The sequence below is a fragment of the Salvelinus namaycush genome, chromosome 22 (assembly GCF_016432855.1).
Source record: "Salvelinus namaycush isolate Seneca chromosome 22, SaNama_1.0, whole genome shotgun sequence".
Classification (NCBI taxonomy): domain Eukaryota; kingdom Metazoa; phylum Chordata; class Actinopteri; order Salmoniformes; family Salmonidae; genus Salvelinus; species Salvelinus namaycush.
Window position 1 is genome coordinate 29,592,088 of NC_052328.1, and position 72,089 is coordinate 29,664,176.

Consider the following 72,089-nt stretch of genomic DNA (forward strand, 5'->3'; position numbering starts at 1 on the left):
GGTCTATCTATTCAGCACAAGATATCTTTTGAACTATGCCTACAACAGTTTAGTAACAATTTAGCAACGATTCATACTCACACTCAGTACTACTGATCAAAATTTGGTCGTACTAAAATATAATATGCAGATTTTGATTTAACAGGCTCTGCTCACCTTTTAGTTGAGCGCTCTGATCAGTTTCCTGAGGCAAGTCGAATGGTTGAAGATCTCCTGGACTGCAGGTCACTCTTCCGTCTGATTTGAACCGGGTGACTGGTCTCGCCTCTCACACCAACTTGTCATAGATCGAATTCAGATGTTGAAACCATCCTCTGCTACCAAGTTTTGTTGGTGTTTCATTTACTGGCGAGTGAGACCAAATCATGGACACTGGACAGAGTGGATCTCAGTTGTAGCAAAATGGCAGGTTTATTAAGTCAAAGATATTTTGTCCTGCAGTTTAGCGTGACACGGACCTAATCATATGGCTCTTAACCTTTCACGAACCTCAACCCCGTATCCGGGATCACCCCCCACCCCCCCCCCCCACACTGATTAGCATCGCTAGCATAGCGTCACAATTAAATAGTAGCATCTAAATATCATTAAATCACAAGTCCAAGACACCAAATGAAAGATACAGATCTTGTGAATAAAGCCACCATTTCAGATTTTTAAAATGTTTTACAGGGAAGACAAAATATGTAAATCTATTAGCTAACCACGTTAGCAAAAGACACCATTTTTCTTTGTCCACCATTTTTTCTCTCCACCAGTAGCTATCACCAATTCGGCCAAATAAAGATATTGATAGCCACTAACCAAGAAAAAACCTCATCAGATGACAGTCTGATAACATATTTATTGTATAGGATAGGTTTTGTTAGAAAAATGTGCATATTTCAGGTATAAATCCTAGTTTACAATTGCACCCACCATCACAACTCGACTAGAATAAATACACAGAGCAACGTGTATTACCTAATTACTAATCATAAAACATTTCTTAAAAATACACAACTCACAGCAATGGAAAGACACAGATCTTGTGAATTCAGACAATATTTCAGATGTTCTAAGTGTTTTACAGCGAAAACACAATAAATCGTTATATTAGCATACCACATGTGCAAACGTTACCAGAGCATTGATTCAAGCCAAAGAGAGCGATAACGTAATCATCGCCAAAATATATTAATTTTTTCACTAACCTTCTCAGAATTCTTCCGATGACACTCCTGTAACATCATATTACAACATACATATAGAGTTTGTTCGAAAATGTGCATATTTAGCCACAAAAAACCGTGGTTATACAATGACAATACTAGCAAAACTAGCCTGAAAATGTCGGCCACCATCTTTCACAGTGATCTTGTCTCATGGATAACTATTCATAAACTTGACTAAAAAAATATAAGTTGGACAGCTATCGAAAGACAAATTAGTTCTTAATGCAATCGCTGAATTACATTTCTAAAATTATCCTTACTGTGCAATACAGGGTTCGCCAAGCGAAGCTATACCAAACAAAATGGCGGAATATGCGTTTAAAATTTTTCGACAGAACAACGATTTATCATCTTAAATATTTCTTACTATGAGGTGATCTTCCATCAGAATCTTGGGCAATGTATCCTTTCTTGGGTCTAATCTTCTTTTGGTCGAAAGATGTCCTCTGTCCGTCGAAATGCCCACTAACGTTCGACCGGGACCCCGAAACGTGCCCGGCGCTTCAGAGAGCATCACATAGAAATGCCTCAAAATCGCACTAAACGGATATAAATTGCTATAAAACGGTTTAAATTAACTACCTTATGATGTTTTTAACACCTATAACGAGTAAAAACATGACCGGCGATATATTACTGGCTAAACAACAGCTTGGAAAGAGAGGAGGTCCAACGTCCTTCGTGCGTCAGGCGCAGGCAGCAAAAGAAAGCTACTTCCGGTATTTCGTGTTTTATACAGGCCCTGATTGCCCAATCGACTCCATTCAAAGCGTCACCACGTACTGACATCCAGAGGAAGACGTAGGCAGTGTCTGTTTCTCCATAGCATTTACAGGGACTTTACAACCGACCTGGGAACAGGGGCAAAGATTTCTGAAATCTCACTCCCTGTCATGAAAAGTGCTGTAGAAGGAGTTCTGTTTCACTCAGAGACAAAATTCCAACGGCTATAGAAACTAGAGAGTGTTTTCTATCCAATAATAATAATAATATGCATATTGTACGAGCAAGAATTGAGTAGGAAGCCGTTTAATCTGGAGCCCGATTTATGCTAAGTCGAAACAGCACCCCCTATATTCGCAAGAAGTTAAGGAGTCAGCTGAAAAGGATAACCTAAACAGAGATTACAGCAGATTTTATACATGGAACAATGTAGGTAGAATCTCTTCGTGTTGGTCTTCTGACTGGTCCTGAAGAGTTGGAGGCGGGTCTGCTCTGGCCATAGCAGTAGCCCCATTGGTGCACAGCAGAGTCCTCTGCTCTTGGCACCCGACCAGTAGAGATGGGAGTGAGGTGTGTGTGTTCGTGCGAGATGAAATGTTTGTGTGTGTCCAGGAGTCATGAGATAAGGGAAACTGTAACTGGCAGTTACTGTCTGGGGCTAGGGGGTTTCCTGATTAGAGGGATGTGAGCAATTACTTAAGTCAGGCGGTTTGGTTTTGGCGCTCTATAACGGTTTTGTGCGGTTAGCATCCTTGAGACACTGAAGAACCATTGTGTCAATGGGGAACCTTGTGTTGTGCAAGATCAGTCTTGTGCCTTGTCATGGGGTGTGTTGTGCAAGCTTTTAATCCTATGGTCACAAGCAGGCTCTAAAACCCTAAGGCCTCCTAATTAATGCTTAATATATGTGCTTGATATATGAGCTAGGTATATGAATATATGTATATATGACAAGAGTTTATTTCTTCATGGTTTCAGAATGTCCAGCTCTAGGGTTAGGGGTTTGGGTTAGGTTTAGGGTTAGGGGTTAATGTTAGGGTTAAGGTGTAACGGCTGTCATCCTCTTCTTCCTCTGAAGAGGTGTAGCAAGGATCGGACCAATACGCAGCGTGGTAGGTGTCCATGTTTTAATAGGGAAAACTGAACATGAACACAAATACAAAAACAATAAACGTGGACAAACCGAAACAGTCCCGTGTGGCACAAACACTGACACAGGAAACAATCACCCACAAAATACCCAAAGAACATGGCTGCCTAAATATGGTTCCCAATCAGAGACAACGATAAACACCTGCCTCTAATTGAGAACCAATCTAGGCAACCATAGACTTACCTAAACACCTAGAATGAACACAACCCCATAAATCTACAAAAAAAAACCTAGACAGTACAAACACACTAGACGAGACAAAAACACACAAACCACCCTCGTCACACCCTGACCTAACCAAAATAATAAAGAGAACAAAGATAACTAAGGCCAGGGCGTGACATAAGGTTAAGGTTATGGGGTTAGGGTTACGGGTTAGGGAAAATAGGATTTTAAATTGGAATCAACTGTTTGGTCCCCACAAGCATAAACGTCATGCTGGATTTGTACTGTTTAAAATATGTCATTTTAGGGCGTAGCCCCCCTCCAGACCAAACAGCTTGGGAAATTCCAGAACATGTCATGGCTTTAGAAGCTTCTGATAGGCTAATTGACATCATTTGAGTCAATTGGAGGTGTACCTGTGGATGTATTTCAAGGCCTACCTTCAAACTCAGTGCCTCTGCTTGAAATCATGGGAAAATCAAAAGAAATCAGCCAAGACCTCAGAAAAAAAAATTGCAGACCTCCACAAGTCTGGTTCATCCTTGGGAGCAATGTCCAAACGCCTGAAGGTACCACGTTCATCTGTACAAACAATAGTACGCAAGTATAAACACCATGGGACCAAGCAGCCGTCATACAGCTCAGGAAGGAGACGCGTTCTGTCTCCTAGAGATGAACGTACTTTGATGCGAAAAGTGCAAATCAATCCTAGAACAACAGCAAAGGACCTTGTGAAGATGCTGGAGGAAACAATTTACATGATTAACAGTGTTAAACACTGTTAAATAACACAAATATGGAAAACAATATTTTTTGTGAACAATATGCAGTAACAAGGTTGGTTGGCTATCTAGGTAGCTAGCTAGCAAACGTAGCTACATACAATAATAGAAGAGTCAATATCAGCATTTGAATTAACTACCTAGCTGTAAAATTGTCTAAACAAACTGCACTGTCAATTTATGAATCTATCTCACTGAGGTCAACTTGCAGTTTGCCTCTGCCCAGAGCGAATGCAGAGTACGTTGCTAAGGCAACAACGGCCCTTTCCCAAATATCCTACTGACACACAGGGTGCATTGCGAGATGGTACTTGAAGGAGAAACTGAGTTGAATAATTTGGTACACTGTTTAGATTAAGCACATCTAAGCGGGAATATATTCTTTGTCATGACTATATAAATGGATGGATCTTTTCTAGACAAGTATGCCCATACTATCTATTGGCTCATTTGGTGATCTGGAGTGCAGGTAATTGTTTTAAAAGCATTATGAAATGTGATAGTGTGTTATCCCCTATCTCCAGTGACGAGAACCATGTAGTTATGACAAGTTCCTACATGGGACCACTTAGAAGTTAAATCATGGGGAAATGTTTTATTTTACTCACGATAGAACACATGCTTTCACCAAATTGACAGGAGTTTCATTACTTTTATTTCTGGGGATGGATTATCCCTTTAAAAGGGGTTGTATTTACCCCAGCCTCATCCTTCAGTTGTATAACAAAACAAGTGGGCTGACATTTTGTTGTTTTTCAAATCCCAGATTGTAGCTTTGAGTCCTGCATCTCCTGCTGAGAGGAGTTAATAGTATCTGTATGAAGCCTCTACTTCAGCCAGACTCATTAGCAGCTTGGCTCCTGGATAAGAGTTGGAGAAGCATTTGGTTTTGGAATGGATAGAATGCAGACGGATAGGATATTTCCCCCGGTAACAATGCACTGTCTGTCGTAAGACACATTCTATCCCGCTTATTGTTTGCATGTAGCTGCAAGACAACCCGAGGCCCAAGTATAATTTCTCTTGATAGTTTTTTTCGCAGAGATACATATTGAGTTTTTTTGGTTTTGCTATGGCTCAGACACCAGGCTCACAATAAACACAAAAACAGTGTGACTAAACAACCCCAATAAAGGATGTAATTGTGCCGCCTCGTCCTCAAACTTTCACTTTGGGGGTGTATCTCTTGTTCTTAGTGATTAAGCTTAGCTTGGAGAGTCGCCACAAAAAGTTATGTTTTCTCTTTGTCTTATGCTTCTGGATGACGGACAATAGTGTTACACTGGCTGGTTTTAGCCTGAGGGCAATCCATTAACTTGAAACTGACAGTAACTTTGAGATGAACTTGATCTACAACCATCACACGTCTCTTCAGATCTGACTGACTTGTCTTGTGCTTGACCAGATCATTGAGTTCATCTGCCTGATTATAGATAGCCTAAAAGATCTAGCCATTAGATCCCTATGTATTTGTTATTATTCTTATGACAGGACGGTAGGAAGCAAGTAGGCTAGGGAGACAGAAAAGGAATGGCACAGATGACTGAGTCACATCTCGAAATCCTGTCGCCAAGATGGCATGTGTGGTCCGGAGTCGAGACTTATCGCTTGACCAGACTCCAACTTAGATAGCCTGCAGGCATTCTAATAACTCTGAAAATACTTTGAGATAAACTTTATACCAACTTCTAAAACACATCTACACAGTGGTTAACTTGGGATGAAAGAAGTGCAGGAGCTGTCCATGACTTCTCCATGACGTTGAACCAAATGTTCCTGACTATTATTATAGCCTACATGAAAAAGTAAGCATTATTGACACTGGAAGGCTGCTCTGTCTGATCCCATGCAGACCTACCATCTCCTGTTGTTGTGCCCTTGATCAAGGAACTTAACCCCCCAACAAAGTGGAACTGTATTGTTAGTCACATGTTGTCAACACGTGGTCAATCCTCCATCTGGAGAGCTCCTGGGTGTTCAGGCTTGGCTTTTGTTCCAGCCCTGAAACACCCAAGTCTGCTTATCAAGGTTCTGTTGAGCAGCTGATGTTTAGGCTACAATGTGGTTAGACCAGGGCTTGAACAAACGCCTACAAACCCAGTAGCTATCCTGGAGGATGGTTGCCACCCTTGATATCAAATATTGCAACATTACAACCAAATACTTTTATTCATAACACTATTCCCTCATTCAATGAATCAGGGATCAAATAGATAAGTAGGCTACTTCAAAGCAAGTTATCTAACTAGACATGCTTATATAGCCTACAGCATTAGGCTAAACTATTAATGTTTCAGGGGAGATCTATGGACAGCAAGTTATTTGTCAATTAAGATATTCTTATAATATTCTTTAGCGTTGTTGCAAAAGGGGAGGTTGCTTGCAAGTTTATGGTGTATTGCTATTTGAACTGTATTGATGTGGGGTGATACTATTAACATGTTGCCGGGAAGATTCATACCCTCTGCACTCTCCAGTGGGAGGTAATACAGATTATTGCAAATCCTCTAATGTTGATGACTGGGTTCTTTCTTGGAAATTGTTTCTATGAAGTTGCCGTTAAATTGCACTGCCATTTTTATTGTATCAGGTATTATTGGTTGGGTTACCCCTGTGCTGTGATGGGTGTTTTATATGGTGTGTCTTATCTTTTCTCTCTACTGGCTATCTGGCAAACAGGCTACACTCTAGGCAGTCTCTTCTGCTGATGTGTGTGGGTCTGGTAGTGGGTAGTGGTACTCTATCCTACTCTTTTCCTTTCGGCAGCAGTGTTGCCAAATGAGCGACTTTGTTGCTATATTTAGCGAGTTTTCAGACCCCTCTAGCGACACATTTTCAAAAAAGCGACTAGCGACAAATCTAGCGACTTTTTCTGGTGTTATTGGAGACTTTTGGAGACTCTGAAATCAAATCAAATCAACGTTTATTTGTCACGTGTGTCATGCCCTGACCTTAGAGATCCTTATTATTCTCTATGGTTGGTTAGGTCAGGGTGTGACTCGGGTGGGAAAATCTATGTTTTCTATTTCTTTGTGTTTTTGGCTCAGTATGGTTCCCAATCAGAGGCAGCTTTCTATCGTTGTCTCTGATTGGGGATCATATATAAGTTGTCATTTTCCTTTTGGGGGTTGTGGGATCTTGTTTTCTGTATAGTTTATTTGCCTTACAGAACTGTGCACTTTAGTTTTTGTCGTTGTTATTTTGCTTTTGGTGTCATCAATAAAAAGAACGATGTACGCCTACCACGCTGCACCTTGGTCCGGTCATTCCACAAACGAGAGCCGTAACAGAAGATCCCACCAAAAACAGACCAAGCAGCGTGCTCAGGATGAGTGGACATGGGAGGAGATCATGAATGGAGAAGGACCCTGGACGCGGGTAGGAGAGTATCGCCGTTCAAGGGAGCAGCTGGAGGCAGCGAAAGCAGAACGGTGACGATACGAGGAATTAGAGCAACGGAGCAAGCACGAGAGGCAGCTCCAAAAAATATTTGGGGGAGGCACACTGGGAGATTGGCGGAGTCAGGTTTTAGACCTGAGCCAACTCCCCGTGCTTACTGTGGGAGAGTGTGACTGGTCAGGCACCGTGTTATGCGGTGATGCGCACTGTGTCTCCAGTGCGCATTCACAGCCCGGTGTGCTCTGTGCCAGCTCCTCGCAGTTGCTGTGCTAGAGTGGGCATCCAGCCAGGACGGATTGTGCCGGCTCAGCGGTCCTGGTCTCCAGTGCGTCTCCTCGGTCCAGAATATCCTGTGACAGCTCTACGCACGGTATCCCCAGTTCGCCAGCACCACCCAGTGCGGCCTGTGCCAACTCCTCGCACTTTCCGTGCTACAGGGGGTATTCAGCCAGGACGCGTTGTGCCAGCTCTGCGCTCCAGACGTCCGGTGCGCCTCCACCGTCCAGTGTATCTTGCGCCGGAGCCGGAGCCGGAGCCCAGGCCGGAGCCTCCAGCGAAGATCGGTGGTTCGGTTCCTCCAGCAGTGTTCTACGGTCCGGAGTCCCTGACGACGATCTACGGTCCGGAGTCGGCGACAACGATCTAAATCTGCACCAGTGGAAAGCTGGGATTCCCCTCCATTAAACAGTAGCCATGTTGTAGCGGTATTATTAGAGAGGGGTAAAGATAAAGATTTTGTTCGTTTTTTTTATTTTTTATGTAAGCCAGGGCGGCATCAGCCAGCGGCGACTTCCCGAATGCCCGATTCATTTGCAGTCTGGACTCGGAGGGGAGAACATCTCCTGCTCTGACTACAGATGGGAGGGACTACTGCGCGAGGACTGGGCCGCCTGTGAGTGCTTTGGGACGGGGGCGGGGCCCATGGCAGCACCCGCTGCTCGTTGACAAGAGTAAGAACAATACGTGAAGAGGGCACGACAAAGCCTATTCCCACTCAGGAAACTAAAAGGATTTGGCATGGGTCCTGAGATCCTCAAAAGGTTCTACAGCTACAACATCAAGAGCATCCTGACTGGTTGCATCACCCAGGATCACCTGGGGGGGGGGGGGGGGGTCAGAACACAGACAGGTTTTATTCAGCATTAATAACATCCATAACAATAGGATCATCAGGAGAACTTCACCCCTATAGACAGACAAGAAGTCTCAGGGGAACTTCACCCCTATAGACAGACAAGAAGTCTCAGGGGAACTTCACCCCTATTGACAGACAAGAAGTCTCAGGGAAACTTCACCCCTATAGACAGACAAGAAGTTTCAGGGGAACTTCACCCCTATAGACAGACAAGAAGTCTCAGGGGAACTTCACCCCTATAGACAGACAAGAAGTCTCAGGGGAACTTCACCCCTATAGACAGACAAGAAGTCTCAGGGGAACTTCACCCCTATAGACAGACAAGAAGTTTCAGGGGAACTTCACCCCTATAGACAGACAAGAAGTCTCAGGGGAACTTCACCCCTATAGACAGACAAGAAGTTTCAGGGGAACTTCACCCCTATATACAGACAGGAAGTCTCTATGGTCCATGGGAAGTGGATGGAAACACGTCACAGGAGGCTGCTGATAATGGCCAGAATGGAGCAAATGGAATGGCATCAAATACCTGGAAACCATGTGTTTGATGTATTTGATACCATTCCACTGATTCCACTATAGTCATTACCACAAGCGTGTTCTCTCCAATTAAGAAGCCACGACCTCCTGTGAAACACGTTCAGGTATTATTCTCCATCCAAGGTCTGTTTATAAGGCCTATCTACAGAGCATTGTCATTCATCCACAGAAGGTAAACGTCAAGCAGGTAGTGGAGAATTAATTACAGTAAAACTACATTCAGGAGAAAAGGGGCTTTAATACAATTTGATCATTAAATGTCCATGACATTTACACAAAGTCTTTGACCGAGCCATGAACCTAATCCAGTGTAATAAGATTTTTTTTTATATACTTTGTTTTTATTGTAGGAACACAAAGAAAGTACAAATAAAGTAAAATAAAAGAACAAAAATGATCTGGCAGTTACAGTGCACTTCATACCTTCATCATCATATTAGTTACATTAGCATCTTTGAATTAGACCTTTTCCAAGTATGAAACCCATTTCTCCCAGTATTCCTGACCTCTCTCCTGTTGAGTTCTTAAAGCAAAGGTCATACGCTCCATGTGGTGTATTTCTTCTACAATGTCTATCCATTGTGTCACTGTGGGAGGGTCTTTTTGTAGCCATTTCCTAGTGATAGCCTTTTTACTGGCTGCCAGTAGGACCTTCAAGAGGTACTTTTCTCTATTGTGTAAGTTATCTGGTATTTCACCCAAGTACAAAGAAATGAATGTTTGTTCTATGTCAAATCCCATTATTTTTCCAATGTTAGATCTTATTTCTCCCTAGTAAGTTTCGATTGCGGGGCAGGACCAAAAGATATGAGAGTGGTCCGCCCTCAATAGACCACATTCTCTCCAACAAGGGTGTGGTGAGCCAGTCTGTTTTGATTTCAGTTTAGGTGTTATGAAGAAACGTATAACATTCTTCCAACAGAATTCTCTCCATGACCTTGAGTTGGTGGAGCTTTGTTGAGTCTCTAATATGTTCAACCATGTTTCATCAGTTATTTCAATGTTAAATTCCTCCTCCCATTTCTTTTTAATATAGTTTGTAGAATGTTTCTTTGAGGATTGAATACCCAAGTAGAGATTTGAAATCGTTTTTTTGTTACTCCCCAAGTTGTATGCGTTAGTGAATACTTGGATTAATTTTGGAGGTGCTCGAGGGTCAGTCACTTTTATCTCCCTTAAGAAATAGTGTCGGACTTGTAGGTATCTGTAAAAATCTTGTTTATCCAAGCCATGTTTTTTACTTAAGTCCTGGAAGTTATCTAGGTTCCCATTCCTTATAATTGTACTGAATGATGTGATGCCTTTCTGCGTCCATTGTTTAAATCTGCTGTCCTGAGTTGCAGGGATGAAGCTGGGGTCGTATGCGGGCCAACTCAGCAGTTTGATCTCTCTGTCTAAATTATTTTGCTTAACTACCCTAAACCATGTCTTCAGAGAGAAATTAATCCACTGATTTTGTCTATTGTATATTTCTTTTACCATGTCCTTATTTCCCAAAACTGACTGTATGGGTATCTCTGTCAAAGTAGTCTCGATGTCTTTCCATTTGGATTCGTATTCTGAATTGCACCAACAAACCAGGGGTCTCAATTGGGCTGACACATAATAATCTTTTAGGTTTGGTAAGGCCATACCCCCACAGTTTTTTGGTAATTGTAATGTTGTATATCTAGTTCTTGGTCTCTTACTGTTCCAGATAAACCTTGATATCCGTTTATCCCATTCCCTAAACTGTTTAGGTGGGATTTCTATGGGCAGTGATTGGAACAAATACAATAACCTCGGCAGGATGTTCATTTTGATTGTTTCAATTCTACTACTAAGATCTAAGGGAAGTGAGTTCCACCTGTCTAGGTCATCATATATTTTCTTGTTGATGTGATCGTAATTCATGCAATAAAGTTTGGGTGTATCTTTTGGTAGGTATACTCCAAGATATTTAATGGATGAAGAGGTCCAGGTGAAGTTATACCTATTCTTCAGCTCTTCCTGTGGGGTATAATTATATACTAGGGCTTGGGTCTTGTGTACGTTAAGCACATACCCTGAATATGTTCCAAATGTTTGTAGAACATCCATCAATCTAGGTATGCTTGAGCCTGGGTCTTTAAGGAATAACAGAACGTCATCCGCATACATGCTTATCTTATGTTCACTGTCTCTTATTGTTATTCCCTCTAAGGTTGGGTCCTGTCTTATTGCCTGTGCTAATGGTTCGAGGTACAAGGAGAAGAGCGTGGGTGAAAGATTACAGCCTTGTCTTGCCCCTCGCTCTAATTTTATCGTTCGTGTCAAATGTCCATTTATCTTTATTCTAGCGGTCGGACATGAATACAGTGTTTTGATGCACTGTATCACTTCTTTGTTGAAACCAAATCTTTCCATAACTTGGAATAGGTAATCCCATCCCACTGAATCAAATGCTTTTTCTGCATCTAGACTGATTAATATTGCACTTGTCTTATTCTGAGTAATGTGGTCCATGACATGTAGTGTTCTCCTTATATTGTCCTGTGTCTGCCTATTTTGTATGAAACCAGTTTGATCTCCGTCAATCAATTCTGGGATTATGTTCTCCATTCTTTTGGCTATTATTGATGCATATAGTTTATAATCTGTGTTAAGAATTGCGATAGGTCTATATGAACTGCATTCTTTCTTATCTTTACCCTCTTTTGGGATTACTGATATGATGGCCTCTCTCCATGACGGTGGGAGACCACCCTCCCTCAGAGTCCAGTTAAAACAGGCCTTAAGTAGAGGTGTTAGTTGTTCTCTGAAGGTCTTGAACCATTCTGAAGGGAAGCCATCAGTGCCTGGAGACTTGTTGACTTTTTGTTGAGATATTGCTTTATTAATTTCTTCGGTGGATATTTCTAAAGTTAGTCTATCATTTTGCTCTGTCCCAATTGAGGGGAGATCAAGTGAGTTCAAAAAGTGCTCTATTGTCTGTGCATCTGCCTTCTCTGGTTGCTTGTACAGATTTGTGTAATATGATTCAAATGCATTCTGTATTTCATCTAATTTGCATGTGATCTTTTTTGTTTTGGGGTCTTGTATTTTAAAAATGGTATTCTGTGCTTGTTGTTTCCTGAGTCTCCATGCTAGTAATTTGGTTGCCTTTGAGCCTGCTTCATAATATCGTTGTTTCAGGAACCTAAGCTTTTTCTCTACCTCTTCTCTATAAATCTGGTCAATTTCCTGTTTTACCTTTTGAATCTCTCGTAATATAAGAGGGTCTTTGTATTGACTATGAGATCGTTCTAAGTTTCTTAGGGTTTCCTGTAATTTCAGCAGTTTCTGTGCTTTAATCTTTTTCTTGAGAGACGATGTGGCTATGATTTTTCCTCTAATAACCGCCTTAGCTGCATCCCACAGTATAGCAGGAGATACTTCCCCATTATCATTATTCTCCAGATAGATGTTCAATTCTGTCTTTATTGATTCCTTGAATGCTGGATCATTCAGCATGCTTGTATTAAGTCTCCATGTAGTATTTCTTGGTTTGCTATCAAGGTGTAGAGTGAGGTAAACTCCATTATGATCTGATAAGTCGCTCTGCCCGATCCTACAATCCTTAAGCCTGTGTCTATCTGCACTGTACATAAAAAAGTAGTCTAACCTGGAGTATTCAGTGTGGCGGGCTGAGTAAAAAGTATATTCCTTATCGGTCTTGTGGGTGTCACGCCATACATCGAGCAGTCCTAGATCCTGCAGTATCCTATTGATCTTTTTGGCAACTAGGCTCATTTTCCTATTTTGATTTGTGCTGTCCAATTTTGAGTTTAGAATTGTGTTAAAATCCCCTCCACAGATAAGAGTGCCAGTGGTTTCTGTGGCAATTAAATCAAACACCTTCCTATAGAAGACCATGTCACTCCCTGGGGGTGCGTATTCATTAAATAATGTAACTTCCTTGTTATCCAGTTTACATTTAACAAGTATAAATCTACCCTCCTTGTCTTTTATTTCTGACATAAACTCAAAATTAACTGAATTTGGGATCAAGATTGCAACTCCCCTTCTACCCATTTTGTAAGAAGAAAAAAAAGTGTTCCTATATCCCATTTTCTTGAGTTTCTCGTGTTCAGGTGTGGATAAGTGAGTTTCCTGCCAGAATAGTATGTCAACTCTCTCCCGTTTCATCTTTGCTATTACCTTACTTCTCTTGATGGCACTCCCCAGTCCGTTTACATTGAGACTTATGACCTTAAATTCCCGATGATGCATCGATATAAATAAAAAAAAAACTGTGCACCATATCTGCCTGCTTATCATGAACCTAAAAATGAACGAAAATTCAAGAACGATAATAAAGTAAACCAAAGTGGGAAAGTACTTTGGTATTTGGACTCCCATGTCAGAGGACTGTCTCTTGCCTCTGGGGTTTGAGGGGATGAGCCTGTCCGCAGGATGGGCCCCTCGCTCAGATATGAAAATGCGTGACGTAGTCACAAACAAGACCTGGTGGAAGCGAAAATAATAAGGGCGCCTATTTCGTCGCTTATACACATCGGTTAATTACAAGTGAAAACTATATCGGTCATGCGTGCATATCATGAATCCTCCCCTTGATATGCCCTTCTGTCGCCCCGTTGTCAATGTGTCATTAATCCTTAGCTAATATATATGTTATTAACGTGACGCTACTTAATGTGTTCATAAAGGACACATGCTTTTGGGTACTCACCCTTGTTCAGCATTGGGGGAAAATAGGGGAGATATTTTATCTATTGCAATGTCAACCGTAACAACCCAAAGTCTTAACAGCTGCGGTAACTATTAATTCTGTTAAATCCGATTCAGTGTCTTTCATCTTCCCGTTGGAAATGCCTGAGTCTCTCTCGGATGTGAACGTCCTCTCGCCGAGATGGTTTCCCTCTTTCTCCATGACCTTGCTTGTTGACAACGATCCATGGGAGAGCCTGCTCGAGTCTTTCCGCTGGTGATGTCGCCTTTCTCCTGGCGGTATACTCCACTGGGAAGCCCCTTGACTTCAGGTCTTCAGCCGCCTCGTCTGCATGCTCGTATGTAACCGGGCCATTTTTCAGAAATACCCGCTTTTTTGCCGGGTATGGTGTTTGGAAGCGAATACCCTTCTCTTTAAGTGCTTTCTTAATGGGGGTGTATTCTTTCCTTCTTTTCAGTATCTCTCCCGCGTAATCATGATCAAAGAACACTCGTTGGCCTTGGAAGTTAACAGGTTTTTTCCAGGTAGCATGTAAAACTTTCTCTTTGACTGAGAATTTTAGGAACCGTACTACTATGGATCTTGGTGGGGCGCCGCTGGGGGGTTTTGAGGCCAGAGCTCGGTGTGCTCTCTCGATTCCCAGGTCAGTGTCGTCGTCAAGTATGTCCTTGAATAGACCCTCCACGAAGTTGGGCATAGAGTCTTTTTCTGCGCCCTCTACTACGTTATAAAGTCTAATGTTGTTTTGACGTGAGAAACCTTCGAGTTCTGTTACTTTTGCCTGTAGTGCATGTTGGCTTTTCAGTGACTGTTCAAGTATTTCCTTGACTGCGAAGTTCCATGTGTCCGTTTCCCCAATGCGCTGTTCTGCGTCCCCCATTCTTGTAGATATGCTGTGAAGTTCTAATTTGTTTTCTTCCAGTTTCTGGTTAATGTCCTTCTTGAACTCATTTAGTTCTTTTCTTACATCTTCTCGAAGTTCCTCTCGTAAGCCTGTGAGCGCCTCGCGCAATTCCTCCTTCATCACCTCACAAAATGAGGGTTCTTTTGCTGCTGCTATCTTATTTGCGCTAGCATTAGCCATTTCGGGTTCTTCGACGATTATATCTTCTGCTGTCTTGTTACGGGCTGTTGTTGTAGCTCCGCGACCTTTTCCTGTTTTCCCCTTTTCCATTTTGCGTAAGTTATTATAATGCTCAGAGTAAATACTTGAATTTGGGGGGGAAATTCCCAACCGATGTGCAGTACGAAAAACTAGGCAGCCATTTCCTAAGTTGCGTCACCGGAAGCCCAGTGTAATAAGATTTGAGTCAACGTTTACACACTTCCAGCCTTGACTGCTCAATGGGTCGGCTTTTCTTTCGTCTCAGCCAGAACATATGAAATCAATATTACACATTTAGTAACAGCAAGGTGCCGGCCTAATATGAATTTTGCAGATTAGTAGTATATAACTGCATTTTCTAATACATTCCTATCCAATGCATGAATCCTTTCTGAATAGGTTGAGAAGGTGGTACGACTGTAAGAGACTGTTTGGTGTGTTGGTTTGAAAGGTTGAGCCCTTGAGATAGATGAGGAAGTTCTAAAACATAAACACAGCTTACAGTACTGTATATTAGTCCCCTGAGGCTCCTATACATTACTTTCCAGGTAAAACGAATCAAAATATGACTGTTGTCCACCTCCCTGAGAGAGTAGGCAGTTCTAAACATAGGTCGGAATATTACACAGACAAGCAGATTGTTATTTTCTTCCTGATGAAACCTTGTTTATAACAGGCATAAACAGAGGAGTAAAGACAGCCCTGGCCCGAGACAATGCCTGAGAATAGTAGTGCATTGGCGCACACACACACACAAACACAAACACACACACACACACACACACACACACACACACACACACACACACACACACACACACACACACACACACACACACACACACACACACACACACACACACACACACACACACACAGTGTAGAGGATACGGTGTAGAGGATACAAAAAGTGTTATAAAGCCTCCCAGGCCACCAAACAACTCGTTAGAGGACTGTGTTGGGTAATTGGACATTCATTATGTTTTTGTTTTTTATTAAACTGTTTGCTAGCTTCAAATAATACCATTGTCTAACGTCAAACGGTGTTAACAAGGTTGTGAAGACAGTGGGCATTGTTGGCACAGCAACTGAATCTCTAAATGGCTGGGAATCTACCAACCTAGGAACAGACTGGGGACAAAATCGATGCAGTAAAATTGGGGTTAGCTGGGGTTTGTCCGCAAAACAAAACACAATCAGAATTCTATTTTGAAAACGTACTCTCTAATTGAGATAATAACTGTATTCTAAGAAGACAGAGAAAAAGCAATTAAATGATAGACGGTCCTATTAAATTAAAAGTTTATTCTAGACAAAAACAACTTTTGATTAAAACCCAAAACTTTCCATAATTTTCATATACACAAGGAGGGATATCACATCACATATTTTCAGATATGATTAGTCCAGGTGTGAAAGTAGTGCAGAACAATGTAAATTAGAGAAGCATTTCACTGTCATGAAGCAGACATCAAATTGACTTTGATGTCTGCTAATGATGAACTGCAGACACATCGTCTATCTATATTATTGTGTAGGTTAATTAAAACAGAAGGGATATATTAATGCTTCATTACGCTATTCATAGTGTTTGGGTCCACACTTATTGGACTAAATGAACAAAGGAGCTCTGAGGGACAGTTCATACACTGTAACTGCGTCCCAAATGGCACCCTATTTGCTATATTGCATTACTTATAGTGCACTAAAGTAGTGCAATATGTAGAGAATAGGTGGCCATTTGTGAGGAAACCTTTGAGTCAACTTTCATGGCTGCTTCTCGAGGCTAAGAGCCTCCAGAAAAGGCTCAACCCCCAGCATGTACAAAACCTGATTCAAAACCAGAACCTGTTTATGTCTGTGATTGCACACTACCATGATAGATTGATTGCATTTGAATAGCGCCACTCACTGATTCTCCAAACACTAACACCATATGTTGGAAACTCAAAACAATCACACAGCATATCATCTATTTGAACTTCACAATCCAATTGTTTAGTTTTTGTCCACCTTTTCAAAAACAAACACTTGCATTACTGCCGGTAAACAATTCAGTCTGCCTCCTGTGACTGTGAGGGTTATTGCCATGCAAAGGGATTTATTATACCACCGTAAAGGGGTGGGAATAGATCAATATAGTAACATGAATGTTGGTCAACTTTAATAGTATTTTATTTTCTGTATTGAAAAAAATATCTTCCTATATACAGTGGGGCAAAAAAGTATTTAGTCAGCACCAATTGTGCAAGTTCTCCCGCTTAAAAAGATGAGAGAGACCTGTAATTTTCATCATAGGTACACTTCAACTATGACAGACAAAATTAGAAAAAAAATCCAGAAAATCACATTGTAGGATTTTTAATGAATTTATTTGCAAATTATGGTGGAAAATAAGTATTTGGTCAATAACAAAAGTTTATCTCAATACTTTGTTATATACCCTTTGTTGGCAATGACAGAGGTCAAACGTTTTCTGTAAGTCTTCACAAGGTTTTCACACACTGTTGCTGGTATTTTGGCCCATTCCTCCATGCAGATCTCCTCTAGAGCAGTGATGTTTTGGGGCTGTTGCCAACCTTCTTTGACATGAGATCTACTTTGCCAGCCTGATGAGATCTACCAGTATCTAAATCTAAACCAATCAACAAAAGTATAAAACACAACAAACCACTGAGTATGGACCTGCCGTTATGATACCTATTTGATACCCAAATATAATGTGGACCAATAACATGTTTTCCACAAATAAATACAACTCATTTCACTTCCTACCTTAGTGTGACTTTTGGCATTGGGTGGAGGCAAGTAGCTTCTCATAGTCAGGGCTGTAAGCAGCTTGTTGCAAGTCTCATGCAGGCCACAAGGTGGTCATCAGTTATAGTAGATCTGTACTAGGACTTTATTATCTTCATGTGAGAAAATGCAGACTCACAGAGGTAGGCTGATCCACAAAGGGCTGATAAGTTGAGAGCACATCTTCTTATGTTGGGATACTTCTCCTCCAGCAGCAGCTCCCAGAACTCTTCCTTCATCTCAGTGGTTGCCCTGGATTTCAGCTGAATGTCATTTTGAAGGGTGAGAATTTCAGTTTCGGCTATAGTTGTGTCCAACTGAAAAAGTGATCCCATTTTGGAGGATTTTGACTTCCACATGTATGTCTCTGCCTAAAGGAAAGCACATATAAGTGGCAATAGGCTCCTGTGATGCAAAGTCAGTGAAACGACTGTCAAACTCAGATAAGATGCTCTGGACTTGCTCCACCTAACGTCCACTGTCAAGCTGTGCTGTATCCTTGCCCTGATGTTCAAGTTCTGAATGCATGTGTTGAAAGAAGTGCAGGTCCTCACGTTGCAGCTTTCTTGTGAGCAGTTGTCGTATGCATTTAAAAGTGTTCACAGAGCTGATCATGTCGATTACGTTTGCCTTTTCCTTGCAGCTCTGCATTCAGTTCATTAAGCATGTAAGTTAGGTCAGTGAGAAAATATAAATCCAGGAGCCACTGTGTGTCCTCTAGCTGTGCATATTCTGCATGTTTGGAGACCTTGAGAAACTCCTTGGTTTCAGGCAACAACTCACTGAATCTCCCTAAAAATGTACCTCGGCTCAGCCACCGCACATCCGTGTGCAGCAGCAGGTGTGTTGTGTGCACGCTTCAGTCTCTTTTAAGTGAGCGCGAAATAGCCTCCACTGTAGGCTTCTTGCTTGAATAGAACACACAATCTTCATTGCAACATCCATTACCTCTTTCATGTTTAACATCTTCCCGCACAAAGCTTTCTGATAAATTACGCAGTGATTGTCACGTTCTGACCATAGTTCTTGTGTGTTTTACTTGTTTTAGTGTTGGTCAGGACGTGAGCTGGGTGGGCATTCTATGTTGTGTGTCTAGTTTGTCTGTTTCTATGTTTGGCCTAATATGGTTCTCAATCAGAGGCAGGTGTTTTGTGTTGTCTCTGATTGGGAATCATATTTAGGTGGCTTGTTTTGTGTTGGGGTTTGTGGGTGGTTGTTTCCTGTCTTTGTGTTCATTTCACCAGAGAGGACTGTTTCGGTTTGCCACGTTTGTTATTTTTGTATTTTGTAAGTGTTCACGTTATCGTCTGTCATTAAATCATGTTGAGCACTAACTACGCTGCGTCTTGGTCCGATCCCTGCTACACCTCCTCTTCAGACGAAGAGGAGGAAGGCTGCCATTACAGTGATAACTAAGAAAGTCCGGGAAAGAATCATCTCGTACGCACAACGCAACGAACCAACTAATGTGGCCTACCATAGCTGTTGCCCCATCTGTAGTAATGGAGACAAGCTTACAAAAGGGCAGTTGGAATTTGTTAGCAAACTCCATAAAATCTTGAACAATATCTTTGCCCCTTTTATGTCTTTTCAGTGGCAAAATGGCGACTAGTTCCTCCTTTGTACTCATGTTGTCAAATGCCATTCTGATGAAAATGCATAACTCTACCACATCCACCATATATGTGGACAGTTACAGTTCATATAAGGAAATCAGTCAGTTGAAATAAATTCATTAGGCCCTAATCTATGGATTTCACATGACTGGGCAGGGGTGCAGCCATGGATGGGCCTGTAAGGGTATAGGCCCACCCACTTGGGAGCCAGGCCTACCCATTGGTCGAGACAGGCCCAGTCAATCCAAATGAGGTTTTCCCCACAAAAGGGCTTTATTACAGACAGAAATACTCCTCAGCACCCCCTCAGATGATTCTGGCGGTGAAGAAGCCAGATGTGGAGGTCCTAGGCTGGCGTGGTTACACATGGTCTGAGGTTGTGAGACTGGTTGGAAGTATTGCCAAATTCTCTAAAACGACGTAGAGAAATTAATATTAAATTCTCTGGCAACAGCTCTGGTGAACATTCCTGCAGTCAATATGCTAATTATACGCGCCCTCAAAACTTGAGACATCTGTGATATTGCGTTGTGTGACAAAACTGCCCATTTTAGAGTGAACTTATTGTCCCCAGCACAAGGTGCACATGTGTAAGGATCATGCTGTTTAATCAGCTTCTTGATATGCCACACCTGTCAGGTGGATGGTTTCACAAACAGGGATGTAAACAAATTTGTGCACAACAATTGAGAGAAATAATCTTTTTGTGTGTATGGAACATGTCTGGGATCTTTTATTTCAGCTCATGAAATATGGGACCTACACTTAACATGTTGCATTTATATTTTAGTTCAGTGTATATACAGTGGGGAGAACAAGTATTTGATACACTGCCGATTTTGCAGGTTTTCCTACTTACAAAGCATGTAGAGGTCTGTCATTTTTTTATCATAGGTACACTTCAACTGTGAGAGACGGAATCCAAAAAAAAATCCTGAAAATCACATTGTATGGTTTTTAAGTAATTAATTAGCATTTTATTGCATGACATAAGTATTTGATACATCAGAAAAGCAGAACTTAATTTTTGGTACAGAAACCTTTGTTTGCAATTACAGAGATCATACATTTCCTGTAGTTCTTGACCAGGTTTGCACACACTGCAGCAGGGATTTTGGCCCACTCCTCCATACAGACCTTCTCCAGATCCTTCAGGTTTCGGGGCTGTCGCTGGGCAATACGGACTTTCAGCTCCCTCCAAAGATTTTCTATTGGGTTCAGGTCTGGAGACTGGCTAGGCCACTCCAGGACCTTGAGATGCTTGTGTTACTAATGGTTTTCTTTGAGACTGTGGTCCCAGCTCTCTTCAGGTCATTGACCAGGTCCTGCCGTGTAGTTCTGGGCTGATCCCTCACCTTCCTCATGATCATTGATGCCCCACGAGGTGAGATCTTGCATGGAGCCCCAGACCGAGGGTGATTGACCGTCATCTTGAACTTCTTCCATTTTCTAATAATTGCGCCAACAGTTGTTGCCTTCTCACCAAGCTGCTTGCCTATTGTCCTGTAGCCCATCCCAGCTTTGTGCAGGTCTACAATTTTACCCCTGATGTCCTTACACAGCTCTCTGGTCTTGGCCATTGTGGAGAGGTTTGAGTCTGTTTGATTGAGTGTGTGGACAGGTGTCTTTTATACAGGTAACGAGTTCAAACAGGTGCAGTTAATACAGGTAATGAGTGGAGAACAGGAGGGCTTCTTAAAGAAAAACTAACAGGTCTGTGAGAGCCGGAATTCTTACTGGTTGGTAGGTGATCAAATACTTATGTCATGCAATAAAATGCTAATTAATTACTTAAAAATCATACAATGTGATTTTCTGGATTTTTGTTTTAGATTCCGTCTCTCACAGTTGAAGTGTACCTATGATAAAAATTACAGACCTCTACATGCTTTGTAAGTAGGAAAACCTGCAAAATCGGCAATGTATCAAATACTTGTTCCCCCCACTGTATATATATATATATATGATCTTAAAACCACTTAGTGGGTTGAGGACAATTTGACCTGAAATTGACTCTAATTACAATAATTTGATTTATCTGAACTTGGTCAGAGAAGGAGCAAATCTGGATAGAACACCATCCTTGAACCATAAACAGGCTCTCCTTTCTATCCCATAACCATCATCTTCATCAATATTTCAATGCAGCTATGGGATACATGGGGGGTTAAATGTTCTCTTATCAACGTCCTATATATAGTCTAATGATTATTGAGTGATGACGCATGCCAGCGCGCGATGCAGCGGTTGTGTAGTAGCCTGGGAGAGCTAGCATGGCACAACTGGAGCCTCCACACGGAGAGAGGAATAGGCTACTCACGCATTATCGCACACGTCTCGGGTGGTGCACAGGACACAGCCGGGGTTTTATCACGACTTATCGCTTCAATAAGTCTCTAATAAGGACACCGCTCTGCCTAAATAAAGGTGAAATAAATTAGCCAGACAGCAAATGAAATAATAGTAATCCGTCACTTACTATGGGGGATACGAAAATAACTCCAGAGGCCCTGCAAGAGCTACTTTACCGTTATAATTTAACGCGTCAGGACTTTATTGAAATCTACAAAATCCAACCGCTGGTTTATACGCCTGAGCTTCCACCTGGAGCCAAGACAGCGTTCGTGATTGTGTACGCGGTTATTTTCTTGCTGGCACTACTTGGAAATAGTTTGGTTGTTTACATCGTGGTGAGAAAGCGGGGAATCCAAACTGCCACGAACATCTTCATTTGTTCTCTAGCAGTGAGCGACCTCCTGATTTCGTTCTTCTGCATCCCGTTCACTTTACTGCAGAACATCTCATCCGAGTGGCTGGGAGGTGAGAGAGTATTATCTATCTGTGTTTTATGAAGTGATTCACTTATAAATTGAGCCTATTTGGTAAAAAGTCGCCTAACATGAATTCTGGATGGTTAGGCCTATTATGATAATGGGAGAGCCACGACTTTCAAAACCACAGCTATTGAGTCATCTACAATTTGGTGCATCACCTTATAAAATAAATTCAAAATCGAAGATTTAATATAACTTCATTTACTTTTTTCTCAGGGTAATATAACCTATTTCGTTCACTACAGACAACCCAATAATAACTAAGGCTTTACAGTTTGCTGTTATAAGTTCTGACTACATAACAAATAGTGTGAGAAAGCAGAGGTAAAGTGGAGGCTACTAAACATTCACACTAAAAACCAATGGCTCCATGGGGTTTCAAATCTGTGGCTCTATGGGGTTTCAAATCTGTGGCTCCATGGGGTTTCAAAGCTGTGGCTCCATGGGGTTTCAAAGCTGTGGCTCTATGGGGATTCAAATCTGTGGCTCTATGGGGATTCAAATCTGTGGCTCTATGGGGATTCAAATCTGTGGCTCCATGGGGTTTCAAATCTGTGGCTCTATGGGGATTCAAATCTGTGGCTCTATGGGGATTCAAATCTGTGGCTCTATGGGGTTTCAAAGCTGTGGCTCCATGGGGTTTCAAATCTGTGGCTCTATGGGGATTCAAATCTGTGGCTCTATGGGGATTCAAAGCTGTGGCTCTATGGGGTTTCAAAGCTGTGGCTCCATGGGGTTTCAAAGCTGTGGCTCCATGGGGTTTCAAATCTGTGGCTCCATGGGGTTTCAAATCTGTGGCTCCATGGGGTTTCAAATCTGTGGCTCTATGGGGATTCAAAGCTGTGGCTCTATGGGGTTTCAAATCTGTGGCTCTATGGGGATTCAAAGCTGTGGCTCTATGGGGTTTCAAATCTGTGGCTCCATGGGGTTTCAAATCTGTGGCTCTATGGGGTTTCAAATCTGTGGCTCTATGGGGATTCAAAGCTGTGGCTCCATGGGGATTCAAAGCTGTGGCTCCATGGGGTTTCAAATCTGTGGCTCTATGGGGTTTCAAATCTGTGGCTCTATGGGGCTTCAAAGCTGTGACTCCATGGGGTTTCAAAGCTGTGGCTCCATGGGGTTTCAAATCTGTGGCTCCATGGGGTTTCAAATCTGTGGCTCCATGGGGTTTCAAATCTGTGGCTCCATGGGGTTTCAAATCTGTGGCTCTATGGGGTTTCAAATCTGTGGCTCCATGGGGTTTCAAATCTGTGGCTCTATGGGGTTTCAAATCTGTGGCTCTATGGGGCTTCAAAGCTGTGACTCCATGGGGTTTCAAAGCTGTGGCTCCATGGGGTTTCAAATCTGTGGCTCCATGGGGTTTCAAAGCTGTGGCTCCATGGGGTTTCATGTCTTCATATTGATTGGTCTACTTAATTTCATGACATAAAACATGAACTTTAAATCATGTCTAGTTTCAACATGGTGACAATTTAATGAGGACCACTGATTAGAAATGATGAATGCAACCAGAATGGGATGTTTCATTATTAGATTACAACACCACAGATATGTTCCAAATAGCACCCTATTCCCTAGGTAGTACACTACTTTTTTAAACCAGAGACCATAGGGCCTGGTCAAAAGTAGTGCACTATATAGGCAGCATGATACCGTTTGGGACACACAAACACACACTCTATTTTCGTAAAGAATCGCGCAATTTGTTGAATAAGGTCCATGTTTGCAAAAGTAGAGATTCTCATGATTTAAGAATAATTTCCCCTGTCTCTGCAAGGCACTCAGTTGGATAGTGAATGTCAAGCAAGGATTCAACCTCAGAGCAACCAATGAGCTTTAAAAGTATGGAATACATTTTTAGACAGGCATAGATCAGGGGAGGTAAAAAAAAAAAAAAAATCCTAGCCACTGAATATCTTTTTGAGTATGGTAATCTGTGGGTGGTGTGTCATGTTTTTATTTGACCTTTTATTTAATTAGGCAAGTCAATTAAGAACACATTCTTATTTACAATTATGTCCTAGGAACAGTGGGTTACCTGCCTTGTTCCAGGGCAGAATGACAGATTTTTACCTTGTCAGCTCGGGGGATTTATCTATTGATCTTTTGGTTACTGGCCCAACGCTCTAACCACTAGGCTACCTGCCTCCCCAGACCCCATATCACCCAGATACTGTAAAGATCTGGCCATCCTTCCTTACTGAGCTGCAGAATAAAATGGAAACTGCTCATGGATATTTCTCTGAGGCTGAAGATGATTTTAAAACAGTCAAGAGAATTCATTGGCTGAGCTCATTGCATTCACTCCACATTACTGGCCTGTATGACAAAGTGAAAAGAAGGAAGTCTGTGTTTAAAAAAAAAAATCACTTTCCAAATTACCATCCTGTTTGCAAAGCCCTTAAAAGTAATAATGCAAGACAGCATCGTAAAGAAATGAACTTTTGGCCTAAATTAAAAACATCAGGTTTTGATCAAATCCAACACAACACATCACAGAGTGAAACCCTCTCTAAAGCTAATTTCCTGCCATTCTAAACATTTTGCCATGTTCATATGATATCTGAGTGAGAGAGACAAAAAAATTCAGTTGGGGCCCCCTAGAGGTCAGGGCCCCAGGGCACGTGCCTTGCGTGCCTGGTCAGTAATTCAGCCATTATTACTACAAGGTTTAGATAGCTGGCTAGACTAACTTAACCAGCAATCTATAAAATGTTAGATGACATGGTCTAACTGAGTGACTGTCAGTGACTGAAATAACAAGAGGAAAACTGCTCAAATTTCGAAATTGCACGTTGTGTATTCTACTATCCTAACTAACAGTAAGCTGAGACCCCGACTGACTGGTGTGCATGGTTGAAGAGCTCTATTTTCATGTCATCTGACCAGAAAGTCAATTAATATTTGATTAGATTTTTATTTGAAATAAAGATCTTTGGCCACGCACACCATTACTTGTCAAACAACATCTCTTTATCTGAGCAATTGTATTAGTATAAGATAATATAATTTCCCATTTTTTTGAGCTTTCAATATAGCTCAGTATTTATATTATTTATTTTATACAGTCTTTTTTGCTCAGCTTTATCAAGAGTGCCAATAATTTTGGACCTTTAACTGACATTTTCCCAATACCTCTTCCATTCTCCTGCCAACAAACAAATTCTGGTAAAATTTCTATGATTTGCCTTAATTGTCTGGCATAAAGAACACATTTCTAGGAAAATCATTCAAGTATCATTATCCTGCGAACAGACACATCACTGATAGTATACCTCTAAGTCGATCCTCTGTCAATCAAATAAACAGATTCTAGTAAAAGCATTCAAGCATCAATATCAACCTTCTGTTATCAATCAAAAGGACACATTTTTGGGAAAATCATTCAATTATTATTATGTCCTCATTATATCATACATAATCCTTCCATTGTTAAGCAAACAGATACATAGAGTGTAAGTATGTTAAAACACAACACATAACATTTTCGTAAGCCTTCCATTGATTAGCAACAAGACACATTCCTAGGAAAAGCATTCAGGTATTTCACCTTCATAAGCACAAACGCGTTTGACTAAACCGTTACACAAGATACAGATTTGTATAAGACTGGAGGTAAAGAAGAACAATATTTGCTGTCACATCTCTGGTCATGCATATAAGAATTGAATTGTGCACCAAATCAAGTAGAAAATTGTCCATTACATGATTTATTCTTTCTTTATTGAGTGCTAATATAATTAGCACTCAACAGAATTAGCACTGAGCAGGGTGGTTTGATAATAGACCGGCACCAGGTTGTCCACTAGCACCAGGTTGTCCACTAGCACCAGGGTTTTCACTGGCACCAGGTTGTCCACTAGCACCAGGTTGTCCACTAGCACCAGGGTTTTCACTGGCACCAGGTTGTCCACTAGCACCAGGTTGTCCACTAGCACCAGGTTGTCCACTAGCACCAGGTTGTCCACTAGCACCAGGTTTTCACTAGCACCAGGGTTTTCACTGGCACCAGGTTGTCCACTAGCACCAGGGTTTTCACTGGCACCAGGTTGTTCACTAGCACCAGGTTGTCCACTAGCACCAGGGTTTTCACTGGCACCAGGTTGTCCACTAGCACCAGGTTGTCCACTAGCACCAGGTTGTCCACTAGCACCAGGTTGTCCACTAGCACCAGGTTGTCCACTAGCACCAGGGTTTTCACTGGCACCAGGTTGTCCACTAGCACCAGGTTGTCCACTAGCACCAGGGTTTTCACTGGCACCAGGTTGTCCACTAGCACCAGGTTGTCCACTAGCACCAGGGTTTTCACTGGCACCAGGTTGTTCACTAGCACCAGGGTTTTCACTGGCACCAGGTTGTTCACTAGCACCAGGTTGTCCACTAGCACCAGGGTTTTCACTGGCACCAGGTTGTCCACTAGCACCAGGTTGTCCACTAGCACCAGGGTTTCACTGGCACCAGGTTGTCCACTAGCACCAGGGTTTTCACTGGCACCAGGGTTTCACTGGCACCAGGTTGTCCACTAGCACCAGGGTTTTCACTAGCACCAGGTTGTCCACTAGCACCAGGGTTTTCACTGGCACCAGGTTGTTCACTAGCACCAGGGTTTTCACTGGCACCAGGTTGTTCACTAGCACCAGGTTGTCCACTAGCACCAGGGTTTCACTGGCACCAGGTTGTCCACTAGCACCAGGGATTTCACTGGCACCAGGTTGTTCACTAGCACCAGGTTGTCCACTAGCACCAGGGTTTTCACTAGCACCAGGTTGTCCACTAGCACCAGGGTTTTCACTGGCACCAGGTTGTTCACTAGCACCAGGTTGTCCACTAGCACCAGAGTTTTCACTGGCACCAGGTTGTCCACTAGCACCAGGGTTTTCACTGGCACCAGGGTTTCACTGGCACCAGGTTGTCCACTAGCACCAGGGTTTTCACTGGCACCAGGTTGTTCACTAGCACCAGGTTGTCCACTAGCACCAGGGTTTTCACTGGCACCAGGTTGTCCACTAGCACCAGGGTTTTCACTGGCACCAGGGTTTCACTGGCACCAGGTTGTCCACTAGCACCAGGGTTTTCACTGGCACCAGGTTGTTCACTAGCACCAGGTGGACCACTAGCACCAGGGTTTCACTGGCACCAGGTTGTCCACTAGCACCAGGGTTTTCACTGGCACCAGGTTGTCCACTAGCACCAGGGTTTTCACTGGCACCAGGTTGTCCACTAGCACCAGGTTGTCCACTAGCACCAGGGTTTTCACTGGCACCAGGTTGTTCACTAGCACCAGGGTTTCACTGGCACCAGGTTGTTCACTAGCACCAGGGTTTCACTGGCACCAGGTTGTCCACTAGCACCGTTTTCACTGGCACCAGGTTGTCCACTAGCACCAGGGTTTTCACTGGCACCAGGTTGTCCACTAGCACCAGGGTTTTCACTGGCACCAGGTTGTCCACTAGCACCAGGGTTTCACTGGCACCAGGTTGTCCACTAGCACCAGGGTTTTCACTGGCACCAGGTTGTCCACTAGCACCAGGGTTTTCACTGGCACCAGGTTGTCCACTAGCACCAGGGTTTCACTGGCACCAGGTTGTTCACTAGCACCAGGGTTTTCACTGGCACCAGGTTGTCCACTAGCACCAGGGTTTCACTGGCACCAGGTTGTCCACTAGCACCAGGGTTTTCACTGGCACCAGGTTGTCCACTAGCACCAGGGTTTCACTGGCACCAGGTTGTTCACTAGCACCAGGTTGTCCACTAGCACCAGGGTTTCACTGGCACCAGGTTGTTCACTAGCACCAGGTTGTTCACTAGCACCAGGGTTTTCACTGGCACCAGGTTGTCCACTAGCACCAGGGTTTCACTGGCACCAGGTTGTCCACTAGCACCAGGTTTTCACTGGCACCAGGTTGTCCACTAGCACCAGGGTTTCACTGGCACCAGGTTGTCCACTAGCACCGTTTTCACTGGCACCAGGTTGTCCACTAGCACCAGGGTTTCACTGGCACCAGGTTGTCCACTAGCACCAGGGTTTTCACTGGCACCAGGTTGTTCACTAGCACCAGGTTGTCCACTAGCACCAGGGTTTCACTGGCACCAGGTTGTCCACTAGCACCAGGGTTTTCACTGGCACCAGGTTGTGCACTAGCACCAGGGTTTCACTGGCACCAGGTTGTTCACTAGCACCAGGTTGTCCACTAGCACCAGGGTTTTTCACTGGCACCAGGTTGTCCACTAGCACCGTTTTCACTGGCACCAGGTTGTCCACTAGCACCAGGGTTTCACTGGCACCAGGTTGTCCACTAGCACCAGGTTGTCCACTAGCACCAGGTTGTCCACTAGCACCAGGTTGTCCACTAGCACCAGGGTTTTCATTGGCACCAGGTTGTTCACTAGCACCAGGTTGTCCACTAGCACCAGGGTTTTCACTGGCACCAGGTTGTCCACTAGCACCAGGGTTTTCACTGGCACCAGGGTTTCACTGGCACCAGGTTGTCCACTAGCACCAGGGTTTTCACTAGCACCAGGTTGTCCACTAGCACCAGGGTTTTCACTGGCACCAGGTTGTCCACTAGCACCAGGGTTTTCACTGGCACCAGGGTTTCACTGGCACCAGGTTGTCCACTAGCACCAGGGTTTTCACTAGCACCAGGTTGTCCACTAGCACCAGGGTTTTCACTGGCACCAGGTTGTCCACTAGCACCAGGGTTTTCACTGGCACCAGGGTTTCACTGGCACCAGGTTGTCCACTAGCACCAGGGTTTTCACTGGCACCAGGTTGTCCACTAGCACCAGGGTTTTCACTGGCACCAGGGTTTCACTGGCACCAGGTTGTCCACTAGCACCAGGGTTTTCACTGGCACCAGGTTGTCCACTAGCACCAGGGTTTTCACTGGCACTAGGGTTTCACTGGCACCAGGTTGTCCACTAGCACCAGGGTTTTCACTGGCACCAGGTTGTTCACTAGCACCAGGTGGACCACTAGCACCAGGGTTTCACTGGCACCAGGTTGTCCACTAGCACCAGGGCTTTCACTGGCACCAGGTTGTCCACTAGCACCAGGGTTTTCACTGGCACCAGGTTGTCCACTAGCACCAGGTTGTCCACTAGCACCAGGGTTTTCACTGGCACCAGGTTGTTCACTAGCACCAGGGTTTCACTGGCACCAGGTTGTTCACTAGCACCAGGGTTTCACTGGCACCAGGTTGTCCACTAGCACCGTTTTCACTGGCACCAGGTTGTCCACTAGCACCGTTTTCACTGGCACCAGGTTGTCCACTAGCACCAGGGTTTTCACTGGCACCAGGTTGTCCACTAGCACCAGGGTTTCACTGGCACCAGGTTGTTTACTAGCACCAGGGTTTCACTGGCACCAGGTTGTCCACTAGCACCAGGGTTTCACTGGCACCAGGTTGTCCACTAGCACCAGGGTTTTCACTGGCACCAGGTTGTCCACTAGCACCAGGGTTTCACTGGCACCAGGTTGTTCACTAGCACCAGGTTGTCCACTAGCACCAGGGTTTCACTGGCACCAGGTTGTTCACTAGCACCAGGTTGTTCACTAGCACCAGGGTTTTCACTGGCACCAGGTTGTCCACTAGCACCAGGGTTTCACTGGCACCAGGTTGTCCACTAGCACCAGGTTTTCACTGGCACCAGGTTGTCCACTAGCACCAGGGTTTCACTGGCACCAGGTTGTCCACTAGCACCGTTTTCACTGGCACCAGGTTGTCCACTAGCACCAGGGTTTCACTGGCACCAGGTTGTCCACTAGCACCAGGGTTTTCACTGGCACCAGGTTGTTCACTAGCACCAGGTGGACCACTAGCACCAGGGTTTCACTGGCACCAGGTTGTCCACTAGCACCAGGGTTTTCACTGGCACCAGGTTGTCCACTAGCACCAGGGTTTTCACTGGCACCAGGTTGTCCACTAGCACCAGGTTGTCCACTAGCACCAGGGTTTTCACTGGCACCAGGTTGTTCACTAGCACCAGGGTTTCACTGGCACCAGGTTGTTCACTAGCACCAGGGTTTCACTGGCACCAGGTTGTCCACTAGCACCGTTTTCACTGGCACCAGGTTGTCCACTAGCACCGTTTTCACTGGCACCAGGTTGTCCACTAGCACCAGGGTTTTCACTGGCACCAGGTTGTCCACTAGCACCAGGGTTTCACTGGCACCAGGTTGTTTACTAGCACCAGGGTTTCACTGGCACCAGGTTGTCCACTAGCACCAGGGTTTCACTGGCACCAGGTTGTCCACTAGCACCAGGGTTTTCACTGGCACCAGGTTGTCCACTAGCACCAGGGTTTCACTGGCACCAGGTTGTTCACTAGCACCAGGTTGTCCACTAGCACCAGGGTTTCACTGGCACCAGGTTGTTCACTAGCACCAGGTTGTTCACTAGCACCAGGGTTTTCACTGGCACCAGGTTGTCCACTAGCACCAGGGTTTCACTGGCACCAGGTTGTCCACTAGCACCAGGTTTTCACTGGCACCAGGTTGTCCACTAGCACCAGGGTTTCACTGGCACCAGGTTGTCCACTAGCACCGTTTTCACTGGCACCAGGTTGTCCACTAGCACCAGGGTTTCACTGGCACCAGGTTGTCCACTAGCACCAGGGTTTTCACTGGCACCAGGTTGTTCACTAGCACCAGGTTGTCCACTAGCACCGTTTTCACTGGCAACAGGTTGTCCACTAGCACCGTTTTCACTGGCACCAGGTTGTCCACTAGCACCAGGGTTTCACTGGCACCAGGTTGTCCACTAGCACCGTTTTCACTGGCAACAGGTTGTCCACTAGCACCAGGGTTTTCACTGGCACCAGGTTGTCCACTAGCACCGTTTTCACTGGCACCAGGTTGTCCACTAGCACCAGGGTTTCACTGGCACCAGGTTGTCCACTAGCACCAGGGTTTCACTGGCACCAGGTTGTCCACTAGCACCGTTTTCACTGGCACCAGGTTGTCCACTAGCACCAGGTTGTACACTAGCACCCTTTCGGACACAGACAAGGACTCCTGTGGATCCCATGCATTGGGCCTGGTCAAAGATAGTGCACTACATAGGAATTAGGGTGCCATTTCAGACACAGGCTTTGTCCCTCTCCTCTTATAGGTGTTCTGGTGTGCAAGACCATTCCCTTTGTCCAGACGACAGCAGTGGTGACAGGTATACTCACCATGGCGTGCATCGCTCTGGAGAGGTACCAAGGCATCGTCCATCCACTCAGCATGAAGAGACAGTACACACCACAGAGAGCCTACAGGATGCTGGGTAAAGTAAAGATATGGACCTGTATTAACAAATTGTCTTAGAGTAGACAGTAAGTAGACAGTAATTTTTGCTATTCTCTTTAGGGGAGAGAGGAACAAAGTCACCTTTGACCCTCCTCAGGATTCGAAGTAGATTAGTTGTTTTATTCTTCTGAGATACAAGGATTTAAGTCAAATCAGGTTTGGCCTTCCTCAGAGCCTTATTTACAAAGCATATCGGAATAGGAATACTGATCTAGGACCAGATTGTCCTTTCAGATATTAATGAGTAAGATTATATGGATACAGGGAGCAGCGGCGATTGGTCACAAAAAAATAGTTAACTTGGGATTGATCAAAAAAAAAAATATATATATTTTTTTTGTACAACATATATACAGTACCAGTCAAAGGTTGGACACACCTACTCATTCAATGGTTTTTCTTTATTTTTACTAGTTTCTACATTGTAGAATAATAGGGAAGACATCAAAACTATGAAATTACACATATGGAATCATGTAGGAACCAAAAAATGTGTGAAACAAATCAAAATATATTTTATATTTGAGATTCTTCAAAGTAGCCACCCTTTGCCTTGATGACAGCTTTGCACACTCTTGGCATTCTCTCAACCAGCTTCATGAGGTAGTCACCTGGAATGCATTTCAATTAAATAGTATTATTAAATTCATTAAATAGAACCTGCAAAACACCAGTCTCAACGTCAACAGTGAAGAGGCGACTCCTGGATGCTGGCCTTCTAGGCAGAGTTGCAAAGAAAAAGTCATATCTCAGACTGGCCAATAAAAATAAAAAATTAAGATGGGCAAAAGAACACAGACACTGGACAGAGGAACTCTGCCTAGAAGGCCAACGTCCCGCAGTCGCCTCTTCACTGTTGACATTGAGACTGGTGTTTTGCGGGTACTATTTAATGAAGCTGCCAGTTGAGGACTTGTGAGGCGTCTGTTTCTCAAACTAGACTCTCTAATGTACTTGTCCTCTTGCTCAGTTGTGCACTGGGGCCTCCCATTCCTCTTTCTATTCTGGTTAGAGCCAGTTTGCTCTGTTCTGTGAAGGGATTAGTACACAGAGATCTTCAGTTTCGAGATCATCAGTTTCTTGGCAATTTCTCGCATGGAATAGCCTTCATTTCTCAGAACAAGAATAGACTGACGAGTTTCAGAAGAAAGTTCTTTGTTTCTGGCCATTTTGAGCCTGTAATCGAACCCACAAATGCTGATGCTCCAGATACTCAACTAGTCTAAAGAAGACCAGTTGTATTGCTTCTTTAATCAGAACAACAGTTTTCAGCTGTGCTAATAATTGCAAAAGGGTTTTCTAGTGATCAATTAGCCTTTTAAAAGGATACACCTGGATTAGCTAACACAACGTGCAATTGGAACACAGGAGTGATGGTTGCTGATAATGGGCCTCTGTACGCCTATGTAGATATTCCATTAAAAATCAGCTGTTTCCGGGCCTCCCGGGTGGCGCAGTGGTCTAGGGCACTGCATCGCAGTGCTAACTGCGCCACCAGAGTCTCTGGGTTCGCGCCCAGGCTCTGTCGCAGCCGGCCGCGACCGGGAGGTCCGTGGGGCGACGCACAATTGGGCTAGCGTCGTCCGGGTTAGGGTGGGTTTGGCCGGTAGGGATATCCTTGTCTCATCGCGCTCCAGCGACTCCTGTGGCGGGCCGGGCGCAGTGCGCGCTAACCAAGGGGGCCAGGTGCACGGTGTTTCCTCCGACACATTGGTGCGGCTGGCTTCCGGGTTGGAGGCGCGCTGTGTTAAAGAAGCAGTGCGGCTTGGTTGGGTTGTGCTTCGGAGGACGCATGGCTTTCGACCTTCGTCTCTCCCGAGCCCGTACGGGAGTTGTAGCGATGAGACAAGATAGTAATTACTAGCGATTGGATACCACGAAAAATTGGGGAGAAAAGGGGATAAAATTTAAATAAATAAATAAAATAAAAAAAATAAAAAAAAAATCAACTGTTTCCAGCTACAATAGTCATTTACAACATTAACAATGTCTACACTGTATTTCTGATAAATTTTGTTATTTTACAGTTTTTTTGGATTGCTTACACACTAAAATTAAAAGTAGTACACTATTAGCAAAACCTTACACTCAAGAAGCAAAACATCAGCCCATATTTGCACAACTATAAGCACATTGTCAACCTCACACTTGTTGCAAAACTCTACACACAGTGATTTGCAAAACACTAAACACACTTAACATACATTACACACAAAAATCTATCATGAAGTCACGTCCTTGCAATACCAAAGCACTGACTGTCAAATTACCACACCGTCCAACCAATTGGTTCAACACAGTCATCAGGTGTGCAAACACTCGTTTACTTAATTGTAGACACACCAATCAGGTGTATAAGCACTATAAAAAGCAGCAGGTGAGTTCATCGGTCTTCAAGCACAATGGAAAGAGTCAGAGAAAGAGTAAGACGAGGAGGAGGAGGAGGAGGACGAGGACGACGAGGAGAACGAGGAAGAGGAGAACGAGGAGAAGGAGGAGGAAGAGGAAGACAAGAAGGTGCTCAAAGAGGACCGAATCTGACAAATGAGATCCGCGCAACACTGGTTGACCATGTTGTCAACCACGGCCTGACGCTGAGGGAGGCTAGACTGCGAGTACAGCCAAATCTAAGCCGATATACAGTGGCAAGTGTGATGAGAACATTTAGACTGGAAAATAGGTATTGTAAAAATATCATATCAAAAACATCTGCACGGTTTCAGTAACTGCTTACAGTACTGTATTCTATGCACTATCAGCACTTCTGTTACCTTTTCCTGTGAAATTACTGTACTATTGTATACTGTTTTTTTTTCTACATAGGATTGAGGGTCAGGGACGACAAGGGGGAAGGCCTCCTATGTTCACAGAACAGCAAGAGAGGGAGATAGTAAACATGGTTTTGGCCAACAATGCTATAACACTCAAGCAGCTCCAAGCTAACATCAATAACCACGCCATTTTCAACGATATCCATCAGGTCTCAACAGCAACACTGGCACGCATTCTAAAAAAAAAAACATATTCAAATGAAGCAAATTTATCGAGTGCCTTTCGAGCGCAATTCCGAAAGGGTGAAACGACTGCGGCATGATTATGCAGAGGTATGTACTCACTTTAGCAGTGTGATCTTGCATACTGTCTCATAATCTTTTACTGTACTGTAATATGTATACTAGATCTACACTGAACTACACAATTTTGCCTGACACTGTTTTTCAGAGAGTTTTACGAATGGATGGAGAGGAGATCCAGCATGAGTTCATTAACGTAGATGAGGCTGGGTTCAACCTGACGAGAACACGAAGGAGGGGAAGAAACATCATTGGCCACAGGGCTATAGTCAATGTCCCAGGGCAACGTGGGGGTAATATAACACTCTGTGCAGCCATTACACAGAATGGGGTCCTCCACCGCCATGCCCATATGGGCCCTTACAACACAGCACTCATACTTACATTCTTGGACCAATTGCACAACATAACAGCAGCAAATCAAATCGATCATATGCAATACATTGTTGTCTGGGACAATGTGTCTTTCCACCGCTCTGCTCTGGTTCAGAACTGGTTTCAGCAACATCCACATTTCACCGTCCTATATCTTCCACCATACTCTCCATTCCTCAACCCTATAGAAGAGTTTTTCTCGGCATGGCGGTGGAAGGTATATGATCTCCGTCTCCAGGCTGAGGTACCCCTCATCCAAGCCATGGAGGAGGCCTGTGACCAGATGGAGGTAGCAGCAATGCAAGGATGGATTCGTCATTCAAGACGTTTCTTTCCAAGGTGTCTTGCTAATGACAACATTGCCTGCGATGTTGATGAAATTCTCTGGCCAGATCCAGCTAGGCGAAGAGACAATGTCTAGTTTTTTTTGTGTTTTTTTTAACTTACAATACGTAAAGTGACGTTTGGTTACAGTATTATGAATCTCCATGTCAACATTTTGGGCGTGTTGAGAAATAAATTCGTTTCTTCAGTCTGCAACATTGGTCTTGTGTAGTGTTTGGTGAATTGACATTATATTTGTACTTTGTTGATAGTAGCCTACTCTAATCATAGGGAAGTAGAAGTGCTAAAAGTGTTTTAGGTTTATCACAGCAGAGTGTAACTCGTGCAAACAGAGTATAGTAATGTGAAACGTGTGTGTTTCATATGGTAACAAAGTGTGGTTTTTAAAAAGAAGTGTATAGTTTTTACAAGAGTGTTTAATTTTGCAAAGGATCTGTAGTGTTTTGCTAATTGGGTGTGTGGTTGTGCTAATTGTGTGTAGTGTTTTGAAAACACGGGCCCTGTTTTGAAAATCGTGCTTAAGCAATCAAAAAAACCTGTAATGGACAAAAAATATGCTTTTCTTTCAAAAACAAGGACATTTCTAAGTGACCCCAAACTTTTGAACGGTAGTGTGTACTATATATATATATATTTTTTTTTTTACTGAGGTCCGGACTTCTGTGTCCTCATATGTAGTTACGGCACTGGTAGAACCATGTCTTCATTTTGCTCTGTGAGATTGTCTCTTTGTTCTCTTTGACTAGGAGTTGTTTGGCTTGCATCCATGATTGTTGGATCTCCCATGTTGTTGGTGCAACAGTTAGAGGTGGGTAAGATACTACACTCTGCGTAGTACTCCTGCCAATTGCTTTTAAGCTATTTCCATGTCCAGTTGTTTTAGATCTGTGATTACTTTGTGTGTGTTTGTGTTTGTGTATTCACGCGTGTCTCTCTCTCCAGGTGAAGTATGACTTCCTATACGACCTACACCACGTGTGCTGCCAGGAGCGTTGGCGCTCAGCCTCACACAGACAGCTGTATGCCACCTTCATCCTGGTAGTTCTGTTCCTCCTGCCCCTGGCGGCCATGTTGATCCTCTACACACGGATAGGGATCGAACTGTGGATCCGCAAGAGGGTGGGCGACTCCTCTGTACTTAACACCATGAACCAGGGAGAGGTGGGAAAGATCTCCAGGTCTGTATAGAGATACTGTATGTATGATACCTCACAAAATGACTCCATAAAAAACTTGTGTGTCCAACAACCTATACACATACATGGTAGTTACATTCTGTAGGTACAGAGTGATTGCAGCGGACATGAGTCGGTACATGGTTGCTCATGGTCTTTTAATAAGGTAGCCCCTCTGCCTGCGACTTCAAAATCAGTGTCAAGAAAGAATATCCTGTTGGTCTGGTGCTCAAGATGTTGGTTACTCCCGTGGAAGATCCTGTCCGTGACATAATTATGATCATTTCACTGAATACTGAGTATAAGAATATTATCATATGATCCAAAAAGTTTCCTCATGTTAACCCGACAGATTAATGTGATTCTTATTCTTTGTTGGTGATTAGAAGGAAGAGGAGAGCCATCAAGATGATGATTACCATTGTGGTGCTATTCACTGTGTGCTGGGCCCCATTCCACACCGTCCACATGCTCTCTGACTATAGTAAGTCTGTCTGAGGAGCCAATAGCCATAAGACACTTCTCTTCTTTACATCCTTCAGTTGATCTGAAAGTTGATTGGAAGTGAGACCCGGAGATGGAGGTCCCAGGGAGAATGGAGAGGCTGCTTTGCATCCTATTGTTAGTTTATTGCTGTTATGAAGAAAAAAACTATGGGGAGACTGGAAATAAGTTATTAAGACAAATGTTGGAGGGGGGGCGGGTTCTATTAAGCTAACATGGAATGGTTTTAAGATGTTCATACCCATGGATCATGGAATGGTTTTAAGATGGTCATTCCATGGATCATTTAGCTATTTGATTTAGAATTTTAGGTCCCCTGTAGGAATAACAAAAAAATATATACAATACCAGTCAAAAGTTTGGACACCGACTGATTCAAGGGTTTTTCTTTATTTTTACTATTTTCTACATTGTAGAATAATAGAAGACATCAAAACTATGAAATAACACATGAATTCATGTAGTAACCTAAACAAGTGTTAAACAAAACAAAACAAATCAAAGATTCTTCAAAGTAGCCACCCTTTGCCTTGATGACAGCTTTGCACACTCTTGGCATTCTCTCAACCAGCTTCATGAGGAATGTTTTTCCAACAGTCTTGAAGGAGTTCCCACATATGCTGAGCACTTGTTGGCTGCTTTTCCTTCACTCTGCGGTCCAACTCATCCCAAACCATCTCAATTGGGTTGAGGTCAGGTGATTGTGGAGGCCAGGTCATCTGATGCAGCACTCCATCACTCTCCTTCTTGTTTAAATAGCCCTTACACAGCCTGGAGGTGTGTTTGGGTTCATTGTCCTGTTGAAAAACAAATGATAGTCCCACTAAGCGCAAACCAGATGGGATGGCGTATCGCTGCAGAATGCTGTGGTAGCCATGCTAGTTAAGTGTGCCTTGAATTCTAAATACATCACAGACAGTGTCACCAGAAAAGCACCACCACACCTCCTCCTCCGTGTTTCACAGTGGGAACCACACATCCAGAGTTCATCTGTTCACTTACTCTGCGTTTCACAAAGACACGGCGGTTGGAACCAAAAATCTCAAATTTGGACTAATCAGACCAAAGGACAGATTTCCACCGGTCTAATGTCCATTGCTCGTGTTTCTTGGCCCAAGCAAGTCTCTTCTTATTATTGGTGTCCTTTAGCAGTGGTTTCTTTGCAGCAATTCGACCATGAAGACCGGATTCACACACAGTCTTCTCTGAACAGTTGATGTTGAGATGTGTCTGTTATTTGAACTCTGTGAAGCATTTATTTGGGCTGCAATCTGAGGTGCAGTTAATTAACCTATTCTCTGTAGCAGAGGTAACTGGGTCTTCCTTTTCTGTGGCGGTCCTCATGAGAGCCAGTTTCATCATAGCGCTTCATGGTTTTTGCGACTGCTCTTGAAGAAACTTTCAAAGTTCTTAAAATTTTCAGGGTTGCCTGTCATGTCTTTAAGTAATGATGGACTTTTGTTTCTCTTTGCTTATTTGAGCTGTTCTTGCCATAATATGGACTTGGTCTTTTACCAAATAGAGCTTTCTTCTGTATTCCACCCCTACCTTGTCACAACACAACGGATTGGCTCAATTGCATTAAGAAGGAAAGAAATTCCACTAATTAACTTTTAACAAGGCACACCTGTTAATTGAAATGCCAAGGGTGTACAAAGCTGTCATCAAGGCAAAGGGTGGCTACTTTGAAGAATCTCAAATATAAAATCTATTTTGATTTGTTTAACACAATTTTTTGGTTACTACATGATTCCATATGTGTTATTTAATAGTTTTGATGACTTCACTATGCCCTAAGGGTCGAAACATTGTTAATAAATATCATCTGGTAGCATGAGCAGCAGTCTGCAGTGTTTTCCTTTCTGTTTTCCATGAGTTTGCCTACAACTCCAGCACCTGCAGAAAGCACCTGGATGTGCGTATGTTCTTCAGCTTTTGTTCACTATTATTCTACTATGTAGAAAATAGTAAAAATAAAGAAAAACCCTTGAATGAGTAGGTGTGTCCAAACTTTTGACTGGTACTGTATATGTTTGAAGAATTATTGAATTTGGCCTTTACTACTTTTGCCCATAGAAATGCACTGAATAACGCATTCATAAATGGCAAAACAGACAAAATATAAATAATAAGGAACAAGGTTTTGAAGTGTCTGTCCTATATCTAGGAGATATAAGAAAAGCTCAGGAAATATATTTTTTTGGTACACATATTTAACCCCCTTTTTTGTTGGCACAAAACTGTTTCTATACTTCCATTTTTTTTTACCGGTACCTCGTTACCTTCAGACGAGTCCCGGGACACTTGTGGGAGTCATAGAGCAAAATGGAGAACACCATCGTGTTCATGAAAGTCTCATCTTTCCATAGTGTGGTCAAACTGTTCAGACGCTATAGATGTTTTTGTGAGAAGACCAATTTTCGGGATGTCTCCTGGTCTGACAAACAGCGCTGTAGCTCTGCCACATTCCACCGCAGATGCGGAAGGCTGACATGGTATTCATGAGTTTCTGTCTCTGGGGAAGTAGATAAAGAACAGTGCCAGAATTCTGAAGTATCCCTTTAAACAGATGGATATTGATGGGTATTTTTGTATTATGTCAATTAGATTGACACCCGGGTGCGTCAATCGATTATTAAGGATTAAGTACCACATTATCTAACAATCCCACCCAATTAAATTCCACATTATCATTCCCATCCTCAGATTACCTGGACGAGCAGTTCAACGACATCACGGTGAACATGATCATGGCCATCGCCCAGGCCATCGGTTTCTCCAACTCCTTCAACAACCCTATCGTCTACGCCTTCATGAATGAGAACTTCCAGAAGAATTGTGTGTCCACCTTCTCCCAGTGCTGCCAACGGCCAAACCAGAGGGTTGGAGCTCTAGATGTCACCAGTAGATCCAAACTGCATGTCCGTTTTACCCGACCGAGGGACAGACAAGAGGCGGCCATCTTGGAAGACATGTCCATCGTACAGGCCACCAGGACACAGATTGGTGGGATTGAGAATGGGGCCTCACAGCTAAATACAGCTTTATCCTATGCAGAGGAGAAGATCTCGTTTGTGACCTGTGAGCCACAGACATGAGTGGAAGTCAGATGTAGATATGCCTAGATTAGATTTGGGACTTCTGTTCCCTAATGTGGTCCTGCTTGGCTCAGTTGGTAGAGCTTGCACCGCCAGGGTTGTAGGTTCGATTCCCGGGGCCACCCATACGTAGAATGTATGTATGCATGACTGTAAGTCACTTTAGATGGAAGCGTCTGTAAAATGGCATCTATTATCAACAGTGAGGTTACAATTGAATCAAGTGATTGATGATCCTAAATAAAAGGACCAGTTACTTTTAAAGGACACCTAAAATCAGTGTGTAGGTTTCTTTTCTGGATTAGATTTGTATCTGAAAAATAATGGATATGACCACTCTACTCCTGTGTGACCTTAGACATGAGATTCTGGACTCTGGAGAGAGAATATGTGGCATCAATCATCCATATTGTATTTATCTACCTTATTTTTCCTCTACTTAGGAAAAATAATGGTTTTATAGCGCTGCCTTTGAAAACTGACTATAGGTAGGGTATTGGTATCCTCCAGAGTTATGTATTATTTGTGATGTTTGTGCATACATTGTTGTGGCATTAAATAAAACTGTGCTGTGAAGTATTTTTCAATTTTCTTTGACAACAGATGAAAGCGTAGGAATGTGTCATGCAGGGGCAGCTAGTGAAATCACTGGAATCCTAAACAAAGAGTTGGAGTCTGCTTTAGAATGGGTTACCAGTAATAAACTGGTCCTGAAGATCTCTAAAACTAAGAGCATTGTATTTGGTAAAATCATTCCCTAAGTTCTAGGCCTCGGCTGAATCTGGTAATGAATGGTGTGGCTGTTGAACAGGTTGGCAGATGTAGATAGGCCTGACTGCATGGCTTCTTGTTTTTATAAGAGACAATGTGTTGGAAATTCCAAATTGGGTCTTCTCACAGCCCCCAGGTACAGAAGAAATTCAAGAAAACATACTGCCTCCCAAGTGACCTCCCAGCTCCACCCATGGCTGCGCCTCTGCCCAGTCACGTGAAAGCCATAGTTTAGGGCCTAATGATTTTTTTTTTTAATTGACTGATTTCCTATATGAACTGTATCTCAGTAAAATATTTGAAATTGTTGCATGTTGCGTTTATATTTTTGTTCAGTATATGTAAATTGTAAAGTATTTTGTCATGTATTTTTCGTTATGTGTCGGGCCCCAGTAAGACTAGCTGTCGCCATTGGTGTTTGCTAATGGGGACCTTAATAAAATAAAATAAAAAATGTCATGCACCCATTATTTTAGAAGGTGCACGAAGTACGTGAGAATGGAAGGTGGGTGGTATTCGGAGAAATTTGCTTTTTTCTAAGAACCTGAAACAATATTTTCCTGCAATCTAGAGCCATAATCATTATTCTTAATTCTATGTAAAACATAAAATTAAAAATAAGTATATTTTTTTGCATAGGTTATCTAAGCATACATCTTTACCTGTCCAATTGTCATTTTAATTAATGATGGACATTGATTCTTTAAGAACTTTTATGCCTTAGGAGTTTTGTACATCTGCCACACTGGTATAGTATCAGAACCCAAGAGTTAAAGCTATTTTAGTATTTTTTAAAGTATAAAAACCTTGCCAGCAGGCATGCCAGCTAAGATAGACAAGCTACTCTAACTTGATTGATAGCCTGAAATAGCTTGGTAGCTAGTTATGAGGTTGGGAGATTGGGAACCTATCTAGCTGGCTAGCTAAAGCCAATTTAATAAAATTGCTAGGTGGCTAGAATTACAGAGAAACAACAAAACATGTTTGCTTTATTTAATCATCAAGAAGGAATCAATCGGCTACATAACTTGATCAAATTAATTTACAAACATGCCTCCTGTGAGTCCTGCCTATCCCCGGAAGCTAAAATCAAATCACTTGACACTTTCTCTCCTACACTGACAATACTGTCTGCATACACTAGAGCAGGAGTATCTAGCGTCCTGCCTAGCACATCTTTGCTCAGTGGTGCACCTTGGAAGGAACCACTTAATAGGGAAAATACCGCCGACAGATATTTTTATAAATAATTATGATATAACGTGGTCTAAAAAATGAAGTTAAGTAATTAATTTAACATCTGATAAATGTAAATTATGAAAAAATATTTCAAATCTTCAAATCAAATCTTATTTTTATTTGTCACATACACATGGTTAGCAGATGTTAATGCGAGTGTAGCGAAATGCTTGTGCTTCTAGTTCCGACCATGCAGTAATAACCAACGAGTAATATAACCTAACAATTTCCCAACAACTACCTTATACACACAAGTGTAAAGGGATGAAGAATATGTACATACAAATATATGAATGAGTGATGGTACAGAACGGCATAGGCAAGGTGCAGTAGATGGTATAGTATATACATATGAAAAAAAAAAATGTGTGGCTGCCCTTTTGCCCCCTATTGGCAAGAGTTCTCTACATGTCTCTGAAATTCCACTCTCTGGAATGTGATTCTTTAAGGTTTTAATCCATAAAAATAAATGAAATAACCATGTTACTGTCCATTTTAAGTCCAGTTTCTCATGCATTTCAATATGTGAAATCCGTGGTTCTGTTTGGCTCGGTTGGTAAGAACGTGGTCCAAAGTATTTAGTTCCGATGGTCCAGCAAAATGTTCATTGTTGGACATAACAGACTGTAAAAACACCAGGAAATCAGCTCCAAGTGATTTTAATTTTGGAAATCTGTTCCCAAGTATTCCCACGCATAATACAGAGACGTGATCGTATACAAATGTAATCAAGGTTTGAAATAATTATGATTTAATCAAATATCATATATCTTCGGGCTTCTTGCGGTCAATTTGCAGTCTACAAATTATTTGTAATTATGTCTAGCCCACCGACCATCCGCTGAAGAAAAAATCGGCCTGCGGCTGAATCGAGTTGATGATCCCTACTCTACAAACAAGTAGTGGACACTGGAAATGTGTCTATTTAATCCATGACCCAAGTCACGGCCCAGGCTGTCATTGACGCTACTTGACTGACATCTAGCGGTATAGGTAGGGTTTTCTCTCTATGATTTCTCTACTTCTCCATTACCGACGATTTTCATGAATGCCGTGAATAAAAATACTTCCATGTCGTTCAATAATAAACAAAAGTATACATTAACATACATTGTTGCGTTAATAAATAATAATGTGGTGGACTACTTTTGGAAAAAGGGCATCAGAGCATGATTGTGTAACTGCTAGATGAATAATATGGCCACCAATTAATAAATGTGTAATCAATAAACATGTTCTTTCTGAATGTATTGCATACAATTTTATATAGGATACTCATACTCACACGTATAGGATACTCATACTCAATAGAAATACATATACATTCACGTCAGTAAATACAGAGGATAAAATACAGATTAATCATGGAGTATTTTTGGATAACACATTCATGTGTTTTGCCAAAATTACATGGGCATTTATTTTATTTTGTGACGTTTGATCTATTGTCATATACACTTAAGAAAATAGTACATACAAAGGACAAAACGACACGTTATATTTTCCTCTGTGGGCGCTCAAATAATTTGCATGTATTTTTAGTCAGGCAAGAATTTTGGTCGCACAGCTTCCATTCAGGCATTTGGTTGACCAGCTTCGGGCCCTTCCTCCTTTTCCTCATCCCTGAGAGGCTGATGCCAAGATGGTGAGTCTTATGGCATAAAATGTAGAATTAAATCCTTCATATATCTTAAGCATCCTTTCGTCGTTGTTAAAGTCGTGAAGTCCGAATACATTGACAAGCCATCCCTGTTAGGAATATTACAACATTTAAGTTGTAAAGGTTATTTTTAGTCCTTTAAGAACTCTGGTGGCCTAACCGAACTCTGGCTTTTGGACCGCCTCTTCATTCGGTTGTACAAGCCATTCAGTAATTTTATAACACATGACTTCTACTTTTCCACGACTACTAGTTGACGGCTAAATTGTGTTTTTTTACAGTATGATATAATGCCGTTATTTGGCCAGCACGGGCAATATGGTTAGCAAGGTGTCCTCGACTACTGAGGCTAACGGTAGTCACCCTGACACAGCATGTCAGTTGTAAAGCAGCATTGTTATTCTGGATACTATCTAGCTAACGTTAAATGCCACAAGATGACTAACGCTAACTTACCACAAATGCATGATATTTGGCATGTACCTTGTAATCAATCCAACCAGAAGTACTCATGTCTTTGAAGTAGATCGCTAACTACCTTCCATCTAAACAGGTCTAGCAAACGTTGGCCGGCTAACGTTAGCTAACTAGGTTGCGAACTAACATCAGTGACGTTAGCAACCTGTCAGCATGATTTGATTTGTAAATACTTGGCATACTTTTCACGTACCTAGCTACTAAATCTTACCTGTGTAAGTCACGAAATACAAGGTAATGAAGTTGGCTAACTACCTCTAGGTGCCTGGTGTGATCTGATGTGTTATTGTCTGTCATGCAACAAGTAACTTTTATTTTGCCCTGCTAATTAACTAGCTACCTGACACATCGTCTTTTTCAATACTTGTTGCTGTTTACTACTTGTATATATTATGTGTGTAGGGTCCCCAGCGTATCAGGATCCTGTTCCAGTCGTAATTTCCAGATTTTGTTGACATTAGTGGCTATAATATAAACACGTTAAATTATTGTAAAACCAACAATGTGTTCACCTGCAAGAAGGGGGTCTGAAAAGCTACCTATAACGGTATTGTCATTCCAGCATTGTAAATGCTGACCTCTGTTTTCCATCTACTTTCAGAACGACACAGTGACAGTCAGAACCCGGAAGTTTATGACAAACCGGCTGCTTCAGAGGAAGCAAATGGTAAGCCCACATGTTTCTTTCCTACCACATATAACACCAAAACATGACCTCAATTGCTTTATACTGAGTGTTCAGCACACATTATTTAGTGAAGCAATTGTCTGCAGTTTCCTTTCATTTTTATAAGTGCGCATGGTCTATAACTGTTTCTCCATTGTCTCCTGTTCTAGGTTGTTGATGTCCTCCATCCGGGCAAAGCCACAGTCCCTAAGACTGAGATCAGGGAGAAACTGGCCAAAATGTACAAGACCACCCCCGATGTGGTGTTCGTCTTCGGCTTCAGGACACAGTTTGGTGGCGGCAAGACGACGGGTTTCGCCATGGTCTACGACTCTCTCGACTACGCTAAGAAGAACGAGCCCAAGCACAGACTGGCCAGGGTGAGTGGATGCTGGAAAAATGGGAACAAGTGTTGAGTTTATTTTTTATTTTTGGGGGGCTTTGTTCTTTTAATTTGTATGACACCATGTCTGTGTATAGTTTGTCCCATCAGTATCATCTATTGTCTGCTAGTGATGCACATTGCAAGCAGTGCTGTTTTGGTACATATGTTTTTGTTCTCACAGCACGGTCTCTATGAGAAGAAGAAGTCCTCCAGAAAACAGCGCAAGGAACGCAAGAACAGAATGAAGAAAGTACGAGGCACCAAGAAAGCCAGTGTGGGTGCTGCTGGCAAAAAGGTAACTTGGCTGTTCCCCCTATGGTGCATTCCTCTTGTTCTAGTATGGGTGCGTCTCAATAGTCACAATTTTACACAAGCTGCTTTTGTTGTCCTTCCTCTGCTTTGATTTGAAAACGCAGTGTGTGAATGTGTAATGGTGAATGGCTACAAGATGTATGTACAAGATGTATGTTTTCACCCAAGAGAACTTCAAATCTGTGCGGGTGGAAGAGGCAGTTTAAGACTATTGAAACACCAAGTGCCACTTAATTCTTATTAATTATTCATTACATGCATATCTTTTCCACTTCCTAAGTCTTAGTTTTGTCTTTACTTGTGTTCTTACTGTTTTAATGAGTCATCTTTTGCTCTCGACAACTGTTCTTTGGGACTGTAGAAGGTAAATGTTTTCATCAGTAGACTAACTGCTGTGTGTAGATAATGCTACTGTAGTGTTCCTAGCTGACTTCATCCCAATACTCCCTTTTATATAACCAAAAAAGCTACTGCCTTTTTACATGTGGATTTCTTTCATGTCCACATTGGGTTTCAGTTCAGTCCCCTACCAGTTAGAATGAGCAGCTAGGTATTAACTCATGACCCTAATTTTGGTGTGTGAACTGAACACTAATAGTGGTTTAGATCCCAAGTTAAACCATATTGTGTGGTCTTAAGACTCAAGAGTAGATCGCCAAGTGGATCTCTGAAAGACTAGAAACTAGAGCCGTTTCTCAATTCATTCCTGGACGTCCCCAATGGAGAACATATGTTTGTTTTAGTCCAGCACTAACACATAATTCAACTAGTCAAGTCTTAGTGCTGGGTTAGAACACAAATATGCACCCCCCAAGAATGGATTGATAGACTTTCTAGAAGCTGCATTTGTGTGTTTTTATTGAAATGCCCTCATCTAGTGCTCAGCATTCAGTTTGGATTGTATTCTTTTCCTGGGTGGAGTTGACTGAATTTTGTAATTCATCTTCAGTGCAAATCTTATCCCTTTCAGGGGTCTACTCTATGAGTAAAGTATTTAAGTAAAATAGCTTAACATTATCTTCATCCTTTTGCCTTTCTTTTGCCTCCTGTGGATTTCTTTTACAGAAATGAGGTCTGTTCCAGGTATAAAGCAAAGCGGGCATGGTGTGCTGTTATTCATGTGTTGAAATGAACATTGACTCCTATATCCTGGTAGCGCTAGTTGAGACCGGTCTCTGCATGTCTCACCTGTAGTCTTTCCACAATCTTTTATCTACCAATACCAACCTCCCCTCTTCAACCCACCCTATTTCCCTAAACTCCTAAAGTTACCCTGGCTGGTGGTACTTATACTCTGACAAATAATCTTATATCCACTAACGTCATATCAACTTAAAGAAACACTAAATTACACTACTACTTTGCTTCTAAAGGTTACTATTCTTATTCTGCTGTTAAACTATTACATCTTTGTATTTGTCAACCGCTGAGTAGGGTTATGCTAACATGCCGTACAAGCGGTGGCCTCCGGTCGTGTAATAAAGCAAGTCTAGAGTGATGCATTGGATAATAAGTTCTAACCAACTACTGTCTGTGTGAGACAACTGAACCACATGTCCACTTATACAACTTTTCTGAAACGTTAACCTTCATAGTTTCATTTAGGCATGTATTTCATTTAATGTAATCTTTTATATATATTTTGATGTTTTATTACACTAGACTGCCAAATAAATTGGTATCTTCACTGAGCTGAAAAATGTAAGATGCACTATGCAGAAATTGCTCTGCCATTTCCTGGTTGCTAAAATTCTAAGTTTGCCTACTTTCAGTTTGTGACAACAAGCAAGTATTGTTGAATCATCGTACCATCTAAACTGCTGTGAAATATATTTTCCATAAACATAAAATATTGTATTTTCAGCCGTTTGAAGCTGGTGTACAAAACCAAAAGTGAGACACAAAAACCAAACTTAAGAACGGGAAGCATTGAAATAATGCGCATAGAACAGATCTACTGCTTCTTAGACCTGCTTTCAATGACGGATCTATAACAAATTTCTGTGAATTTGGATGGTTGCCCAAAAAGTTTCGTTGCTGCTTTATCTGTAATTTTGCAGTTGAAATTTGGATGCATTTACTATAACAAATGTGTAGGTTGAGCCCACGTCCCTAGCAAATGCATCTGTTCCCACGCCCAATTTCAATACTATTACCCTCCCTCAGCCCAAAAATTAGTTGACCCCCACTTGAGTATAGTGGTGGATAGATAAATAGTGAACTTCTGTTTTGCAGATGAACTAACTTCCCTTCCTCTGTTTTCCTATAGTGAGCCCGGAGAATCAGGGATGGTCCTCGTGCTCAAGATGTTCTTGTATATTGTCATCAAATAAAACGTTTGTAAAAGTCACTCCTGTTTTCACAACTTATTTTTATATGCCTCGGACAAATTTGACATGTTTGTGTATACTGTTACATTTGCAGTGTGCTGTAAATATACTGAACAAAAATATCAATGCAACATGTAAAGTGTTTCATGAGTGAATTGAAAGATCCCAGAAATGGTCCATATGCACAAAAAGCTTATTTCTCATGTTGTGCACAAGTTTGTTTACATCTGTTAGTGAGCATTTCTCCTTTGCCAAGATAATCTATCCACCTGACAGGTGTGGCATTTCAATAAACTGATTAAACAGCATGATCATTACACAGGCTCGCCTTGTGGTGGGGACAATAACAGGCCACTAAAGTGCCGTTTTGTCACGCAACACAATGACTCGGATGTCTGAAGTTTTGAGGGAGTGTGCAATTGGTATGCTGATTGCAGGAATGTCCACCAGCGCTGTTGCCAAATAATATTAATTTCTCTACCATAAGCTGCCTCCTATGTTTTACAGTAGTTTAGGGGATAGAGGGATAATGAGGTAAATTGTTACTTATACTACTGCGTTGATCTTGCATAAATAAGCTTGCGAGATTTGTGTGGTTGTACAAGCAGAGGCGGAAGCGAGACATCCTACTCGCTAATTTTTTTCCTGGTTACGTTCTTGAATCATACAGGCAATAAACTAAGCAGACCAGACCCAGCTGATATTACATTGGTGTCTATGGGATAGACGTTAAGCAGACCAGAACAAACTTTCTTTTCATTTGTAAGCGGCCTGAGTAAGACCTTCATTTATCCACCATCTATGGTACAAAGCTAACAATAGGAGGTAAGGCAGGCGGTCTGCTTATTGCTTCAACCCCTCGTGAACAGATTGATGCGAGTCGACCCTGTCGATTTGTCTCTTATGCTGGTAAATGTAGTAATGGATCAGAAAATGAAGACTTCAGGGTCAAAGATTCAGAATTGTCTGGAGAGTGCCCCCTACTGGCCAAACAGATTCCTGCTACATTCTCCTTTTAATACTGTTGAATGGTGTTCCCTTTGAATGAGTCTGAAAATATCCAAAATTACCGAATGCATTGAATGTTGAATTACTGAGGTGTTTTGTGGATAAACTATTGTCCTATATGATAATGGTCACATACACTGGTCCAGTGTGTATTTTCTCTTTGTAGACATTTATTTTGCTCTTATGACTTGAAAATGTCCACCTTAATTTCTCACGATGAGAGAAGACATAAATGAAAGGCTTCATTCTAATGAAGTTGAAAATATTTAAAGTGCTTTGTCAAAATGGTTCCATTGTGTTCACCAAGACTGAAGACCCTTGGTGTGAGCACAGAGCTGAACCAATGGTGCTACGATGCAGAGACTACTACTGCTGTAATTCATTCTGATTTGTCTTGGGCTATGCACTTTGTTGACAACATACCTGGCTCCTACCAGGTGACATGGAAAGGTCAGCATCCGCACCTTCTCATTACTGCTGTCCCCGATGTCTCAACACTAGGTCCCCCTGGGTTCTCTGTACACAAACTTGCTTCTGTCACATCCTTACATGGTCTCATCACTTATGCTGATGGCACTCAACTCTTTTTCACACTCCATACACGTATGATTTCTGTGTGGCTGGCAGACATCTCTGCTTGGATGTTGGCCCGCCACGTCAAGTTCAAACTCTACAACACAGCACTGCTATTCCTTCCTGGGGAAGGCGTGCCAGATCCAAGACCTCTCCATCACGGTTGACATACTCCATTGTTGTGTCCACCTTCCAGACTGTAAATAATCTCTGGCTTTGGTCACGCTGAACTGATGGTGCTACAATGCAGAGACTACTAATGCTGTAACACATTGATTCACAGAATAGTTCAACCTGTACATGTTTATTCAATTGTATGTCTCAGGCTCTGCACTCTCTTTGTTGTCAACTTGGCATGACAGGTGAAGTGAAACAATGTGAGCTTGTGAGATCCGGCTAGTTTAACGAGGCAAGCTTTTGATATAACATGGGTAGTCATAAAACAATGCAGCCTGACCTTCACCTCAGTCTGGCGAACACACAATACATCAGTAGCCTTGTGTGAGCCAGAACAGATCACAAGGTAGCAGCTTGATGTAGAAGTACACCCCCTGGACAGGACACTAGTCTATTGCGGATCCTTACCCCAAATCTAGCTTAATGCTGAGTGCCAAGCAGAGACGCATCAGGTTTTGTTTTTCAATTCTTTGGTATGACTCAGCCAGCGATTGAACTCGCAACCTTCCAATCTCAGTGCAGACACTAACAACAAGGCCACTGAGTTGTTACATTAGCTAGTTAGTTACAGTGTGGCATCCCTGGGACTATCGCTGACGATCAGGGTACTTCACCAGGACATCATTTTGTTAGTTGGGTAACCGCACCCAACCACCTACAATCTCATAATTTCAACAAAGGACAAAAAGTATGATATGTAGTTAAACATGAGAGAGAACCCCAGACTTCTTCTGGCACCACACACATTCAAATCAAATATATTTATAAAGCACTTCTTACATCAGCTGATATCTCAAAGTGCTGTACAGAAACCCAGCCTAAAACCCCAAACAGCAAGCAATGCAGGTGTAGAAGCACAATGGCTAGGAAAAACTCCCTCGAAAGGCCAGAACCTAGGAAGAAACCTAGAGAGGAACCAGGCTATGAGGGGTGGCCAGTCCTCTTCTGGCTGTTCCGGGTGGAGATTACAACAGAACATGGCCAAGATGTTCAATTGTTCATAGATGACAAGCAGGGTCAAATAATAATAATCACAGTGGTTGTCGAGGGTGCAACAGGTCAGCACCTCAGGAGTAAATGTCAGTTGGCTTTTCATAGCCGATCATTCAGAGTATCTCTACCGCTCCTGCTATCTCTAGAGAGTTGATAACAGCAGGTCTGGGACAGGCAGCACGTCCGGTGAACAGGTCAGGGTTCGATAGCCGCAGGCAGAACAGTTGAAACTGGAGCAGCAGCACGGCCAGGTGGACTGGGGACAGCAAGGAGTCATCAGGCCAGGTAGTCCTGAGGCATGGTCCTAGGGCTCAGGTCCTCAGAGAGAGAGAGAGAGAAAGAAAGAAAGAATTAGAGAGAGCATACTTAAATTCACACAGGACACCGGATAAGACAGGAGAAATACTCCAGATATAACAGACTGACCCTAGCCCCACGACACATACACTACTGCAGCATAAATACTGGAGGCTGAGACAGGAGGGGTCGGGAGACACTGTGGCGCCAGCCGACGATACCCCCGGACAGGGCCAAACATGCAGGATATAACCCCACCCACTTTGCCAAAGCACAACCCCCACACCACTAGAGAGATATCTTCAACCACCAACTTACCATCCTGAGACAAGGCCGAGTATAGCCCACAAAGATCTCTGCCACGGCACAACCCAAGGGGGGGTGCCAACCCGGACAGGAAGATCACGTCAGTGACTCAACCCACTCAAGTGACGCACCGCTCCTAGGGACGGCATGGAAGAGCACTAGTAAGCCAGTGACTCAGCCCCTGTAATAGGGTTAGAGACAGAGAATCCCAGTGGAGAGAGGGGAACCGGCCAGGCAGAGACAGCAAGGGTGGTTCGTTGCTCCACTGCCTTTCTGTTCACCTTCACACTCCTGGGCCAGACTACACTCAATCATAGGACCTACTGAAGAGATGAGTCTTCAAAAAGACTTTAAGGTTGAGACCGAGTCTGCGTCTCTCACATGGGTAGGCAGACCATTCCATAAAAATGGAGCTCTATAGGAGAAAGCCCTGCCTCCAGCTGTTTGCTTAGAAATTCTAGGGACAGTTAGGAGGCCTGCATCTTGTGACCGTAGCGTATGTACGGCAGGACCAAATCGGAAAGATAGGTAGGAGCAAGCCCATGTAATGCTTTGTAGGTTAGCAGTAAAACCTTGAAATCAGCCCTTGCCTTAACAGGAAGCCAGTGTAGAGAGGCTAGCACTGGAGTAATATGATCAAATATTTTGGTTCTAGTCAAGATTCTAGCAGCCGTGTTTTGCACTAACTAAAGTTTATTTAGTGCTTTATCCGGGTAGCCGGAAAATAGAGCATTGCAGTAGTCTAACCTAGAAGTGACAAAAGCATGGATACATTTTTCTGCATCATTTTTGGACAGAAAGTTTCTGATTTTTGCAATGCTACGTAGATGGAAAAAAGCTGTCCTTGAAACAGTCTTGATATGTTCATCAAAAGAGAGATCAGGGTCCAGAGTAACGCCGAGGTCCTTCACAGTTTTATTTGAGACAACTGTACAACCATCAAGATTAATTGTCAGATTCAACAGAAGATCTCTTTGTTTCTTGGGACCTAGAACAAGCATCTCTGTTTTGTCCGAGTTTAAAAGTAGAACATTTGCAGCCATCCACTTCCTTATGTCTGAAACACAGGCTTCCAGCGAGGGCAATTTTGGGGCTTCACCATGTTTCATCGAAATGTACAGCTGTGTGTCATCCGCATAGCAGTGAAAGTTAACATTATGTTTCCGAATGACATCACCAAGAGGCAAAATATATAGTGAAAACAATAGTGGTCCTAAAACGGAACCTTGAGGAACACCGAAAATTACAGCTGATTTGTCAGAGGACAAACCATCCACAGAGACAAACTGATATCTTTCCGACAGATAAGATCTAAACCAGGCCAGAACTTGTCCATGTAGACCAATAGGGTTTCCAATCTCTCCAGAAGAATATGGTGATCGATGGCATCAAAAGCAGCACTGAGGTCTAGGAGCACGAGGACAGATGCAGATCCTCGGTCTGACGCCATTAAAAGGTAATTTACTACCTTCACAAGTGCAGTCTCAGTGCTATGATGGGATCTAAAACCAGACTGAAGCGTTTCGTATACATTGTTTGTCTTCAGGAAGGCAGTGAGTTGCTGTGCAACAACTTTTTCAAAATGTTTTGAGAGGAATGGGAGATTTGATATAGGCTGATAGTTTTTTATATTTTCTGGGTCAAGGTTAGGCTTTTTCAAGAGAGGGTTTATTACTGCAACTTTTAGTGAGTTTGGTACACATCCGGTGGATAGAGAGCTGTTATTATGTTCAACATAGGAGGGCCAAGCAGAGGAAGCAGCTCTTTCAGTAGTTTAGTTGGCATAGGGTCCAGTATGCAGCTTGAAGGTTTATCAAATCAAATTTTATTTGTCACATACACATGGTTAGCAGATGCTAATGCGAGTGTAGCGAAATGCTTGTGCTTCTAGTTCCAACAATGCAGTAATATCCAACGAGTAATCTAACCTAACAATTTCACAACAACTACCTTATACACACAAGTGTAAAGGAATGAATAAGAATATGTACATAAAAAAATATATGAATGAGTGATGGTATAGATCGGCATAGGCAAGATGCAGTAGATGGTATAGAGTACAGTATATACATATGAGATGAGTAATGTAGGGAATGTAAACATATGAAGTGGCTAGTGATACATTTATTACATCAATTTTTCCATTATTAAAGTGGCTGGAGTTGAGTCAGTATGTTGGCAGCAGCCACTCAATGTTAGTGATGGCTGTTTAACAGTCTGATGGCCTTGAGATAGAAGCTGTTTTTCAGTCTCTAGGTCCCTGCTTTGATGTACCTGTACTGACCTCGCCTTCTGGATGATAGCGGGGTCAGAGGCCATGATTAGAGGCCATGATTATTTTCATCATTGTGTCAAGAGATATAGTACTAAAACACTTGAGTGTCTCCCTTGATCCTAGGTCCTGGCAGAGTTGTGCAGACTCAGGACAACTGAGCTTTGGAGGAATACACAGATTTAAAGAGGAGTCCGTAATTTGCTTTCTAATGATCATGATCTTTTCCTCAAAGAAGTTCATGAATTTATCACTGCTGAAGTGAAAGCCATCCTCTCTTGGGGAATGCTGCTTTTTAGTTAGCTTTGCGACAGTATAAAAAATATATTTTGGATTGTTCTTATTTTCCTCAATTAAGTTGGAAAAATAGGATGATCGAGCAGCAGTGAGGGCTCTTCGATACTGCACGGTACTGTCTTTCCAAGCTAGTCGGAAGACTTCCAGTTTGGTGTGGCGCCATTTCCGTTCCAATTTTCTGGAAGCTTGCTTCAGAGCTCGGGTATTTTCTGTATACCAGGGAGCTAGTTTCTTATGACAAATGCTTTTAGTTTTTAGTGGTGCGACATTGTGTAGCTACATATCAGGCCTATGAGGCTGTCTGAATGACCCTCTAGACTTCTCTTTGGAGACATTTCATTCTCTCCATTAGCATAGCAGTAAACACTAATCAAATATGCACATAATCAGTGCAGTTAGTGACAGATACCCCCTCAGGACCTCTGAGGTTTGCATTGCATTACAATGGCTCGTGTCCCAAAGAGTGTCATTTGGGACGTAAGCCAATGTTTTATAGGACTAGGGCACAAATAATAATATAATAGTAATCAATAGTTTTGCTCTTTATTTAGCCATCTCACATATAAAATCTTGTTTGTTCATAAAAAAATGTGAATAACTCACCACATGTTAATGAGAAGGGTGTGCTTGAAAGGATGCACATAACTCTGCAATGTTGGGTTATATTGGAGAGAGTCTCAGTCTTAAATCATTTTCCACACACAGTCTGTGCCTGTATTTAGTTGTCATGCTAGTGAGGGCAGAGAATCCACTCTTACATAGGTGCGTGGTTGCAAAGGGCATCAGTGTCTTAACAGCGCAATTTGCCAAGGCTAGAAACTCTGAGCTCAGCCCAATCCAGAAATCTGGCAGTGGCTTCTGATTAAATTAAATTTTCACAGAACTGCTTGTTGCAATTTCGATGAGGCTCTCTTGTTCAGATATCGGTAAGTGGACTGGAGGCAGGGCATGAAAGGGATAATCACAGCCTCAATTTTGTCCCGCACATTGCATATAGTTGCGGAGAGTCCCTGTAATCCTAGATTCAGATCAAAAGGCCAGTCGTGTGACAAACTCGTCATCGTGCAAGCGGTCAGACAAGTGAAAATTATGGTCAGTAAAGAAAACTTTAAGCTTGTCTCTCAATTTAAAAACACGTGTCAATAGTTTACCCCTTGATAACCATTGCATGTTGTAAAAGTGTTACATGGTCGCTGCCCATATCATTGCATAGTGCAGAAAATACAGGAGAGTTCAGGGGCCTTGCTTTAACAAAGTTAACCATTTCCACTGTAGTGTCCAAAACATCTTTCAAGCTGTCCGCCATTTCCTTGGCAGCAAGAGCCTCTCGGTGGATGCTGCAGTGTACCCAAGTGGCGTCAGGAGCAACTGCTTGCACGCACATTACCACTCCACTATGTCTCCCTGTCATGGCTTTTGCGCCATCAGTACAGAGACCAACACATCTTGACAACCAAAGTCCATTTGATGTCACAAATCTGTCCAGTATTTTAAAAATATCCTCTCCTGTTGTCCTGGTTTCCAGTGGTTTGCAGAAGAGGATGTCTTCCTTAATTGACCCCCCATAAACGTAACGGACATATACCAGGAGCTGTGCCAGGCCCGACACGTCTGACTCACCTAGCTGTAACGCACATAATTCACTGGCTTGTATGTAAAGCAGTAATTGTTACAAAACATCTCCTGCCATGTCACTGATGCATCATGAAACAGTGTTGTTTGATGAAGGCATTGTCTGTATAGTTTTTTGGGGCCTTTTCCCCCAGCATTGTCCCAGCCATATCTGCGGCAGCAGGAAAAATGATGTCCTCCACAATAGTATGGGCCTTGCCTGTCTTAGCCACTCGGTAACTCACCATATAAGACGCTTCTAGCCCCTTCTTATTAATGGTATCTGTTGCTTTTATACATGTCTTACTACTCGAAAGTCGTCTATTCTCGTTCAAAAAACTCTTGTGGCTTATTTTTAAAATGGGTCATGTTTCGTTTCTAAATATCTGCGCAAGTGTGACGGTTTCCCCCAAGAGAGTAACAGTTAATGTGATTGGATTTTAATTATTTGAATAGCTACCTGTATTTGACATTGAATTGTTATTTCGCTGAACACTAGATTGTTTAATTTAATTTTTGGCAGTGAAATGAGGCTACTCAGGCGATAAAAAAAAAAACTCACCCACATGTATAGCCCCGTTGGAAAATATAAATGGACTGCATTAAAATGTGAAAAAAAATGTGATTCACGCGTACCCAAGTTTGGGAATATCTGATCTAGAGTTTAGCGTTGATAAGAACACACAAAGGTTGTAGTAACAGAAGTTGCCACACGAGGGCTCTCTTTCCCTATCTGTCAGGGGCTGATACTTTGTAAAAGACACACAAACACACACACTCCCTCCCGGCAGCAGGCCTGTTTCAATATGCATGGCAATCCTCAGGAATAGCAGACAGAAAGGACAGAACCTGGGCCAGGGTTGTGGATGTGGAAGAAATACCCACATCCACAGTGTCACTGCAGCAACTCTCTGAAGCCTCTGTCAATAATATATTGAGCAACAGAACAATCACCACCCACAGTTTGACACACTTGGGATCCTAGTGGGAGAAGCACAACTCAGTAGTCAAAAGTGGCTTCCTATCCTTAACTGTCTCCTTTTCTTGTCTCCTTTCCTTTCGAATCAGCTTCCAGCACATTGCTTTCACCATTCCTTTGTTTATGGACCAATGCAGGAGAGAAGACTGTGAAAGGAAGCCAGATGGAGTAGAGCGTATACAAGGAGAGGAAGCCAGAATGAGAGGAGATGAGGAGAGGAAGTGGTGCTAGACTATTGAGATGCACCCTGGGTCTGTGGCAGCGCTGCTGCACGACAGAGACCAACAGCGGAGAAGTGAGACGTGTGTAAACTGCTGATTGGTAACGCTCTGGTGTCTGACTGCAGTCATTTCACTTGTCAAAACCTCCCCGTCGCCCTGTCTGTCCTTCTCAGTTTTCATTCAGTGTGTTGTGTCAATTGGAAAATATGCCACTTGTCTCCTCTGAGCGATGCGTTACTGTAGATTACCCTCTAGACAGTAACCACGTTTCCATCCCCAGTTTTTACGCTAGTAAAGTCATACCATGTAAAAAATAAAATCAGGATAGCTGTGATGGAAAAAGGACGTTTCGGTACAATTTGATAAATGCCGACAGATTATTTGCTCTATCAACATGGTCGGATCATTTTGTGTTGGTAAAATGAATTATGCAATAAATGGCAGTGGTAACACCTTTATGTGCAAATATTGATATAATAACCATCATATCGAAGTAAACTTGGAGTCACTCAATGAGTGGTCCTCCCACTACGACTCGGGAAACCATGTGGTTTATTAGGATACACATGAAATAAGTTATGATGAAGCCCCTGGGCCCAAGCCAATAAACATATATACAGTCTACAATACCGGTAAAAAATGTGGACACACCTACTCATTCAAGGGTTTTTATTTATTTGTACTATTTTCTATATTGTAGAATAATAGTGTAGACATCAAAACTATGAAATAACACATATGGAATCATGTAGTAACCAAAAAAGTGTTAAACAAATCAAAATATATTTCAAAGTAGCCACCCTTTGCATTGATGACAGCTTTGCACACTCTTGGCATTCTCTCAACCAGCTTCACCTGGAATGCTTTTCCAACAATCTCGAAGGAGCTCCCACATATGCTGAGCACTTGTTGACTGCTTTTCCTTTTTCCTTCACTCTGCGGTCCAACTCATCCCAAACCATCTCAATTGAGTTAAGGTCTGGGGATTGTGGAGGCAGGTCATCTGATGCAGCACTCCATCACTCTCCTTCTTGGTCAAATAGCCCTTACACAGCCTGGAGGTGTGATGGGTCATTGTCCTGTTGAAAAACAAATGATAGTCCCACTATGTGCAAACCAGATGGGATGGCGTATCGCTGCAGAATGCTGTGGTAGCCATGCTGGTTAAGTGTGCCTTGAGTTCTAAATAAATCACATACAGTGTCACCAGCAAAACAACCCCACACCATCACACCTCCTCCTCCGTGCTTCACGGTGGGAACCACACATGTAGTGATTATCCGTTCACCTACTCTTCTCACAAAGACACGGCTGTTGGAACCAAAAATCTCAAATTTGGACTCATCAGACCAAAGGACAGATTTCCACTGGTCTAATGTTCATTGCTCGTGTTTCCACTTGCCCAAGCAAGTCTCTTCTTCTTATTGGTGTCCTTTAGTAGTGGTTTCTTTGTAGCAATTCGACCATGAAGGACTGATTCACGCAGTCTCCTCTGAACAGTTGATGTTGAGATGTGTCTGTTACTTGAACTCTGTGAAGCATTTATTTGGGCTGCAATTTCTGAGGCTGGTAACTGTAATGAACTTATCTTCTGCAGCAGAGGTAACTCTGGGTCTTCCTTTCCTTTGTCGGTCCTCATGAGAGCCAATTTCATCATAGCGCTTGATGGTTTTTGCGACTGCACTTGAAGAAACGTTCAAAGTTCTTGAAATTTTCCGCATTGACTGACCTTCATGTCTTAAAGTAATGATGGACTGTCGTTTGACTTTGCTTATTTGAGCTGTTCTTTCCATAATATGAACTTGGTCAATTACCTATTAGGGCTATCTGCTGTATACCACCCCTACCTTGTTACAACACAACGGATTGGCTCAATCGCATTAAGAAGGAAAGAAATTCCAACAAATTAACTTTTAACAAGGCACACCTGTTAATTGAAATGCATTCCAGGTGACTACCTAATGAAGCTGGTTAAGAGAATGCCAAGAGTGTGCAAAGCTGTCATCAAGGCAAAGGGTGGCTACTTTGAAGAATCTCAAATATTAAATATGTTTGGATTTGTTTAACACTTTTTTGGTTACGACATGATTCCATATGTGTTATTTCATAGTTTTGATGTCTTCCCTATAATTCTATAATGTAGAAAATAGTAAAAATTAACAAAAACCCTTGAATGAGTAGGTGTGTCCAAACTTTTTACTGGTACTGTATATTATACAGTATATACAGTGCATTTGGAAAATAGTCAGACCCCTTTACTTTTTCCACATTTTGTTATGTTACAGCCTTATTCTAAAATGTATTAAATGGTTGTTTTTTCCTCATCAATCTACACACAATACCTCATAATCACAAAGCAAAAAAAGTTTTTTTAGAATTTAAAACTTAAATACTGGGCGCCAAAGACATGGATGTCGATTAAGGCAGCCCTCCGCACCTCTCTGACTCAGAGGGGTTGAGTTAAAGGCACCTAAAGGACTCTCAGACCATGAGAAACAAGATTCTCTGGTCTGATGAATCCAAGATTGAACTCTTTGGCCTGAATGCCAAGCGTCACGTCTGTAGGGAACCTGGCATCATCCCTACGGTGAAGCATGGTGGTGGCAGCATCATGCTGTGGGGATGTTTTTCAGCAGCAGGGACTGGGAGACTAGTCAAGATCGAGGAAAAGATGAATGGCACAAAGTACAGTACCTTGATGAAAACCTGCACTCAGGATGTTAGACTGGGGTGAAGGTTCACCTTCCAACAGGACAACGACCCTAAGCACACAGCCAAGACAACACAGGAGTGACTTTGGGACAAGTCTCTGAATGTCCTTGAGTGGCCCAGCCAGAGCCCAGACTTGAACCCGAGCTAACATCTGTGGAGAGACCTGAAAATAGATGTGCAGCGACGTTCCCCATCCAACCCGACAGAGCTTGAGAGGATCTGCAGAGAAGAATGGGAGAAACTCCCCAAATACAGGTGTGCCAAGCTTGTAGAATCATATCCAAGAAGACTCAAAGCTGTAATCGCTGCCAAGTATAATTGTCTGAATACTTATATAAATGTGATATTTCAGTTTTAAAAACCTGTTTTTGCTTTTGCCATTATGGGGGTATTGTTAGTAGATTGATGAGTACATTTAAAAAAAAATCCAGTTTCGAATAAGGCTGTAATGTAACAAAATGTGTAAAAAGTCAAGGGATCTGAATACTTTCCGAATGCACTGTATTAGGTAAGTAGTAGATATTTTTGTATTTATTTTTACTGCAAATGCCAACCACAGAAGGATTCAGGAGCCCATTCTCAATGAGTGTAGACAGCCTACTGCTGCCTGCCGCCGCTCTGCTAATCGTCAGAAGGGGGAGTGGAGGAGGTAGGAGGCCCACGTGGGTAACTGAGTGGCCCTGCCTTGATTGGGTAACTGATTAATATTATTATTATTTGTAATTCATAATGAATGAATGTGACGGGTCAATTGTGTGAGTCAGGGGCTGGGCCCAAGCCCATAGGCAGTGGTGGAAAAAGTACCCAATTATCATATTGAATAAAAGTAAAGATACCTTAATATAAAATGACTCAAGTAGAGGTGAAAGTCAGCCAGTAAAATACTACTTGAGTAAAATTCTAAAAAGTATCAAAAGTAAATGTAATTGCTAAAATGTACTTAAGTATCAAAAGTAAAAGTATAAATCATTTCAAATTCCTTATATGAAGCAAAGCAGCTGGCCACATTTTCTAGTTTATTATTTATTTACGGATAGCCAGGGGCACGCTCCAACTCGGACATCATTTACAAACAAAGCGTGTGTTTAGTGAGTCCGCCAGATCAGAGGCAGTAGGGATGACCAGGAATGTTCTCTAGATATGTATGTTAATTAGACCATTTTCCTGTCCTGCTAAGCATTCAAAATGTAACTAGTACTTATGTTTTTTTATTGTATTTTTTTATCCGACCACAGGAGCCCGCTCTCAATGTTCAAAATATACCAGAGAGCATAATTTAGCCACAGAGGATCAATAGTTAAAAAAAAACTAACTGTGGATAGAATGTTATCACATGCCATACAGGTAACTGCCAAAATATAGGAAACAGCAACATAAAACGTCTTGCAAGGGTGTTGGGCCACCACGAGCTGCCAGAACAGCTTCAAAGCTCCTTGGCATAGATTCTACAAGTGGACCTAAACCATACCAGGAAAATGCACCCCACACACCATAACATAAACCATGTATCCCTTGTTTAGTCAAGTGTTTCCTTTATTTTGGCAGTTACTGGTTGCCTACAGTCAGGAAGGCCGCAATGTGGGCAGCAAGCACGTCAAATATACAGCTTGTTGCGTTGCTGCCATAGAAATATAATCCATAGAAGGGTTTTGGAACCTCTTACCCTGGCAATTTGACTGTTAAACTCATGGGTACACTAGCAATGGATGCCAGTCCTGACTTGAATGGGAACGGCCATCTATGGATTATTTTTCTATGGTTGGTTGCAGCTGTCTGTTTACCTTTTGCAAATGTCAAAATATAATTGCGTGAAAAATGTACAGTTTGGAAAGCAAATGCCTGCCGCTGAAAAGAGAAGACTAATCTGTCTGTCCAACCATTAGAATTTTAAGGAACATCAGAATGCTGCACTTTATTTCTTCCGGTTACTGATAGGTATGCGCCCATCAAGAAACTGACTGTTAGAACTGCCAAATCATGGATAGATGATGAATTGAAAAACTGTATGGCTGAGAGGGATGAGGCAAAGGGAATAGAAAATAAGTTTGACTACACAGCAGACAGGCAAACATAGAGTAAATTGAGAAATCACGTAACTAAACTAAACAAAAAGAAGAAGAAACTATACTATGGAACAAAGATAAATGACATAAAGAATGATAGTAGAAAGCTGTGGAGTACTTTAAATGAAATTCTAGTCAAGAAAGCAAATTTAGCTCCATCTTTCATTGAGGCAGATGGCTTATTCATAACAAAACCCTTTGATATTGCTAACCACTTTATTACATTTTTTGTTGACAAGATTAGTAATCGTAGGTAGGACATGCAAACAACAAATGCTGAGTCTTCATATTCATGCATAATAGACCAAATAATGAAAGACAAGCACTGTAGTTTTGAGTTCCACAAAGTGGGTGTGGAAGAGGTGAAACAGTTGTTGCTATCTATAAATAAGGACAAACCTGTCACGATCGTCTTGCGAAGAGAGTGAGGACCAAAATGCAGCGTGTTCAAAATACATCTTCTTTTATTTCAGAAGAGAGAAAAACCAAGAAACGAACAACTATACAAAAACTAACAAAATAACAAACTGACGACCGTGAAGCTATACATATAAATAGTGCTGACACAAACACTACACATAGACAATTACCCACAAATGCATGATGCCCATGGCTGCCTTAAATATGGCTCCCAATCAGAGACAAATGAAAGACATCTGTCTCTGATTGAGAACCACTCAGGCAACCATAGACATACCTAGACACATTCACTCAACCATAGACATACCTAGAAACATTCACTCAACACAAACTCATACACTACACCCAACACCCCCTTTACCATATAACCACCCAACATGACAAAACACAAACATTCCCCATGTCACACCCTGACCTAACTAAAATAATAAAGAAAACAAAGAATACTAAGGCCAGGGCGTGACAAAACCACCTGGTACCGACAACCTGGATGGTAAGTTGCTGAGGTTGGCAGCGGAATACATTGTGACTCCTGTTTGCCACATTTTCAATTTAAGCCTAGAAGACGGTGTGTGCTCTCAGACGTGGAGTGGGGCAAAGGTCATTCCGCTACCCAAGAATAGCAGAGCACCCTTTAAATGTTCAAACAGCCGACCAATCAGCCTGTTACAAGTGCTTAGCATAGAGCTTAGCACTTAACATAGAGCTTGAGTCAGTTTTAGAATGGGTAACTAGCAAATGGCAGGTGCTAAATATCTCAAAAACTAAAAGCATAATTTTTGGGACAAATCACTCACTCAACAATAAACCTAGTTTAGATTCATTAATGGATAATGTGCCTTTTGAGAAAGTTGAGGAGACTGAACTGCTGGGTGTAACCCTAGATAGCAAGGTGTCATGTTCAAAACATGGGAAGAGGTCTGTCCATGATAGGGCGTTGCTCTGCCTTCTTGACATCTCAGTCGACCAGACAGATCCTAAAGGACCCTCGTTTTGTCGCACCTGCTCTACTGCCCAGCTGTGTGGTCATGAGCGGCAAAGAAGGACACAGGTAAATTTCAGTTGGTACAGAACAAAGCAGCACGTATCGCACTTAGATATACACGGAGGGTGAATGTCAGTAACATGCATGTCAATCTCTCCTGGCTCAAAGTTGAGGAGAGATTGACTGCATCACTACTGGTCTTTGTGTGAGGTATTGATGTGTTGAAGGTACTGAACTGTCTGTTCAAGCAGTTGGCACACAGTTCAGACACTCATCTGTACAACACAAGACATGCAACCAGAAGTCTCTTCACAGTCCCCAGGTCCAGAACAGAGGCTGGGAAACGCACAGTATTAAATAGAGCCGTGACTTCATGGAACTCTCTGCCAGCCCAGGTAACTCAAGATAGCAATAAAACTAGCTTAAAAAAAACAGATTAAAGAGCACCTTACTGCACAAAAGGGACTGTGAAGAGACACAGCCATGTGATATATCTTGTATTGTAATGTTCACTGTACTATGTATTGGACCTACATGTTGGATGCATGTACTAATTAATTTGTAGGCTATGTGTGACATTTTAAATGTATTTCAGTCCTTGACTAATAATGTTCTGTAGTATGTATAATGTCATGTTTCATGTGGACCCCAGGAAGAGTAGCTGGTGCTTTTGCAGTGGCTAATAGGGATTGTAAAGAGTACCAAATACCAAAAACGTCCAATTTCTTGCGAACAGCTAAACTGTTTTTCAAAGTACCTCATCTTGAGATAGGCTATTGCCAAGAGCAGTGGATCAGCCATCACCGTGAGTAGTAGCCTATGGCCACAGGAGGTTGGTGGCACCTTAATTGGGGAGGACGGGCTCGTGGTAACAGTTGGAGAGGAATAGGTGGAATGGTATCAAATACGTCAAACACATGGTTTGATTCCATTCTATTCGCTCCGTTACAGCCATTATTATGAGCCGTCTTCCCCTTAGCAGCCTCCACTGCCTACGGCTTCATGTTCATCATTAGGTGAATCAGTGTGCCACTGGACATTTTATTTAGTAGCCTACTGTAGCCTATAATAAATAAATATATATATATATAGCACCAGTCAAAAGTTTGGACACACCTACTCATTCAAGGATTTTTCTTTATTTTTACTATTTTCTACATTGTAGAATAATAGTGAAGACATCAAAACCATGAAATAACACATATGGAATCATGTAGTAACCAAACAAGTGTTAAACAAATCAAAATATAGTTTATATTTGAGATTCTTCAAAATAGCCACCCTTTGCCTTGATGACAGCTTTCCACACTCTTGGCATTCTCTCAACCAGCTTCATGAGGTAGTCACCAGGACTGCATTTCAATTAACAGGTGTGCCTTGTTAAAAGTTAATTTGTTGGAATTTCTTTCCTTCTTAATGTGTATATAGAGTTGAAGTTCGGAAGTTTACATACACATAGGTTGGAGTCATTAAAACTTGTTTAACAACCACTCCACAAATCTATTGTCAACAAATGATAGTTTTAGCAAGTCGGTTAGGACATCTACTTTAGTAGATCTAAGTCATTTTCCCAGCAATTGTTAACAGACACATTATTTCACTTATAGTTCACTGTATCACAATTCCAGTGGGTCAGAAGTTTACATGCATGAAGTTGACTGTGCCTTTAAACAGCTTGGAAAATTCCAGAAAATTATGTCATGGCTTCAGAAGCTTTTATTAGGCTAATTGACATCATTTGAGTCAATTAGAGGTGTACCTGTGGATGTATTTCAAGGCCTACCTTCAAACTCAGTGCCTCTTTGCTTGACATCATGGGAAAATCAAAAGAAATCAGCCAAGACCTCTTGGGAGCAATTTCCAAACGCCTGAAGGTACCACGTTCATCCTTACAAACAATAGTACGCAAGTATAAACACCATGGGACCACGCAGCCGTCATACCGCCCAGGAAGGCGGTTCTGTCTCCTAGAGATGAACGTACTTTGGTGCGAAAAGTGCAAATCAATCCCAGAACAACAGCAAAAGACCTTGTGAAGATGCTGGAGGAAACAGGTACAAAAGTATCTATATCCACAGTAAAACGAGTCCTATATCGACATAACCTGAAAGGCCACTCAGCAAGAAAGAAAACACTGCTCCAAAACAGCCATAAAAAAGCCAGACTGCACATGGGGACAAAGATCGTACTTTTTGGAGAAATGTCCTCTGGTCTGATGAAACAAAAATATAACTGTTTGGCCATAATGACCATCATTATGTTTGGAGGAAAAAGGGGGAGGTTTACAAGCCGAAGAACACCATCCCAACCGTGACGCACGGGGGTGGCAGCATCATGTTGTGGGGGTGCTTTGCTGCAGGAGGGATTGGTGCACTTCACAAAATAGATGGCATCATGAGGAGAGAAAATGATGTGGATATATTGAAGCAACAACTCAAGACATCAGTCAGGAAGTTAAAGCTTGGTCGCAAATGGGTCTTCCAAATGGACAATGACCCCAAGCATACTTCCAAAGTTGTGGCAAAATAGCTTAAGGACAACAAAATCAAGGTATTGGAGTGGCCATCACAAAGCCCTGACTTCAATCCTATAGAAAATGTGTGGGCAGAACTGAAAAGCGTGTGCGAGCAAGGAGGCCTACAAACCTGACTCAGTTACACCAGCTCTGTCAGGAGGAATGGGCCAAAATTCACCCAACTTATTGTGGGAAGTGAAATGTTTGACCCAAAATGTTTGACCCAAGTTAATCAATTTATAGGCAATGCTACCAAATACTAATTGAGTGTATGTAAACTTCTGACCCACTGGGAATGTGATAAAAGAAATTAAATCTGAAATACATAATTAATTCTCCCTACTATTATTCTGACATTTGACATTCTTAAAATAAAGTGGTGATCCTAACTGACCTAAGACAGGGAATTTTTACTAGGATTAAATGTCAGTAATTGTGAAAAACTGAGTTTAAATGTATTTGGCTAAGGTGTATGTAAACTTCCGACTTCAACTGTATATATACTATACATATACATATATACATATACTGTACAATGTGTGTCCCTTCATTGGCCGGGGCTGATCATCACACACTGATTTTTATCTGCAACAAGTCCGTTTGGTGGAAACATCACTGGTGAGAAAATGTGCATATTTTCTTTCTTCAGATTTTAGAATATTCGCTTGAAAATCTGTCGCAAATTGGATGGAAATCTAGCTTGTGATTTTGAAGGTTTTAGGCTATCATTCCATGGCAGAAGACGAGCTACAGACCAGACATCAGAACAGCTAGACTGCTACAGACCAGTGTACAGGACATCAGAACAGCTAGACTGCTACAGACCAGTGTACAGGACATCAGAACAGCTAGACTGCTACAGACCAGTGTACAGGACATCAGAACAACGAGACTGCTACAGACCAGTGTACAGGACATCAGAACAGCTAGACTGCTACAGACCAGTGTACAGGACATCAGAACAACTAGACTGCTACAGACCAGTGTACAGGACATCAGAACAGCTAGACTGCTACAGACCAGTGTACAGGACATCAGAACAGCTAGACTGCTACAGACCAGTGTACAGGACATCAGAACACCGAGACTGCTACAGACCAGTGTACAGGACATCAGAACAGCTAGACTGCTACAGACCAGTGTACAGGACATCAGAACAGCTAGACTGCTACAGACCAGTGTACAGGACATCAGAACACCGAGACTGCTACAGACCAGTGTACAGGACATCAGAACACCGAGACTGCTACAGACCAGTGTACAGGACATCAGAACAACGAGACTGCTACAGACCAGTGTACAGGACATCAGAACACCGAGACTGCTACAGACCAGTGTACAGGACATCAGAACAACGAGACTGCTACAGACCAGTGTACAGGACATCAGAACAGCTAGACTGCTACAGACCAGTGTACAGGACATCAGAACAACTAGACTGCTACAGACCAGTGTACAGGACATCAGAACAACGAGACTGCTACAGACCAGTGTACAGGACATCAGAACAGCTAGACTGCTACAGACCAGTGTACAGGACATCAGAACAGCTAGACTGCTACAGACCAGTGTACAGGACATCAGAACAGCTAGACTGCTACAGACCAGTGTACAGGACATCAGAACAGCTAGACTGCTACAGACCAGTGTACAGGACATCAGAACAACGAGACTGCTACAGACCAGTGTACAGGACATCAGAACAGCTAGACTGCTACAGACCAGTGTACAGGACATCAGAACAACTAGACTGCTACAGACCAGTGTACAGGACATCAGAACAGCTAGACTGCTACAGACCAGTGTACAGGACATCAGAACAGCTAGACTGCTACAGACCAGTGTACAGGACATCAGAACACCGAGACTGCTACAGACCAGTGTACAGGACATCAGAACAGCTAGACTGCTACAGACCAGTGTACAGGACATCAGAACAGCTAGACTGCTACAGACCAGTGTACAGGACATCAGAACAGCTAGACTGCTACAGACCAGTGTACAGGACATCAGAACACCGAGACTGCTACAGACCAGTGTACAGGACATCAGAACAGCTAGACTGCTACAGACCAGTGTACAGGACATCAGAACAACTAGACTGCTACAGACCAGTGTACAGGACATCAGAACAACGAGACTGCTACAGACCAGTGTACAGGACATCAGAACAACGAGACTGCTACAGACCAGTGTACAGGACATCAGAACAGCTAGACTGCTACAGACCAGTGTACAGGACATCAGAACAGCTAGACTGCTACAGACCAGTGTACAGGACATCAGAACACCGAGACTGCTACAGACCAGTGTACAGGACATCAGAACACCGAGACTGCTACAGACCAGTGTACAGGACATCAGAACAGCTAGACTGCTACAGACCAGTGTACAGGACATCAGAACAGCTAGACTGCTACAGACCAGTGTACAGGACATCAGAACAGCTAGACTGCTACAGACCAGTGTACAGGACATCAGAACAACGAGACTGCTACAGACCAGTGTACAGGACATCAGAACAGCTAGACTGCTACAGACCAGTGTACAGGACATCAGAACAACGAGACTGCTACAGACCAGTGTACAGGACATCAGAACAACGAGACTGCTACAGACCAGTGTACAGGACATCAGAACAGCTAGACTGCTACAGACCAGTGTACAGGACATCAGAACACCGAGACTGCTACAGACCAGTGTACAGGACATCAGAACAGCTAGACTGCTACAGACCAGTGTACAGGACATCAGAACAGCTAGACTGCTACAGACCAGTGTACAGGACATCAGAACAGCTAGACTGCTACAGACCAGTGTACAGGACATCAGAACAACGAGACTGCTACAGACCAGTGTACAGGACATCAGAACAACGAGACTGCTACAGACCAGTGTACAGGACATCAGAACAGCTAGACTGCTACAGACCAGTGTACAGGACATCAGAACAACGAGACTGCTACAGACCAGTGTACAGGACATCAGAACACCGAGACTGCTACAGACCAGTGTACAGGACATCAGAACAACGAGACTGCTACAGACCAGTGTACAGGACATCAGAACAGCTAGACTGCTACAGACCAGTGTACAGGACATCAGAACATCGAGACTGCTACAGACCAGTGTACAGGACATCAGAACAGCTAGACTGCTACAGACCAGTGTACAGGACATCAGAACACCGAGACTGCTACAGACCAGTGTACAGGACATCAGAACAGCTAGACTGCTACAGACCAGTGTACAGGACATCAGAACACCGAGACTGCTACAGACCAGTGTACAGGACATCAGAACACCGAGACTGCTACAGACCAGTGTACAGGACATCAGAACACCGAGACTGCTACAGACCAGTGTACAGGACATCAGAACAACGAGACTGCTACAGACCAGTGTACAGGACATCAGAACAACGAGACTGCTACAGACCAGTGTACAGGACATCAGAACAGCTAGACTGCTACAGACCAGTGTACAGGACATCAGAACAGCTAGACTGCTACAGACCAGTGTACAGGACATCAGAACACCGAGACTGCTACAGACCAGTGTACAGGACATCAGAACAGCTAGACTGCTACAGACCAGTGTACAGGACATCAGAACAGCTAGACTGCTACAGACCAGTGTACAGGACATCAGAACAACGAGACTGCTACAGACCAGTGTACAGGACATCAGAACACCGAGACTGCTACAGACCAGTGTACAGGACATCAGAACAGCTAGACTGCTACAGACCAGTGTACAGGACATCAGAACAACGAGACTGCTACAGACCAGTGTACAGGACATCAGAACACCGAGACTGCTACAGACCAGTGTACAGGACATCAGAACAACGAGACTGCTACAGACCAGTGTACAGGACATCAGAACAGCGAGACTGCTACAGACCAGTGTACAGGACATCAGAACAACGAGACTGCTACAGACCAGTGTACAGGACATCAGAACAGCGAGACTGCTACAGACCAGTGTACAGGACATACTCAGGCCACTCCAATAGCATTTTTCCCTTTTTGTTTTAAATTGCTGATAATGTTGATAATCAAGATTATCTATGATGACATCCCTCTCAACCCTCCAAAAGGTTACTGGTAACCTCTCATTTCTATTGTAGAATGATAAGGTATATTTACCTGAAAGTGTACGTGCATTTATATGAGTGATGAGACTATACCCAAGCTAAGGGCCTAATTCGAGCGGATATTGCTCTGCGGCCACACAGTCACATTTCCCCTTGTCTTGTTTATAAACAGGATGTGTCCCAAATGGCACCCTATTCATTTACATTTTACATTTTAGTCATTTAGCAGACGCTCTTATCCAGAGCGACTTACAGTAGAGTGCATACATTTTATTACATTTTTACATACTGAGACAAGGATATCCCTACCGGCCAAACCCTCCCTAACCCGGACGACGCTATGCCAATTGTGCGTCGCCCCACGGACCTCCCGGTTGCGGCCGGCTGCGACAGAGCCTGGGCGTGAACCCAGAGACTCTGGTGGCGCAGCTAGCACTGCGATGCAGTGCCCTAGACCACTGCGCCACCCGGGAGGTTAATAAGGCTCTGGCCATAATTAGTGCACTATATAGGGAATAGGGTTCCATTTGGGATGCAGACAGTGTTTGGAACAGAACAGATCTCCTTCGTTTTAGTGTGACCTTTCTGGTGTAATTTGCATAGAAATACCCTGGAAGGGAGGGAGAGAGAGAGAGATAGTCTAAATGAAGTGATTATAGTGCTGTGGTATCAACTGCTCTCCTCAGGATACACTGCTCTCCTCAGGATACACTGCTCTCCTCAGGATACACTGCTCTCCTCAGGATACACTGCTCTCCTCAGGATACACTTCTCTCTCTCTCTCTCTCTCTCTCTCTCTCTCTCTCTCTCTCTCTCTCTCTCTCTCTCTCTCTCTCTCTCTCTCTCTCTCTCTCTCTCTCTCTCTCTCTCTCTCTCTCTCTCTCTCTCTCTCTCTCTCTCTCTCTCTCTCTCTCTCTCTCTCTCTCTCTCTCTCTCTCTCTCTCTCTCTCTCTCTCTCTCTCTCTCTCTCTCTCTCTCTCTCTCTCTCTCTCTCTCTCTCATTGTCCATTAGTGAAATATGAAATGTATTTTCTCGCATATAGAGTTACTACAATTTACTTAATTAAACATTTCCAACAGCATGATCAACCTTTCTCTTCCTAGTGCCAGGCTTCTACGCTTTACAAGACTACCGTTGCACCTTAAGACTGCACTCAACCACAACGTTGTATTTTTGGCCTGGAACCCAGGGATTTGACACACTTTTACATCTTAACAAACTCTGAATGTAGGCCAGCCAGACAACTCTCCAAGTAAAGTGTCCTTCCCTATGGTCTGTTCCCGCTGGGCACACCACATCATTTCAATGTGGATAATTGGGTAATATTTGTTTGAGATGTTGATTACAACTTATATTCACCCACTCAAAAAGACAGCTAAAAGTTAGTTAAATTTCCAATGTGTGATCATTATGCTTTCAACCATCTAAATGAAAAAACACTGTCTGATTTTTGGTTTAGTTGTCACCCAAATGTGTTATCACTGCACTTTCAACCATTTAAAAGCACAACAAAGTTTAAATGGAAATACAATGTCAGATATTTGAACATTAATACAATTTAATATGTAGTCACTGTGCTTCATCTAATAGCACAGCCAAATGACCTGGATTGGAGTTGAGATTACATTAAAAGTACATGGTCGAAGTGATCAATGCCGTTCGAGATTACAAGCAGATTATTACAGCAATTGTGAAGAGCTCCACAGACCTGCGATGACCTATGCATGCTATCTTGAACATGCAGCTTTATGTGATTACATGGGAAGAAGTTTAGATTTACAGTAACCTCAAAATGTGAACATGGATGTGTTACTCATTTTAAGTTTGAATAACTACTGTTACATTAGTTTGTAAAATAGCCTTAACTTTAGGCTATTCACTGTATTACCAAAATAATTTGAATTGTGTTTGGTTGACAACGCAATCAAATATCAACATTTATATCACAGGAGGTTGGTGCCACCTTAATAATTGGGGTGGATGGCTCATAGTAATGGCTGAATCAGAATAGTTGGAATGGTATCAAATACATCCATTTGCTCCGTTCCGGTCATTATTATGAGCCATCCTCCCCTCAGCAGCCTCCTGTGCTATATATCTACTGCTTAGATAGCTCCATCTGAGCCACTGGCTTAATCCCATTATTTGACTTTTATTTTTGGTTGAGTTGGAAGCGTGAATCAAACATACTGTATCATTTTTTAAACTTTTTGACAGGTGAATAATCTATTTATTGTATACATTTTTTATATTGAATTGCGTTTGGTTGTCAACACAACCAAATATCAACATTTGAAGGAGATGTATCTTCTGAGTCCACAGGTGGACTCCAATCAAGTTGTAGAAACATCTGAAGGATGATCAATGGAAACAGGATGCACCTGACCCCAATTCGTGTCTATTAACAAAAGGTCTGAATACTTATGTAAATAAGGTATTTCTGTTAAAGTTTTTTTATACGTTTGCAGAAATGTTCACTTTGTCATTATGGGGTATTGTGTGTAGATTGCTGATGATTTTTTTTTATTTAATCAATTTTAGAATAAGGCTGTAACAAAATTTGGAAAAAGTCAAGGGCTCTGAATACTTTCCAAAGGCACTGTGCCTGCATGGTCACATTTAATTTGCTCTGTTAAACCTACCCTTTGGAAGGTGTTACGTTCCCCAGTTTCTGTGTTGTATTTGAGTGTGTGTGTTTCAG

At 42.6% G+C, this 72,089-nt stretch overlaps 2 protein-coding genes across 3 annotated transcripts; both read left to right on the forward strand.

Moving 5' to 3' along the window:
• Window positions 1–21,798: 21,798 nt before the first annotated feature.
• Window positions 21,799–40,018, forward strand: qrfpra (pyroglutamylated RFamide peptide receptor a). The gene is made up of 6 exons (XM_038960800.1): window positions 21,799–22,138; window positions 31,266–31,424; window positions 35,988–36,049; window positions 36,184–36,419; window positions 36,803–36,900; window positions 39,627–40,018. The coding sequence occupies exons 1-6, from the start codon at window positions 21,799–21,801 to the stop codon at window positions 40,016–40,018; spliced, it is 1,287 nt and encodes a 428-aa protein (XP_038816728.1).
• A 3,585-nt stretch (window positions 40,019–43,603) lies between these two features.
• rps24 (ribosomal protein S24) lies at window positions 43,604–47,879 on the forward strand. Of its 2 annotated transcripts, XM_038960695.1 has the most exons (5): window positions 43,604–43,673; window positions 44,767–44,832; window positions 45,003–45,212; window positions 45,399–45,512; window positions 47,799–47,879. In XM_038960695.1, exons 1-5 carry the CDS (start codon window positions 43,671–43,673, stop codon window positions 47,799–47,801), a joined length of 396 nt encoding a protein of 131 aa, XP_038816623.1. In that variant the 5' UTR covers window positions 43,604–43,670; the 3' UTR covers window positions 47,802–47,879. The 2 variants fall into 2 exon arrangements, with proteins under 2 accessions (XP_038816623.1, XP_038816622.1); XM_038960694.1 differs by lacking the exon at window positions 47,799–47,879 and having other exon boundaries at window positions 45,399–45,635.
• Window positions 47,880–72,089: the final 24,210 nt, after the last annotated feature.

Excerpts from the sequence above, each read along its gene's own strand:
- rps24 (XM_038960694.1), top strand. Across the intron at positions 44,833-45,002 it reads TGCTTCAGAGGAAGCAAATG|GTTGTTGATGTCCTCCATCC; the intron begins GTAAGCCCACAT and ends CTCCTGTTCTAG. Across the intron at positions 45,213-45,398 it reads CCAAGCACAGACTGGCCAGG|CACGGTCTCTATGAGAAGAA; the intron begins GTGAGTGGATGC and ends TTGTTCTCACAG.
- qrfpra (XM_038960800.1), top strand. The coding sequence starts at position 21,799 with ATGGGGGATACGAAAATAACTCCAGAGGCCCTGCAAGAGCTACTTTAC. Across the intron at positions 22,139-31,265 it reads CTCATCCGAGTGGCTGGGAG|GTGTTCTGGTGTGCAAGACC; the intron begins GTGAGAGAGTAT and ends CTCCTCTTATAG. Across the intron at positions 31,425-35,987 it reads GAGAGCCTACAGGATGCTGG|GAGTTGTTTGGCTTGCATCC; the intron begins GTAAAGTAAAGA and ends CTCTTTGACTAG.